We start from the raw sequence: 60,948 nt of genomic DNA, 5'->3' as shown, positions 1-60,948 counted from the left end.
CAACATATGAAAATAAATCTTAACATCAAGTTCTGCTTTATTAACATTTCATAAGCATTAGTTTTCGTAGATTTAGTAAAATTCAACGTTTTGAAGATACAGGGATTCCTTGGTGACTTTTTCAATTGACTAGTATCATACTTTGATAAACATTTTTTTTTTCACTACAGAAAAATGGTGTCCTCCAACAAATACTGATAAACCCACAGTACCTTAGTCAAAGTGACACCAAATTTTGCACCAAACTGTGGTTTACCCATTAGAAAATACTTTATGAAGATGTTAACCATAGAAAGAGAAGTGGTTTGCGCATGATGAAGGCGTTGCACTTTAATTAAGAGGAAGTTGTCCAAAATACTTGTGGCTGCCACAATTATAGTCTAAATATTTACATCGAACAGTGCTGTAGGTACACGTAATTGTCATCTATCTAAATAGCACAAATATTTTCCCTTTAGTTACTAGTTGTTACTTGCATATGAAAGTATAAAGAATGAAAAATAGTGTGAAGTAAAATTTATTCAACAAGTTTAACATCGGATACTAATAAAATAAAACAATATGACAAATTACTGGTATCACTTCCGACTTTTTCACCACGCACAAACATTCCAAAACTTCAAATAAAGGGATTTGTTTGATAAAGAAGATATTGGTCATTTAAAGAGAAGTGAACCAATCAGATGAAAACAATAAAAGTCAAGTTCGAGTGATGCACAGTAGCAGAAAACATATCATGATCATTTGAACAAAATAATAACCCACAGGTATTTGTAGAAAAGCGTCCAAAATAATTAAACCAGCGACCAAAAAAAAAATAATCTGAGAAATCCTGCTAACAGATATGTTAGGTTTACAACAAATATAACTAAAGTCATATGACTTATTGTACCTCTAATAAAATTTTCATACATTTAAAATATTGTTTTCCATTTCAACATTGTCACAAAAAAATGATGACAGTCTTTTCAAAGAAAAAAAAACCCCAATGCATGTGCTTTATCATGATAAATTAAAGCTGAACTTCCTTGCTACACAATTTATGACTGTACTTCGCATGTTTATTTCTCAGCAGGTTTTGTTGGAGTTGATTTTTGTATGCAAGACCAAATTTCCATAGCCTACTCCTGATTTGATTTAAACAATGCAATTGCATTGAAGAGATTTCAACTCTCTATTAACATAAAATTCAAGATAAAAAAACAATATAATTATAATAAATTCAACTTAACAGCAAAAGAACACCCACCCAGGTTTTAAGTATCGTGAAAAACAAAATAATGATATGGTCACAGTTTTTGAAGCACAAGTGAAAAAATTATACAAATTGAAAAAAACTTCAAGTCTTTTGTAAATGATGTTAACAAAAATAATCTGACTAAAATAATTTCACATGTAAGTATTAGAATAACAATATGTACAGATATCAAACAGCTGATTACGGAAAAAGGGAAATCTTGACAATAATTAATCTACAAACTGAGAATATTTCATTCCCTGATATCAAAGTATTGCATTATAATTGCAATACCAGTACTTCAATCGTAATGAAAGACTTGGTTATTTAGAAACAAAAATTATTTTTTTTTATCTGCTAAGTAAACATTTCTCTTTAAATTGCATTTGCTCTTAATCAATAATCAATATAATATTCAACAGGATTTTTTCTCTCCAATTTCACACATGTGAAATTGATCTATTGTATGATAAGATGATATAACCATGATGCATATTATATTAATGTGATATAAATGGATATAAATACATGTATCACACGATTACAAACAACAAATCCAAGATGGAGACAATCACAGAAACAGGGTGGGATTGTGTGTGTTTCTGTCGGTCACTTAAGAGTCCACTACATCACCATCCAGGGTGTTTTCTTTAAGTCATCACAGAGTCCACTACGTAACAATTTGGGATGTTTCTATTGGTCGATTAGTATTCCACTAACTCGCTATCTAAGCACTCTCCTAGGGATAGTCTATAATTCGCGATCTTTGAAATTCCATGAAAGTGGACCAACGCTGCAGCCAGGACAAACATGTGGAAGATCTGATGACTCTGGAACTAAAAGGCAAGAAAAGAAAGTGTTAAATTTGCATGACCATTGAACTTCATGTTCAAGTATTGCTGATATATATTTATTAGTGATCTCTTTTATCAAGATTTTTTTATTATGCAACCAATTTGGCAAGATGGATAAGCTGATTACAAAACACTAGCTTTTTTTGAAAAATAAAAGTATAAAACATTAAAATCTGTTGAAGTGTTCTTTTTCATTATAATAACAGCATGGTAGATTTACAATACTACATTTCCCATGACAAACCATCAAAAGTCTTACCCAAATATCAAATTTCCCTGGGAATATTCGCTCTGGAATTCTGAATGCGTAAATCAGTGCTCCAACAATGTATAGGAGTGCCATTAGACAAAGCCATCCCAAGGCCGCGAAATTAACGGCATTGTAGAACCCCTCAATGATCACGTAGTGCATAGCCGGCACAACTCCACTCAGACCAAGGGCAATAAACACGCCTACAACAGTACAGTATATACCATTCAAATGCAATGAAAAATCAAATGTATTTACAGAAAAAAGAATGTTTCATGTATATGAATTAACATTAATCATAACTGCTTTAAAATCATACATTGTTTAGGGTTCTTTTTTTTAAATCGTTTATTTATATTATGATGTAAATACTTATATTTTCATTTCAAACATATATGAAATGGAAAAAAAACCATGTTTCCTACCTGCACGAATTCCTCTAAATTCTGGCTCTGCAAATTTATCCCACAAGGAAACGACGATGCAACAAGTACCAAGGATGAATATAAGGACGAGATAGGCGATCTTTGGACCGAGACGACAGTAGAAACTATAGTAAAGCCAAGGAACGAAGGATCCCATCGTCAGTAAAGCTATGCCACAGTAGTCCAGCCTGAAAACACAAATTCAGAATTTGTTTACTGAATAACCACTCAATGGATGAATTAGATGTTCAATCAAATGAAAATAAAATTGAACTTCGGAAACAAAAAGCAATTATTTAAATACAAACTTCCAAAAAAATTTGCAGTAAATTTATTTTATTTTAGAATATGTACAAGTACATATTACAAAAACAATGGAAAGGCATGCAGGTAAATTATAAGTAGTAGATTAAGTTTCTTTTGGCTCCATTGGAAGACCTTCATGTAAACTTTCAAGTGGATTGTTTAAAGATTTGATACCTCACCCCCTAAAATTCTAGTAAATTTTCATGAAATAACCCTAAAATTCTATCTCATGTACATGAAATAACCCTAAAATTCTAGTACATGTACATGAAATAACCCTAAAATTCTAGTACATGTACATGAAACAACCCTAAAATTCTATCTCATGTACAAGAAATAATGAGATTCCTTAATTGTTGGTCTTACAAAAGATAATAAATTATTCCAGTATAAACATAAGTGAGTGAGTAATTACATACATGGGTAGATTCATTCAAGAAACACCTACTTGTTGAAGAGTTTCCCAATTCTTTCACTGTGACAAAATACTGTGTGGAATATCCAGGAGAATCCCAGACACAGAATGGCGCCGGCAAAGAAAGCCGAGAACACCGCCTTCTCCTGCCACTGGACCTCCACAGAGGGGCGGGTCAGGAAGTAGCTGGCTATTCCAATGAAAGCTATCATTCCTAAGGAAAAAATATCAGTTTTAATTATCTGAACATTTTGATATTGACAGACTTGTATCAAATGTAAACAACGATGCCTCTATATAGATTCTGAACAAAAAAGTATTCAGCAAACTTTTTCTTTAATACATCATGTGTTATATACAATGATCTACCGGTATATTGAAGCTTTGTATTCAACACACTTTTGTTGCTCGATATCATCAGAAAATTTATATCATTTTCTCTTACTTTTAAATCAATTATATATATATATAAGTATACGGTAACAGAGCCATACCTAGTAAATGTGACCATATGTTTCCAGTTTCTGTGTGTATTCTGAATATAGATTTGAAACAGACGAGGAAAGAGTTGGTTGGTGGGCGGTGCCCGGTGTGAAGGAAGTCGTTGTCCTGCAACCAGTCGGGGAGGGAGTGGTGGTGCACCACCCTCCATCCAGCCGCCCACACCTTCTTCACAAACTCCTCCGCCTGCTCCGCTGCCTTACAGGTCCCCGACAAAAAGTCCTCCATCCTGGAGTGATGAGTCACCTTCAGATCTTCGTCATCTTCGTCCTCGTCATTGTGGCTTCTGAATCGTCTCTGTAAAAATCGGCATTTATGAAGACACCAAAAATCATTTATTAGCTAGAACTCTCCTAATGGGACTAATAAGGCTCTTCTTAAAAGTTGTTGTCCCTGGTTTTTCTCTGCAGAAATAAATCAAGAGTTTTTGAAGACTGACACAAAATCATTTAAAAAATATCTGACAGATTCATCTGAGTAGGTGTTATTTGGTATGAAATACTAGACATTTGCTGGCGAGAAAAGCTCCTGAAAAATCTTAATAATCAGGGTTGATTGTTGCAACATGATGACAAAATCTTTAAAATCAATATCATATGTTACAGTGTACATTGTTATGGTGTTTAAAAAAAACAACCATCAGAATACTTCATCACTTATTGTCACTTTTGAAAGACTTGAATTATTCAGGCCCTACTTTGATTGGTTCCTTTGCATTTTCATCTGGGAAACCCCTCCAATCACAGACAAATATTGCAATACAACCATTTGAATTTCTTTATACCTCTATCATTTAAAGAGATTTGCTTCCTCATTAGTGGATTAAAAATAATCTATTTACTGATACTTAGGAAACTTAAAAAATTAAATTTCAATGAGGTGTTTATGGTCAGTTACATGTATAATGTAGTATATGCAAGACTGGCCTTGGATGAATAAAATCATAATATGCATATACCGGTATAATCAAAACACATGTAATCATACTTACGAATCTCCTGGTAAACAAGAGTTTTCCTGACTCTGATTTTTGTGAAGCGTCTTTACGAGATAGTGTTAAATCTTCTTCTCCTTCAGAGAAATCACTGTCAATGGAAATCTGGTTGATGTCGGAATTGTCTATAGATTTGGGCTGTATAATGATCGGGCTCTCAGTCACTGAGCACATGTCAGCACTGTCCGAATGACTGGTACTGGCCATTCTTTCTTTATCAGTTAGTTTCTTGTTATTGTCAAATGAAGTTACTTGGGTTTGTTGCTACTCCTTTAGCCTGAAATAAGCAACAACAACACATTAGACATGTTACATAAATTTCACAGCATTATTCTTAATGAAAGCATATATTTTGAACAAACAGAAGCATAATAAGCATAGTAAATACATGTTCTGAATTTTCAGCAGATAATTTTTTAAAACATAAAATGGCTTAAAATTATTAACAAGTATATGTAGTTCCTTGAATTCAATGTCATAGAATTAAGTGGACTGAGAGATGTTTTTACACACATTTCAACGAAAAATCTTTTAAATATTCAAATAAGCACTCACTAAACCAAATTCACAATTAGAAATAACAAAGGAAAGAAGATCCTGGTTGCTGAAGAAAGGTACCACCCTGATCAGGTAAATTCACTTTTAATTCAGGTAATTTTGATATTATATCATTAATATTTATCTAACATACATATCAATCTACAAAATGCACTCCTACACCTTTCAAGATTTAAGGTAAGTAAAGTTTTAAAGGGTATTAGCAGTTAAACATGCATTCTAAACTCGCAAAATGTATCTACAATGTCTACAATAGCCAAACAATAAGATGTTGGCAGACATATAGACAAAAAAAGGACAGATACAGGAACAAAAAACTACACCCCTGATCTTTTATCTTTAAAGGCATGAACATGAAACTAATCCTATCCTATTGTTATTCTATTTACTTAAATATTAATGTACATGTATTTAGCATAAAATATAAGGACCTAAATAAAATATACCATAACTTATCTTCTTAATGGTGAATTTCTTGCATTATATTTTTCAATACATGTATCACATTTCTCTACCTATAACATTTTTTGATATTTCAACAATTCATTATAAATTAATATTAAACAGACGGTACATTTATATACTCAACCAATCTCAGTTTGAAATCCCATGTTCATATCTCTAACACTATCAAAACAATCCTTGACATGCAAATTCAGCTGTGTTAATTTATGCAATGTTAAAATATTTTATCTTAATGTCCATCATAATCATGCTTATAAACTCTAAAAATATACAGAGGCATGTGTTGATACTTATATCATCTCATTTTAAACTATAAATAGATTTGTGGTCACTTGTTACAAGTATCTGTATTTTGATGAGGACTTTGGACTCCGTATTTCATAACCATAATTTATATACTAACGTAAACAATATTCGACATTAATTTCATAAGACGTACATGTTTTGATACCTGCGTACAGATACACTCATTCTTGATAGAAATAGGTCAGTGTGACAACTGGCAGTCAACAAATCTGATCTATAAAACATACACGTGTCTGTGACAGGCTGAAAACATTACCTTGAATTTTAAAGAAAAAAAAATCTTCTAATAAAACCATTAACACAATGAAATGAGACCTCATCAGTCTTGTAAAAGTTATTTTATACAGATGATTTAAACTCAGTTTTTAATGCATTATTTCAAAGTTGGGTTTTACATAAGATTTAGTCATGTAAGACTGCTACATGTATTTGATAACAAAGATCACAACACCTGAATCTGCATGCTTGGTATTTATAAGTGTAAGAACAATGACCAAGCCATTAAACAAAGGACAGATAAATCAAAATACATCCCAACTAACCAATCAAAAGTACTATTTTCTTGTTTTCCCGGGAACAGTATACTGCAAATGGCACATCAGCATTAATTGTGATAGTTGATAAAAAGCACTGTAGTGCAGAATGCACAATAATTCAATTTATATCGAAATCAAATGCCTACTCATTTTAATCTACTTTATCCTTATCCTCTGTTCCCTCTTTTATAAGCGAAATAATGTCAAGTTATTAAATTATAGAAGAAAATATTTTTAAACCAATCGAACAAAAGAACTGCCAGTCCAAATAATATATCCTTTATGTGTCAGCATTTTATTTACATGTATTTACTTTTTTTTTTTTTTTTTAAATATTTTTTATTTAATTAATAAATAATTTAATTCTGGTTGTAACACACTTTCTGATTGGCTAAAAAATTATTTTATATCGTATAAAGAATGTTGCCTACGTCATAGTAAGACTAACGTCAAAAACGTATCAATATGCCTGACGTTACGTTTGAATTTTGTACAATTTTACGTCATTTTAAAGGTCAAAAGACTGTTTTTATCTACAACGGAGAGTAAAAAAATTAAATTATAAGCAATGAATTCAATATTTATTAGTTTTATACGATATAAAATGGTTTGAACCAGTTTACGCTTTTTTATAAACCACTTCGTGGTTTATAAAGCGTAAACTGCCCCAAACCATTTTATATCGTATAAAACAAATACATATTGAATTCATTCCTTAAATACAAATTGAATCTTCATACATTTATTTTAATTGGGTGATTTTCTTTTACAACTGTGTTTAATAATATGGAGTCAACACGTTACACCATGATTTAAAGGAATTAGAAATTATAATTTGATGAACATATCAAATTGTGCAAAATATTTGCTATTCTATCATCCTTAAAACTTTTTTAGTATGTCATAAAGTGGAGGGGGGCTGGCACTGGGTCTGGCCACGCGATTATTCCTCATCAAAAGTTTTGGCCCTAATTTGAGAACAAATTCTGAGAAAGTAGAGGTATAAACATACTAGCCAATCCATCTCTGATAGCAGGTATGCTCTGTTATGCAATCAAAAGGATTAAAGGTGGACTGACAATAAAGAGAATCACTGAAATAAGCTTGCTTTCAAATGAGTTTGTTTAAAAAAAACCAAAAAAACCCTGAACATGTATTTTGTAGGTATACATTAGTTTGGCACAGTGAAATTGTTTTCAATTCATTCCTTATATTTTCAAACTCGACGCAAATAAGTTTAACACTCGAATGTGACTGCTGATGGGTAAACACACCTGGGTTGTCTCTAAAAATTGAAGTAGAAGGGAGAAATAAAAAAGTAGAAGGGGTTCTGGGGGTCTAGCTTATAGCTAGATTGTGTTTGAAATGCAATAATAGCCGGGAAATTACGTCACTTTAGGCGGGGGAATTCCCCGCCTCCCAGGTCTTAGAGACAACCCTGGTAAACATTTTTAAACAAACTCATTTGAAAGCAAGCTTATTTCAGTGATTCTCTATTTTGTCAGTCCACCTTTAATCCTTTTGATTGCATAATAATTAGAGCATACCTGCTATCAGAGATGGATTGGCTAGTATGTTTATACCTCTACTTTCTCAGAATTTGTTCTCAAATTAGGGCCAAAACTTTTGATGAGGAATAATCGTGGCCAGACCCAGTGCCAGCCCCCCTCCACTTAATAACATACATTTATTTTAATTGGGTGATTTTCTTTTACAACTGTGTTTAATAATATGGAGTCAACACGTTACACCATGATTTAAAGGAATTAGAAATTATAATTTGATGAACATATCAAATTGTGCAAAATATTTCCTATTCTATCATCCTTAAAACTTTTTTTAGTATGTTATTAAGTTATCAGAGACATAAATCATAGTTTTGGTAGTGTAATTATAACTTGTAAACACTGATTCAGTAATTGTATGCAGACTAAATTGATAAATCTGGGGGAAAAAATTATGATTCAATGCATTTAGCAAGCATTTCATATTCAAAATATGGCTTAAAGTTTTACATTTCATTCTAAAGCTTTCATGAGCGCAATGGCCTAATCATATCGATATATCTAATATGTTGCAATACAACCTTGTGCAGTTGTTTACTTGCCTGTTGAAAATTGATACCCATTGTTTCTGAACTGTTTCATAACTTACAAACAATTTTGACTAAACCAATCTTTTTTTACTTGCTGGTAAATGTCACATTCAAAGACTAACCTGTCATCCTTCCTATTCAGTTTTTAGTTAGTCAGTGCGTTTATTGTTCACTACCACCTCGTATGATCAGAAAATGGCCAGTGAAGGAAGTGTGAATGACGTTTCGGTAGGAACACAGAAAGTCGTGACGTTTACACCGGAAGTGAAATAAGTAGGACAGTTTACATTGGTGATAACCTGCAATGTAGCGATAAACGAAGAAATATTTTATTTGGAATTATTTGAACAAATCTATTTAGGTAATACGTAATATTTCAGTATTCTTACAATAAAACAATGATGTATAATGTTTATACTAACCATAGCATGCTGCAATTTGGCAGTAGTCAGCATGAGGATGCCAAAATCCCGATTCTCAATGAAGACAGTTTGTATCGTATATTACGTACAGATGATTGAACGACTTAATCTATAGCATTTTTCATGATAACAAGTGACAACGAATGGAATGACACGACATGTTAGCATACTGAACCAACGTTTGCCTGAATTTGCTTGATTCCAAAGTGGTTCGGGGGAGGGGGGGGTGTATATCCAGAGACATAATAGTCTAATTAAAATAGTTATTTATGTCTCTGGTATATCCCATTAGCCACGTACAGTATTAAGTTGAAGTTTCTGTCTCTACTAGATTTGTATTAAGATTTTATGAGAAACTTGAGCCTAAGTTCATTTTAAAATAAATACTGGAATAAATAAAATCAAACTGAAGACATTATATATAATTAATATTAATATAATTATATATTATATCTATTTTTTAAATAAGACCGTACATGACTATGATTATTCTATTGAGTATACATTGTTGTAGATATACTGTAGTCTAGCAAGTTAAATGTATTTCATACATGTGAATAATCGTAAAGCATAGACATATGACTATATGCATGTTACATGTATCACTTTAAAAAGATAAATATCAGAGCTAGATTTTTCAAATTCTCAGAACTTTATATTGATCACTATATAGTTTAAACGGTTTGTTCTTCACAAATGATCGAGTAAAACAAGCGAGAGTAATGCAATAAATACATTATGTGAAGTAAAGCATCCAAATTAGAACTCCTACACTATATCTATAATTCTGATTAATTCATCATTCATGTAAATCTTTGAACGAAGGTTTATTTTCCAATTGGTCAATGAATCACATACATTTATATGTACTTATATAATTATATATTTTAGAACTAGTTTAGATCATGTAACTATAAATGTACATGTATGTATACGTCTGATTTTCAACAAAAGAAATGTTTTTCACATTTTTTTCTCAGAACTTACAAAATATTAAAGAAAAAAAATTATAAATGGAAGACCCTGAAGAGCCAAGAGGGGAATCCCCCTCTGCAGAAGAAGGCCATTCATCCAAGCACATAAGCCTGATCCGCCCACATTCTGCTAAAGGCAAAAAGCCCTCCAGCCGTTCCAGCGCTTCCAGCACGCCTGAGCCAACTGTCGGGGGCCTCCGCCGACCATGGTCAGCTCACCCGAAAACCAGGGCGGACGTCTCCAAAAAGAAACTAGTTCGCGACAACTTAAAAAGATCTCACATGAGGCCACCAAACAGACGACAGAAACCCAAAGACGAGGAAACCCCAGCGGAAAGAAACGAAGACGACACGCAGGTGATTGGCTTGGAATGTGCCGGGCTGGATTACAAGCCCCAGAGATACAAGGTCAGAGATGAATCTGCAGACTACGAAGCGCACGGCGAGGACACTTTGGACCATGGAGTGAACACATTGGTCTCGGGTAATATAATTCGACTCCTTTTCATTTAGCTTGCTTTTTTTCAAATCCGAAACTCTTCAGTCTTGTAAATATCATCAAATGAAATGAAAAAAAAATGAAGCTATTATTTAAAATATTCTTTACAAAGAGTCATCTAGATTTCCGGGGTCTCCGGAGCACAGCTGGGCAATGACCCAGGTCAAGGAGAAAGACGCAAGGTCAGAGACCAAAAAACAACACCCGTCATTTGAGACGTGGATCATGCCGTCACCTCACGACTCTGAAGATTACGACACAGACCTGGAGACAGATATGCTCAAAAGTGAGTCTTATTTCGGAGTAGTACAGCATTGTCAGTTACAATTCCTATGAAGGTATAGCCACTTGAAATTTTATTGCGTCGTTTTTTCAGTACTGGTTTAGATTTGTCACTCTTTTTTTATTTGGTCTTTGGTTTTTAAAATTAAGTTTAACGAAAGTTTAGAAAGAAAGTAAAAGAGGAAAAAATTATATTAGAAAAGGAAAGTTTTAACACACCGCAAAAAATACGTTGTATATTTTGATTAGTTCAGAGAAGATCTACGATAGCATCGCAACCAGTAAAAGTGAAACTTTAGAATAGAAATACTAAACAGCTTTTAAAAGGTTATTATAATATGCTTAATATAAAAATCGTATTGTAGAAAATATAATATGTTCAGGTAATGCTTTTTTAATAATGATTTATTATTTACATAAAATAATTGATTTATTATTATATTGATGTTTTATATTGATAGACCATTAAACTTCATTGCATTTGGTTTTTTAACTTCCGTTGAAATGAAACAGAAAACATCAGTGTGTTTTTTTAAAAATTGGTATTTCGTTCCGTGTTGGATTCAGTTACTAAATAAATCAACATGATGATGTTATAATAATTAAGTTAAAAATTGGTATTAAACCAACGATAAAAACTCCTCTATAACTTTATCATTATGTTAAACATATGTACCTGTGCAGATATGGAAGAAGTTAAACAAAAGCTTCTGAAAAAGCAGAAAAAGAAGACGAAGAAAGGAAAGTTGCGCTCACCTTGTCTAACACACCGTGTGTTACACGATTAACCTTACCATGCCGTGCAACTAAACTGTGCATAAACTGCCTGTCAATGACAATTCATGCCATGTAATCAAACGCATGCTATTAAAAACGTTCATCTCTTTTTTACTTCATGATAATACACCAAATAATTGAATAACTTCATTATAACGATATGTTACAAGTTATTTTATTTACTCTAATGAATTTAATATATGTATATGCTTGAAGTACAAAAAAATATTTTCTGTCTATATTTTCTTGTTATTGCGATACGACTCACGAACCAATTGTTAGACATTTATTTCTTCAAACTATAAATATTTACTCTTTCTGCATATATAAACTTTGTGAATGACAGAAATTCAACCAAATTGTCAGTACATGTATGTACGTATGCACAATAATGAATTTACGACCAGGTGGTTTTGAAATGCATATCAGGATAAAAGACAGTATATAGAATCATGATTCATATTCATAATATACATACAGTCATACAGATTATATGAAATATCTATGGATGTTTAGAAAGATATATTAACCTCTTTTATTTGGGTTGATTAAAACATCTGAATTGTACTTTGACTAACTGACATTCATCATCAAATTGAAATCTATCATTTAATGTCAATCCGTGTTCGATTGATCAATATAGTCTAAAAATAAACCAGTATTTCTATTCACGTTCTTAAAATCTAACGGGTTAAAAGAATTCAACGTTTTAACACTGTTGAGATGATCTAATTTATAAAACAAAAACCAGCAATATTTTTTTCAGACCACAATAACAATAATTCGCGTACATGTAGAACGATTTGATAACAATAAAGTAAAATAAAATATATATTTGTGCTCATTGTTTATAGTTGTAATTTAAAATTATAGAAGCCGATAAGCCTATAGACCCAACGGGGAAAACAACGTACCTCGACCAGTGTAAACGAGACGGTATGTTCTCAAATGAAATTTGATTTGTGTTCAAATTATTTTCCACATTTCTAAATGTCTGAAATCCTGACCTTTTTGTGTACGTTAGCTTTATATGATTCTACTTCTATTTTGATTAAGGTTTGATTCCAGTTTCATATCTCTCTCGTCACCTTGGCGATAGAAATTTACGCATGCGTCATCATTATCTTGGCGGTCTTGCTACGAAACCCGTAGCTAGAGCTTTAGAGGTAATTGTGAATTAAGTTTGAAACGTTTCCTCGGCCTGCAATTACCGGTATTTATTATATATTGATTGTCAGCATAATGTTTTTTTTTTTCAAAGTGAAATCTGTAGATGTTTGCATTCAATGAATGTGTGATTCGTTTAAATGTTTTTTCATTGCAAAATTAGAATGCACGCTTTTCTTTTTGAAATAAGTTTTTGATTTAATATCCAAATCAAACAAACATTATGCCTGATCAATAAAATCAAACCACTTTTGCATGACATCTTTATCAAATTTAAATTGCCTACAATAGATGGTTCCGTATTTCAATGCAAATTCAACCGCAAATTAAATGTAAAGTATTATCCAAACTTATTTGCTTAGAGCGTTGTTTAATTGATTGAATAATTTCTTTATCTGAAGTTAAATACAATGATCCTTCTCTTTATTTGTAGTATAATTCAGTGATGTTTTCTTCATTTGTAGTTCAACACAGTGACAGAGAATCTTGACCTAGGGGACAATTACTTAGAGGGAGACGGAGCGGTCTATCTATGTCGTATGCTTAAAGATAATATGTTCATTGTGACTTTGGTGTGTACTTACTCTTTTTTCTCACATTCACAAGGCATTTAAATCAAAATTTTAAGTCAGAATCAATTGAGATTTGCTCTTTACAACCAGATCTGCATAATTATGTATAATAATTTCATGTATGAGACTATAAACTTATAAAATGCATATGACCGATGATAAACAATATTCCTATTCACTACTGGTATATTTTTGACAAACTATACCTATAATACTCAGTGTAGTGCATTTGGTTTTTTTTTTGTTCTAAGGATATATCCAACAACTTTATCCAGTCACGTGGGGCTAGGGCAGTAGCCAGCATGCTGGAAGTCAACACAACCCTTAAAACTCTCTCACTGTCAGGTAAACGTCGCCGTTTTCCAATAAAAATATTCCCTACTGTAAATTATTCTTGCTATTTCTAGTATCCTCCCCAAAAAGAAAACACATTGTACAAATACGCAAAAACAGTATGATGCACAGTATTCTTTGTTTCAATAAACGGTACTTTAGATACATGTATATGTAAATTGTAATTCTGTATGGACAAAGTGTACTTTATGAAAATACTTAGTCAAAAAGCATATGATTCGGTAGTATTCAAGTAAATTCCATACATGTTTCTCAGTTATTTTAAGACAAAACTTTACAATATACTAGTATGTTAGCAGTCATCGATTGTGCCAACTGGAAATTATTCTGTCGTATGATGTCTGTATACTAGTTATATTACGTCCCATCTTGCATCTTCCACTTATGCGAGGCGCATTTGAAGCTTAACAACGAATCCAAACCTTATTTTTACATTAACGTGTAAATATAATAACTATACCCTTCTTGGTCAACATTATATGCATGATTCTTACCTCTACACGGTGTAACCCCATACTTTACATTAAGATTGATTACGATCTGTAACATTAGGACCTGGTTGCACCCAATCAATGCTATAAAAACGTTTTGCATTATAAGAAACTACAACTACAAAAACCAATATAGAGAAAGACACTGAATTCATGTTTACAAATATAATGCTCAGGCCAGCATTTCAGACCCTTGATTTGTCTCTGTTTACAAGGCAACCAACTCTGTGATAGAGACGCCCAGTATTTCATGGAGGCCTTAAAAAACAACAGCTCTCTGACGTCACTGGACCTCAGTAACAACGAGTTTGGGGAGGCCGGTGGGACGTACATAGCTGCTGCTTTGGTGTGTTGTTGTTCATCAACAAAACAGTATCATTATAATTTTTGCTGCAAGCGTTTGTGAGAATTTTTGTAGAAAAATAAAAAAAAAATTAGTATTTATTAAAACGAAATTATATCAGAGAATGATTCATAATGACAAATGCCGATGTACCACATTTATAATTTCTTACGAAAGTTAAATAAATCATGCTCAAAATAAAAAAAAAAAAGGATCGGAGCGAAATGCAAAAAACTGAATATGACCGAAAAGAAAGAATTTTTCTCTTAGTCAAGAAGCAGAGAATACCGATTCTTTATGTCGTCGATAATTGAGCGTGTGTAAAAGCCTGTGTTAAATAAGGCCTTGATTTTGTATTAATGTAGGTTGGTAATGAAAGTATAACTGATCTCGATCTCAGCTGGAACTCATTACGCAACAAAGGAGCTGAGGCCATTGGCAAAGCTTTATCTGTGAGTAGTTTGGTTATCTATTAGTAGTATTATAAGTCCTTTTTGTAATAAGTTAACCATTGCAAACCCTGACCTTTGGAAGACCATGGTGCAAGATTTATTTCTGAATGTATACAGTGGTTGTTTAATTAAAGGTTTTATTAATTAATAAAGACTCTACTTACGGCATCGTTGCATTGAATGTTATCTATAAGACAAATACTGAGGACCTTTAAGATAGAAACTTGGTTCCTTCTTTATCTTTTTATGTAAAACATCAAATTTTGATATCAATTTGTGTCGATATTTCAGACCAACCAGGTGCTAGAAGTGTTGGATGTTTCTTGGAACGGGTTTGGAATGCCCGGATGTCGAGGTTTACAGCTAGGACTGCGTGTCAACTCTAAGCTTAGGGTCCTTGACATCAGGTTGTTAAATGCTTTAGTTTCGGCGATATTTCACTCATATAATAATTTACATAATATGATTTAATGATAATAAATTTAAATTTATTTTGAGTGATTATCATACTTTTGCACACAATCCTTTTTTGCGGAATTTTTTATAGAGCTTATCACTTATCACTTGTAACTCGTGATAAAAACATAGAAAATATTTTTTTCTCTATTTTCACAGCAATAACCGCATAAACAAGAACTGCGCAAAAGAGTTATCCTTAGGTCTCAGCAAAAACTTTGGTTTAGAAACATTACTGGTGAGTATTCAACCTGTATGAGAGCACTCAAAAGTTGTCATTGTGTCGGAAAAATAAAATAGATCGGAGAAGGCTTTTATTAAGGCTGTTCTGGGGGTGAATTCGTTAGATTGATAAGGTCTCCGAACAATCTTTCACTCAAATCTGTATGTCTCTGTAATATACTAATTACTGTGACAAAGGGCATGAACGGCATCCCAATTTCACATAAATGAGCTAAAGATAGTCCCACAGTTGATAATTTAGGCTTATTGGCTGTAAACTATAGTTTACTTTTCGTAAATTATAGTTTACAAACCGAAAACCATAGTTAAAGACCTTACTTTTTATTTGACATATCATCTTCGCTAGCCCCTAGTCCACTCCGCTCCCCCATAAACCCTTGGGAGTGGACTGAAAGCCCTTGGGTAGCGAAGATGTTGACATCTGTAAACCATTGTTAACTTAACGCGATAATCTTTGTCTCAGAAGTGTAAATTACGTAAAAGTGATTATTTACGCTGGTGGTTAAGCAAGCGTTTTCTATAGTCGAATCATATGCTTGTGTATTGAATACGCGGATTTTTGAATTGATTTTAGTAACTAGTGTAAAAAAAATCCATGCTTATATAACCACTATTATAGTATTTGCAATTGCAAAAAATAGTTTATCTTATAAATATTTCACGATAGATATTTCGTGATTTCTAAACTACAGTGAAAAATCTAATATGTATTTGTTTACAAATCTTAAATATAGTTAACAAACGTAAATTATAGTTCGCATATATAAATCTATGTTCATTAAATCGTTATCATAGTTTATGGTTTGCAAACTGTAATTTAAAATTGATGAACCTAAGACTACATTTAATTTATCAACTGTGAAACTATGTTTAGCTCATTTTCGTGGATTTGGCGTGCCACAGACATATGATTAAACGTTTCTGTACAAAAGAAACCAATTCGAAAAAGAAAAATAAATAAAAAAGAAAATAGTATCGATACACATATAAGTCAATAACAATGTTTCAGAAAAACTAAGGATTTAAAGCACATATTAGTACAACTTGTATAGGTACGTCATCCAAATCCTTTATAATTATTTTTTTTTTCAGATGAATTTGAATGCTTTGACAGATGAAGGAATAGAAACCATTCTAAAAGCTGTCAATCAAAATCAAACCCTTACATACGTGTCACTGCAGGTATTTATTCAAATATTTTATTAAATAAAATATTAATTATATGCATGTTATGCATATTTCCCTTGTTATTCATCGCCCAAAACCACACCCTCTCTTTAAAAAATTTGGTTAATCCAATTATACCTCTTTTCATAACTAAAATAAATACTCCTGTTTTGCATATACATGTATTTCTTTAAATATTATAATAATGTGCATTGAATCTAAAAAGGTCTTGTCACATTGATCTACTCTATCAATTTAAGTCACATTTTACAACTAATAAAGTTCCTGTTAATATTACTCGCCTTATTTATATCATCATATACATTACTTTATTTTTGAAGTGTAAATTTTTGACTGCTTTAAATATCAATTCACTTAAAATTCTTATTTGACACATGTTGACTTTTGTGTGATGTAGATTTCATGCTGACACTAGACACAAGCACCTGTATGTTTCAAAAATTCAAAGTAAGGTATTGTAACACGATGCATGTCTGTTGTAACTTGCACCAAAGCAGATTTGCTTTTACAACTATATCAAAGTCATCCACTTCATATTAAAAGACACAAACTTTAAAGTGATTGTCTTATTTTGAATCATAAATGCATTTTGTAGAAATTTTTTTAACAGAAATTAATCATGACTGTAAAGTCATACGAACGCTTGGAGTTAGTGGTCATTATACCTACATATAAAATATTTAAAGGTTTTTATTTATAAAAAGATATATATTCATTTAAAGGCATTATTCAAAGATAAAGAAAATTCCCAAGTACTGTCAGTTTGAGGTTAAATTTATTTAATTCAGTGTTACATAGACCATTATATGCTCTCGGATCTAACATATCAATACACACAATAATGATAACTGTTAATTTCTTATTTGGCACTTATTTTCTTTCAATCTTAATGCGCAGATGCTTTGCTCTAAAAATCGATGAATAAATTTGTAATTAAAACAATATCAACATCAAGTTATATTTAAAAACATACAAAACAAACAAACGGATTTTATCTTTTAATGTACAAATATACACATACTGTGGTTTCGTCTTTGTTTGTGGATTTTATAAAACTTTAAGGACACATAAATTCGTACTTAACGGCTTTACTTATTAAAATTGATAACGTATCTCTTTCTTCGTCGTCCATTTGATTTTTTGGATCCGGCAAAGGACTAATTTCACAAAAATTAGTATATATATACTCAACATATAATGACGAAACTGCAGTATATGTTTTTTAAAGACATTTTATAATGGTATTGATGATAAAGGCATGGATTTTGAAAAAAAAACAGTTTAGCATGAAAACGAACGCCATCAATCAATGAGAGACAGCCAAGGTTATTGTTTTTACATGATACGTTTTTACTGGTTGTAATGTTGTTACTTAAAGATATACAGAATGCTCAAGTGTTCATTGATAATTTCAGAACTGTGGGGTAAGTAAATGTATGAAGGAATGAGAACAACAAAATGGATCCTACTCATTTTATTAGTATGATTATTACATAAACAGAGATGACGAGCTTTAAAATATTTGATTTCTAGTAAGACGAAGTCCTCCTTAGGTGATTTTTCTCTCTCACTTAATTTGATAAATACGTAAAATGCCTTTATTATAAATAACGATCTTTATCACAAAAAGCAATTTGATAAAGTTTTAAATGTTGTTAAGTATGTTTTGAACATATAAACAAAATAAAAGAAGTTTTAAACCAAATTTGAATTATATTTGCAATTTGTTCGACCACAAATTGTTAATAAATAAAATCACAAGTACCAGGAAAACCAAGTTATAGTTTAATAAAAGCATGTTAAATTTATGAAATATTTGTGAATAATTGTTTTGAATTCCAGCCTCATACCATTAGATTGTTTTGCATGTGTTAAGACCCCTAATTATATAGGATCTAGATGTACACGTATATATTTGCATGCTGTACTATCCTTCTTCCAATATCCAGACTTCTTTTGATATTTTTTGTACTATTCTTTATTACAGAACATGCAATGTTTAATCATATAATAAGCAGATATGTCTACTTTCTAAGGTTTGTTGTAGATAATTGTGAATCCATAGACAATTAACGTCTTACTTGTAGGGTTAGATCATGAAGCAGATGAGCGAAACTCTTTTTTTCATTACAAATCAAAATCCCTTTTATAAAATTCAGGGTCTTGTTGGCCTAGAAAACGGTCTTTTCTTTACTGTAGAGTAGTAAACTTAGCCCCTTCTCCATTTTGAGCTGGATCCATTTTTAGATAGAAATGGTGAAACACTGGACGGGTTACATGCAGTGGTTTTTGCCTGTCACCAAAGGTGTATTGATATATTGTTCGAGTATGCACATAACGTCAGGTTACCATAGGAACATTAACACATGCGTCTTCTACTAATTTGTTTGAAACAGTATGGATAGAATATTAATTAAACTTACCATTAAATATTTTAGAGTTGTATACCGGTATTGCTAGGTAAAAAAGACTGGCAAGATTAGAATCGTATTCAATGTATAAACATCCTACTTTTATAATCTTTATTCTACATTAAGCAGAAATGTGTTTCTTTGTTGCATATGTCGTTGCAAGATAGTTATTTTTGCTGGATGTAAATGTCACGTATGATCTAATGTTTTGAGTTCACTATTTTGCGTTTTGTGTTGGTTGAAAGTTTGGTTTCAAAATCAATGATTTGATAAGTTTTGGTGCAATTACTTGATATATTTTTTCAGTTAAAATCTTCATAAAATGAAATAATGCTAAATGTAAATAGCAATAGAATAAAAAAGCATGACAGAAATTAAGTGTTTGTAGATGATAGAAAAATACCATTAGATGAAAATAGAGATACCCACCCAATTACCTCAAATTCAAGTGTTGTCTCTAATACGTTTGTGATTTAAAGACGAGATTTACAATTGAATTATTAATAATTATTGATAAATATTTCAAAGTATAAATTTTAATTCCAAGCATACAAACTCAAGTTTATCTAAACCATTGTCTGATAAGTGTCTAACAACTGAACATAATATATATTTAATTACAAGCATACAAACTCAAGTTTATCTAAACCATTGTTTGATAAGTGTCTAACAACTGAACATAATATATATTTTTTAAATTAAAGTTCATTTTTTATGCAGGAAATGAATATCAACATAAGCAATTACAAACGGATACAACAAATGGAGAGTGAAAAAGACATCACCATTCTGCACGGAGGCCTAGGTGGAGTTCAAAGATACACGGTGAGCTTTAATACATGCGTATATGACCCTCCAAGTGTCGCTTTTAAGTACATATATTTACATTTTCAAGTGTCACTTAGACACTTTGCCTGTGATAACACTACGTATCGATTTTGTACTATAAAACCCATAATACAAATGACGCAAAATTGAGGCGCCAGCGGGGTTTGCTAATTGATATTTAAATATTTAATCGTACGATGGCTTAAAATTATATAAATATAAGTAATAAGGAATCATTCTTTGAATATTATGAGGTGATAATTTCGGTCGGGGCGTGATCAAATCTATCATAAAGCCCTTCGGGCTTTATTGGATTTGATCACGCCCCGACCAAAATTATCACCTCATAATACTCGAAGAATGATTCCTTATTCCTTATGTAAATCTCCTCAGCAATGATATTTCCTATACAATTTAAAACAAAGAAGACGTAAAGATCTTTACTTTATGTATGCAGTCGTTTTTGTCGATTGTTATTTATATATGTTTCCTCTTCCAATCAATTTTAGAAGGAAGAATAAAACAATTGTTGTTTTTCTATAAAAGATATTTTGTCCTCCTTTTGATTTTGAAAAGTATAATTAAATCCAACGGTTTTGTTGTAAAAAATGGTTTTGATGTATATTTTTTTTTCCTTCTTTTAATTTTGAAATGTATAAAAATAAATGTTACCAGTATTTTAGTGAAAGTTAAAAAAATCAACACTTTTGTGTAAATCTTTCTTTAATATATGAAAAGAATCATCTTCTTTATTCAAATTATAAGAAAAAATCTAATAAATCATTTTATGATTTTTTAATACCTCAGCCCCAGACTAGCGTACTGAAGGTACTGTCCAAGTTCCTGAAGGAACACAAGATTGACCTGGAGGGAGCCTTGAGACAACAGGACAAAGACCACAGCGGCAGCCTACAGCACGAGGAGGTCAAACTGGCCTTCAAAGAGGCCGGCTTGAGGCTTACTAATGTGAGATTATGTTTGGATAAGACTATTTTTTTTTATCATGAACATTCCTGTAGATTCGAATTAATTTTTTAACAACTGTTACATATAAGCCCACCAACAAACAAAATTTTGCTTCGAAGTATGTTTAATGTATATTTAAGAATAGTTTACCATCGTTTCAAAGAAATGTAATACTATGTTTGTAAAAAATGTGTATTAACACAATATCAACAACTTTGCAGAGACAGATTGATACATTGGTGGAGGAAATTGACGTCACACATTCAGGCTCAATAAAATGGGAGTAAGTCGGGATATTCAGTGTAAAATTTATCATTTATCAACAAGTTAAATATCTTTTCAGAAATAACCATCTGCAGATATTTAAAACTCATCAAGCCAACAAATTCGGGAGCATTGTTCTATGTAGGGGATAGCAACTCCTAAATACAAAATTTCTCTCTTAAACATTTAATTTTCCTGTCTCTTATTATTGGTTTAGAAAAATTTGTAAACTGGAAATATAATGTATTTATATTTATTACGTTTTGCATTTTTATTACTATCAGTGATTTTAGTACCTTGATTTTTTTTATTCTTAAACAGAGACATACTGACCGGACAAGTCTTGACTGAATACAATAAAAGGAAGACTTCTAATGCCTACAAGATTGCTGAAGTAGATCAAGACACGCTGTTCAACAATATGAAGAGGAGACAGCTCACTGTTATATAACTTTAAGTCTTTGGAAATGACAGAAGAGGAAAGACTTCAGTATTAACTTATCTTCAATAGCTATATGACGTTAAGAATATACATGTATATGTGATGGTTGTAATCTAAATCAATTTAAAATGTATTGATAGCAAGAATAAATTTTTGCTATAATACTTGATTTGGGCGACTAAACACTATTTCATTAACAAAATCTTTAAGATGGTTTGAATTATTTATCTGTTAATAGTTATAAGAAGTGTAACAATTAAGGGGAACTTGAATTTCCTTCACGTATGTGCATTTATTAAAAGACTGATCTAATCTTATAATTAAAAGTCTAATTCATCTATCATGCATTTCATCTACCTCATGTATTCTAATGAATTTGCATTTACATGTAATTTGATTGACTCCTTGCATTTATTTTACTTGAAGCTGTTCTTTATTTTATTTATTATAGTTTAATATCTGTTCACGTCTTCCACTAGCTCATGATCATGTGTAGTCACAGTTTTCTTGCCAGATATTATCTCTATCAGTATCAGTTATTTAATGTTTTAAACTTTAGCAAAAAGTTCATTTACCACACACACAAACATAAGCGATGATGTAAATGGTGTGGTGTTAAAAGAATAAAAGCAGTGTGAAACATAGTGATTACATTGCAAGCTTTTTAAGACCAATGTTGATTAAATTTTTTTTATGTTGCATGATTCCCCAAGCACTACTGATGGTTAATGAACTGAAGGAAAATATGGTAGTCATTGTTCATACTAATGAACATAATAGAATCTTAATTGCAAATTCAAATTGTTAAGTATTGTGCACATGCTCAATGGTCATGTATTTGAATCTATTTGTAAAAAAAAAAAGAATAATTACTGTCATGATTGAATTAAACAAAAATATCGAAAAACGATTCGAAGTTGTTGTTCTGCTTTGAAAGCTTTTCATTATGGTTTTACTAAGTGTCCAATTAATTATTGGGCACTTTGTAAAACATTTTTCTTTTGATAACGAAATGTTGGGATTTAAAAGAATTACTCTTTCTGTAAATGGATAGTTGATTGTCTTGAAACCTTTATATGTCGGACGGATACTGTGGAATCATTAGATTTCGTGGTGGCTCAATTTTCGTGGATTTCGTGGGTACCTCTCATCCACGAATTCACATCCTCCACGAATAATATATTAGGGTTATAAAGTCATATTTCGTTTTGTAGGTATAAGAAAATACACGAAATTACGTCCCCACGAACCTATAAAATTTCAGCAATCCACGAAAATTGGCCCCCACGAAAATTAATGATTCCACAGTATAAAGGCTAGGAGACACAAATGTCAGACGTAGATGAGGTAAGTATCAGGTGGAACATTGGGTATTAACATGGTCCTCAACATTTCCGTTCTCCATTTTGTTTATTAAAACTATGCATTCCAATGTAAAACAATTGTAGGTCAGAGAAAAAGTATACATTATGTTATTTTAATATTTGACATATTCTTTAAAGTCACTCATCATAATTCTGATTGATATGTCATTTGTCAATTCCTTATCAGAGGAAACTTGTAGTACTGTACTACAATGTATTTCTACACAGAAATAGATAACAATCACTTGGCCATTTTGTAAAGCATGGACCTCCACTATACGGTCCTTCTGTTTAGGTTGGTTTGTCTTGTGTTAACAGACAATTCTCGCGATTCTCGGATTCTGCTTAATGATCCTAGCCTATTGATATCACAAACCCAGGCCCTGGAATCTAAAATTCAGCTATTGACGACTGCATATCACAACCAGCAAAGTACCATACATGTATTACAGTCCCAAGTACAAACAGGAAGTAACGGTACATGTACATATGCTTGCATTTGTGGTATTTCTGTCTTATAGGGTTGGATGAATCAATAAACATGCTATTTTTTTGGTAAAGGTCGAGATCTAGAAAATGAAAAGTGTGTGGTGCCTACAGGTTAATGAAATTCAAGATCATGTAAATTCTTTCAATGACGCGTCATAACAAAAGTTTTGTTTGATAGGGAGCTTAAATTTTTAGTAAAAGAAAAATGAAAAATCTTGTTTAACACTGGCATTTTCTATGAAATATAAAGAAAATAGGTAACAAAAATCAGAGTTTTGTCCATTCTTTTCTACGAAATATATCTAGAATGCCGACAGTCTCTTCATAAACTGCATTAAAAAAATCCCTTGACCTTTTTACAACGATTTCAAATTAAATAAAATAGGTGTCGGGATTACTTTTTTGTGTCAAGAAACTGTTTTATTTCTATATACCGGTACAACTTGGCATCGAAAAAGTAATTAATGTTTAAAATCTAACGAGGACTATATTTTTGGCTTAATATTGGCGTAGGAAAATATCACATGTTTCGCAATTCAGAATTGCTGCAGATAAATGAGTCTGTTTTAGCATTTTAAAAACAATAACATTAATGTTGGATTTTTTTTTACTAATGTGAACTAATGATATGATAAATGGGTTTCAGAATATATTCCAAATATGATTTGCCTATCAAATTATATTTTTATAAGCTTTTTAAAGCGCCCATTCTATATATTGATTTTTGTACAAAAAAAAAAAAAATCTGTAAAATCTGTTTTTCTCTCTTATGCCCCAGTCACACATTCACGGATTAAATGCCGGATTAGCTACGGAAGCGATCCGGAATCATTCGTGGCGATATGTATTGACCCGTGGCTTTTCCGTCTGTTATCGTATCCAAACGTAGCAATACTTGTATAGCTGTGACAATTTTTGAACATGTTCAAAATTCCACTTCGGATAAAACCACCGTAGTACTTCCTTAGAAAAACTTACTAAACCGTTTTAGAACGTAGAAGTCCGTTTTAACTCCGTATAAATCCGTAGTAATTCGTATGTATCAATTTGTATCCATTCTGTAGTGCATCCGTACTAACTCCGTATCATTAGATTTTCCGGTGTCAACCGTGGAAAATATTCCGTAGTAGAACCGTGGATTTGATCCGTGAATGTGTGACTGGGGCATTATTAACTGGTCAATATATTAGCTTTTCGGTCAATTTATATCTTTATATAAAGTCTTCATTATACATAAAAATCAGAAATATCTTATTATTGGAAGCATAAAAAATAATCAAAATTTCTTAAAAATTGAAGAAAATTAGAGGAAATGCGTGCTAAGCAATATCAATTTTAGTATAGTATATTTAGTATAAATATTTATTCCAATTAAGTAGTATAAGCTGATATACATTCTGATATTCTATCATTTCATAGAAGAATATAGAATCTTTAAATCTTAAACAAATGTCTACAGAACTACAGAGAGCTACACTTATTTTTATCATCCTTACATAGAGGAAAAAGGTAGTGACCTTGACCTGACCTTTATGCGTAAACAAAAAGGACAAATTTGATTAAACTGATAGAACCATTTGATAATATAATCCGTTTGACAATGTCAAAATGTCATGAATTTCTTATTATAAGAAGTATGTTTGATAACGAGAAGACTCCTTCCTTAAGCTTGATAGTTAGCAATATACTTCCGTCCGACACATTGTTGCTAAGGTTTTGTTGTGTATCTTGTGTCGTGAATGTATATTGTTGAAATATACCATAATTTACAAACTTACAGAAAAAAATTCTCTGGTTTGCTGGTAAATCAAAGCATTTGTTAGCACAAAATGTATTACAAGAGTCGGATATAGAATACATGTATATTGATATTATATTGAAACTGTCTGGCGAGTATCATCCCTGTATAACTGTATGGCTCATGCTCTCTTTATAAAGAAAAAAATGATTTGTATTCGGACAAATAAAGTAATGGATAATATGAATTGTTTTAATTAATTAAGGTTCGAACAACTTTCTTTTAACAATTACAGGTGGTGCTGTGTACATACGATGGGGGAAAACGTCATGTTCTGCCAATATCTCAGAAACTGTATATTCTGGTAACCTAAATATATCATACAACTGTATATTTAATACAAAAAAACCCTGTATATGTCTTTGAATCTTTAGTTATAGGGATTATTTAATCTTAAAGACTATCTTAGTCCCAAAGTGTGTATTTTGTTATATTATGGCAAGTCAGATGTACACGTTTGGTTAAGATTTTCAATTTTATGACTTTAGGCGGCATCTCATTCTTTACAAGCCATTGTCTGAATGTCTTTTATGTGAGGTACATGTACCATTATCTAGGCCTTCTAGGTTGTCCCGAAATTGTTTTTAGAGCAACAGATCTGCTGCTAATGCATGTAAGAAAACTAAGTATCTACCCTAAAGCTCTTTCCCGGATATGATTGTATCCTAGGATTCATGGGAGGATCTGATCCTAACAGCGTTGGTGGGGCGGCAAACGCTGTTTGCTTAACATCTCAACCAGTTCTAAAAGAGGTAGGTGGCGAAGGACAATTCATGGGTGGAGCAGAATACGGATCGAACTCCTTTGGACCTACAGCCAACAACGACGTGCCCTGTGCTGTATGTAGGGGATTACTCGACCGTTCCGTACTTATGATTCCTGGAACCGATGTATGTACTCCGGGCTGGAATCTCCAATACCATGGACTTTTAGCTGCAGGACACGAAACCCACAAATCGGCAACTCAGTTTATCTGCGTAGATCATGATGCGGAATCTATAATTGGTGGTGAAAGTCCCTTAGGACTTGGTAGGCAAATATACGCAGTTCGAGCAAGATGCGGGAGTCTTGAGTGTCCACCATACCACAACTCGAAAGAACTGACGTGTGTTGTATGCACAAAGTAATGTCTCTGTGTCATTCTGCGACTTATCAATGTAAAACAACTACGATCAAAAGCGATATCAATAAAAATGGTCATCAGACTTGATTACATGATACCGTTTCATAGTATTACGACTGAATTAAACCGAAATATAACAGAAAATTCAAGTTTACTAATGAGGTCATCTAGATAAATTTTACTATACTCTATGCCAACCGGCAAATAAATACATGTACTCGTACATGTAACATAAGCATTAATACTAAAATCAAAGACCCCTAATGTTTCAAAATGCTACAATACTAGTAACCATTTGCATAATCTTCAAAAAATAAAACAATAGATATTCGGACCTAATTAAACTCTCTTCCATGCATGTGCATACTTGTACCATGCAATTTAACCGACTGATATACGTAATGTTCATTGCCGAATTTAAAGAATCTAATGCGGTTTTTTATGTACATACACGAATGGTTTTAGTCAATTATGTTGTATTAGAGATTTAATTAATATACAACGTAGTAATTCATTTTCGTGATCATGGAACTGTAGTATTTAAGTGTTGTAAATTGCACACCGTGTAAACATGCCTTGAAATTTCAGTTTATCTTCGTCTTCTTGGGAATACATGTATGATTCAATCTATTTTGCTCATTCCTCGAATTGTGCCATATTCATCTTAAAAGTTTGTAAATATACATGTACATGTATAAATCTAATCAACTTGCGCAAGACAAGTTTCCTTATTTCTTCACGATATTAAAGATGTAAAGTTAAAACAAGTGCACTCCATGGTTTTTTTTTTTTTATAAAGTACACTGTATATACATTCATTGCCATACGCGTATCCAGATTTTTTCTAAGGGGCGGATCCAAGGGATAATTTTGTTTTCCGGGGGGAGGGGGGGGGGGGGGTGTCCAAGCCCAGTGCCAAAATTCTTAAATTTTGCTACACTATTCAATAAATTCGAATTTTCCAGGGGGAGGGGGATACGGATTCCTCCAAACCAGATCTGAGCATGACTGCGTTAGTACATATATAATATGCATATTATGGACCAGGGTGGTTTTACCTCAGACAAACTAAAAGAATGACATTAATTATAACTTCTTCTCAATTTTATTTCATTCAAAACATATGCAATGACTAGTACATGAATATGAGTTATAAAAAAAAAAACTAAGTTAACACAGCTATCCGTTGGTGGGTGTATGTGTATGTAAACTTAAAAATGCCTGTTACTCCTCTAAGTAAAAACACTTCGTGATGGGATTTTACCCCAATTTTTTATAAATACATGTATAACCATCATGATAATCTTTGTATTATATAAGGGTTAATGATTCATCTTTAATTAACCGTAACTATATGTAAATACTCAATAATACACAACAACCAATTTTTGTAGCATCTTTTTAGATTGGTTAGGTTTGTATAGCATGCATTTAACTTGGACAATAAGCAAGGTTTCAGTTGCCATCTCTTATATCTGTTAAATATTTGACAACGTACATTGATTCTGTCTTTAAATTACAATAACCCTCTAAAATAACTCTTAAATATAACGTATATATATCAAAGTGAATTTAAAAAATGTACCATATTGAATAGTGATTGCTCTCATTTTTTTTTTACCTATGAAGGTTTTGCTGAAAATAAGTACATACTATGCAGTTGAAATTAAATATCAGCACAGTTAATATTTGGCTTGTCAGATCATCTTGCAACAGATTATAATTAACACATCAAAAATAAAATCACAGAAAATCAAATAGATACTGAAGCAATGTCACTCGAAACAATTGGTATGGCCATCATTTATTAATAAGTATAAACAATCTATATATACTACAGTAACTGCAGACATATCAAAAGCAGTGTGTTTTATTAAGCATTTCTGGTGGAAGCCAAGTACATCACAAAATGACCTGCATAAAGTGATAAACATTTATTAGACACTAATACTTATAAAAATGTACAAAATCAAATCTGAACCAGCTTGTTTAACATTCAATTTCTGCTAAATTTTTTACACATTAATTAAAATATATTATCAGTATACATGTATTAAATGAAAAGTATTTTAAATGACTAGGGATCCTTAAAATTTAAGACCAGTTTTGTCTCTGCTGTCTAAGGTACTCATTTTGAAGTTCCTTAAGATTCTGTTCTAACATTTGCACCTCGTCCAATTTCCCAGCCTGCCTCGCCTGTTTGATATAACTACGTATTATATTCATCTGCTGAATCATGGGATCGTCCTTATTGTTGAAATTGATATGTGTCGATTCATTTGGGATCCATCCCGCCAATTTCTGAGACCCTGATCTCTCTCGGGCCTCTGCCTGTTTTAATTGCTCATTCTTTAATGCCATTTCTTTTTGTTCCCTCTGTTCTTTAGCTTTCTTCTCTCTCTGCTGTGCCTCAAACGTTGCTTGCCGTTCCGCAGCGATTCTTTTTTGAATTTCCAGCTTCCTTGCCTCTTGCAGTTTTAAGTATTGTTCATCGCTTGGTAATGACTGTAAGCCTAACATATTGTCCTGCATAAAGTTTGTAGCATAAGTCCTTATAGACCGTTGTAAAAGTAACTGTTTCTGTGAAGGCTCCTCTTCATTATTGAGGCCTAGGTTCAGAATCTTCTTGCTGTAAATAAAATAAGTGATTTTACATTCAGATCGATTTTCTTTAAAATCATCTACACATTATCAATGTCTTAGCAAGTTTACGCAGGTTGTGTAGACCAATTATTTATTCACAATAAATTATTTTGGCAATATACACTGTACAAGGAATAAACTGATTGTGACCACTAAATTTCAAGGCCAAGCCGAAGAAGACTTTGCTAAACAACACAAGAAATAAATTCAAAAGACTGGTTTGCAGCAAGATAAATTGGCAAAATTGGAAATTCCTCGTAATCTCGATAAATTTTTTACCACAAGAATAGAAGTAGATTCACAATGTAAGTCATAATTTATTTTGTAAATTCTTCATAAATTTATGTCATATAGGACAAAGATAATAAAATAAATTATGACAACTCACAGTCTTTTTTTTTGCCATACCTTAATCCATCTATTGTTTCATATAATTTGGTTATTTTTATTCTGTATCGCTGGGCTTCCTGCAGACTATACATGGACTCACCACAACTGAAAAAAACAAAATTAATATATGAGTTTCTCTAAACCTGAATATTTAGACAACAATTTAATGCATCTACATCTGCTATAACTTCTACTTTATATTCCTTTTATAAAAATGAGACTAAGATATAAAAGGACCTCTTCAACTGTCATTATCTACAACAGTGTTGTTGCCTAAATGATGAGTGTTTTCAAATTCAAATCCTGATCTAGAACCACTAAAGAGTTCAAAGCAATCAAAGTCTGCCAAAGCTTGCCCTGACAAAGTTTATTTACATGTACCTCAAATGGAAAACTGTCATGTGTGGTGACAATAATCCCAACAGAGCAGTTGTGTTTAATCAATTTATACAGAGAGAGGCAAATACAGGCTTAGTGCACTATTGCCAGCCACATACAAGTATATAGAGTGCACTCTATGCATGATAAACATGTATACCTTACCTGAGTGACTCCACCATGGGCATGTACTGGACTAGCAACTCTTCTGCAGCGTCCACACAAGACTTCAGTTTCTGTTCAAAATCAAATCACTTTTAAATAAAAAAACAGTACCCAATAATTCTAGATGATAAGTAAAAGTATTAAGGGTACTTCTCAACAAATTAAAAAGGAAAAACCTTTTTCAATTACAATATTAAACCTTCCCAAAACTTCAAACTCAATTTTAAAATTCGATATGCACAAAAATGAATGATTTCTCATTTGTTTAATACATAATAAAAAAGAATTAATGTATACTACTAACAATACACCTTATTATCAACATGCACGTACATCTAAATGTATGGAGTTTATGATTATTCATCACTGTTGTTTTTTTGCTCTATTCCCTTTCTACTCTTACCTCATACAAGAGAACAACAATTGGTTTGCTTGTGCGTTGTTCTATCTGTTCGTTGCGCCGTTCCAGCAGCTTGCGACAGTTATCACATGTTCTGATGTGTGGATCTCCCTCCGGACCAAGAATGGAATTGAGGCTGCTGTTACTTCCTGTTCGACGGAGAAATCCCACTTCAATATCTTGGTTTTGAAAAGTGGGGTCGGTTAGTTTCTCTGAAAACAAATTTGCACATATATAATTGAGCTGATCTTCAAAACTATGCAAGTAAAAGGAATACCAGAACTACCTTTCTTACTAGTAAATGTCATATACATGTACCCGGCAAACCAACTTTATTTTACATTTCACTGTAGATGTCAAAATAGTTTGAAGAATTATCACAAATACTACATGATTTGATAACCAATGTTTACATGCAATAAGAATTGTTTATAACCAAGAGGTAACTGAGAATAAAAGATGCTTCACAGCATATATGCCAACCAACTTTGACAATTCTGACATCTTTTTCTGTTCCTCACAGTAGATCAGCAACCAGATCGAAATTCAATAATTTTTAAGTGAAGAGGTGAATAACTCACTTGAATCAGCTTTTAAAATTTATTTCCAATTGAAAGCAGATAATTTTAATTAATGAAGCTGTGAAAAAATTGCCTCTTGTCTCCCCCTCATTAAAAGTCACAGGGTAGGTTAGGTATACCTCATGTTACTTACTAGCGAACGTGTGGGGTAAGAACTGGGAGCACTTATCACACATGATGTCGCCACAGAGTCTACAGTGGTGTCGACGGCGAGTAAGGGTGAAGGAGCGGCGACAGAAAGGACACTCTTTGGCCTGATTGTCCGGCATCCATTGGACGACAGACTTCTCATAGGCTGGAAAGATCATCAGATCATTGACCAAAAATGCATTGAATGGTTTTAATAAGACTGAGACATTTATCTAGCTAGTACATGTAACAGTAATGATTTTTATATTTTACGAAAATTATTATTAACATTATTTATAAAAACAATGCCAAGCACTTAAATAATATGCCAGAGTGTCAAATGAACTTTAATTTTTAGTGAAAAGAAAAAGATTCTAAACATTACACATGTATAACATATTATGTACAAATTGAATTGACTAATAAATTTCAACATTTACAATCAAATTTTAATGAAAGAGTTATAATCTTACAGAACTTACAATTTCATTGTAACAGAGCCCTGTTGACCTAGAGATTAAGCACTATAACATCAGATCTAATAAGCTTTTTCTATTTATATCACAACACGGGAAATATGATGACTTACCCCTGCGTTTGCTGGTTTCCATTGGAACATCTGGTCCTGTTAGCTTGTCCAGCCTAATGATTAATTTGTTGGTTTCAACGACATATCTGTCCACTTTTGCTCCCCTGTGAGCCTTGAATAAATCTGTCCATGCTCGAGTTACACCTAATGATAGTAGTTATGATAAAATTTAAAGTCAAACAGAATGTGTTTAGAGATATAAAATATTTTAAACGTTTTCAAAATCAAAAAATAACTCTTAAAATCAAATCAAAATCTCTCTCTCTCTCTCTCTCTCTCTCTCTCTCTCTCTGAGACCTAGTTCCTGGGGCTCCCACATGCTAGGATCATATCCTGATATGGATCCTGTGGCAGGACTCTTATAAACAGATGACTGCAAACTGGAGGAACCACCCTCCTCCACTTCATCCTTCTCCCCCAATATCTTTTTCTTAGCTTTCCCAAACAATCCTGATTAAAAAAAAATCAAAGCATTTATTTCAAGGCAGACATTGGGAATTTTTGTAACTGCACACAGGTGTGGGATAAGCATCTATGTCATAAGACACTTTTGGAATATATATAATGACATTATATATATTCCAAAAGTGTTGGTCTACACAACCTGCCTAAACTTGCTAAGACATTGATAATGTGTAGATGATTTTAAAGAAAATCGATCTGAATGTAAAATCACTTATTTTATTTACAGCAAGAAGATTCTGAACCTAGGCCTCAATAATGAAGAGGAGCCTTCACAGAAACAGTTTCTATTATAATAATGTACATGTCTGAAAAGAATTCCACATACCACAAGAATGTCAGTCAGTTTACATAGATTAATATGTACACGTGAATATGGAAAGCAGCTCACATAAATTATATTTATCAAGAATTTAAGGCTCTTGTATTTAATATACCAATGGCTCAAAGGTGGCTCATCACCACATACATGTATACGTACACTTTAAACACTGTTAAATAAAAAAAAAATCAAAACATCATGAAAAAAATTAACGGCTATTATTTCAGACCATCTGCCTGAACCATTTTTAAAGAAGAACAATTTGGTATTTCGCTCAAGTACTACCAACTCATGCCTAAATAAAAAGAAATGATATGAAAATAACGACACTGAATTAACAAAAAATTGTATAACATGAGCTTTAAATGGAAAAGAAGACACTGAAAAGCATGACTGTGTCATTACAAAAATTTTATATCAAAAACCTTTTTTTCAAGTAATCTTCAACTTTAAAGGTTATGATATATGATTACCTCTCAACTGTTGTAATACATCCTTGTCTTCATTAGAGTGCTCCTCCTCGAAGTGCCCCTGTAGCATTGTGACTGTGCCTAGATCCTTCATGCACATCGGGCAGAGGAAGCCCTCTCTTACCTCTGCTGCTGTCGCCATTCTGAAATGTTAGTGGTACTATGTTTAATGAACATTGTGGTTCTGGACTATAACATGCAGAGAGACTGCATATCAGTCAGAACATTATCTCCGGTTTAATTTGGTTCTGTTTTGAGATTATTCTCCGAGATTCTCCGAGATTTATTTCATTCATTGACATAACAACATATTTTTTAATTCTCTGTGAGCATTTTAAAGAGGTAAAATATATGCTGAGTAACATAATTGACTAATTGTGCTTTCTCATTCAGCTGTCATTCTTTACTTCTTCTTTTTTTTAGAGTCACACCCCTTCAAATAGATGATAACTTTCTCTTACTTTATTTAAATTGATCACAAAAGATTAATTAATTACAAGAATCACAATAAAACTGACTGGTTTCTCAAATTTGCTTCACATTCGCAGCTCAGATTTTCTCAGAATCTTCTTATTTGTGGTTTTTGGAAAAACATCTGTCAAACTTGCCGGAAACACTTCTCGCTATGTAAATATTAAAACCGAACAAATAAACTCCCAACAAAAATAAATTTAAGTAATAAATCTATGACTTATAAAAATAACAAATTGAACAGCAAAGAGATAATTTTTAATATAATTTTAATTTTTAAGTGATATTATAGGCATAATCTTTGGCATTGCAAATACTTAATCCGGATCACAGATGATCCCTAACGGTTTAACTTTTATACTTTCTTTTCCGCTTTCAATCCAACGAGGTACATGTGGTTTATCTTCGTAGTCCATTTTATTAGATATTCAGATAGTTTTCATGATACATATTGCGTATAACATTCGTTGATATTCTTGGTTATTATGAATTTTTAAATTTATCTGTCAAATTTAAAAAACGAACATGGTGTTAACGTTTATAGTTGTGTTTAGAGGGAGATAACTTGAAAGCACATTATGCCTGGCTGTAAAGTTAACCACATAATCAAAACTTGTTTTCTGTGCTTGAAATTCATTCTTCTTTCTAACCACATAATCAAAACTTGTTTTCTGTGCTTGAAATTCATTCTTCTTTCTAAGTTCTTCCCATTTTATTCACTTTAAATGAGTTTCATATCTGCAAGATTTGAGTATGAAAATGATTTGTTGGAGTAAGAAAATATTTCATAATGTCCAGGCCAGGGAAAGCAGTGTAATGAAGAGGATTCTGTTTTCTCAATAGTTCATTGTCTAACTCTTGGATAACTTGTGCTTGCAATGTGAAATGTAGCTATTGTAACACCTGGTATCACTTGTTACTTTATCGTTAATGACGACTGTGATTTTTCTCGTAAACAATAACGATTAAGAAAAATCACAAAAGAAATATACTCTCTCTAGAAGTTACTCAGTGCAGAATCCTATGATGATGTTTACGTCATGCACCACGCCTAACTCATGCCCTGCATGAAATGTGAGTATTTGACATCAATTCTTCTGAGGATACATTATACAGGTACAGTACAATCTCTTGATTTAGCTATATAGCTAAATAAAGGGATTGTCCTGGGCCTGTTATGTATTCTAGCATTAAAAATGCTGCCTTATTGACCTAATGCAATACTGAAACATGATTATAATTTTCGTACCCGGATATTTTCATTCTTCTACATTTGCAAATGGTTTCTTGAACTTTTGTTTTATCTTGAATTTGCCCAGACCAGTTTTATGATGGATACTCTTTCAAAAATTTTAATTGAATTTTAACACAGTGATTAAAAAATTGTTTTGAATTTGCTCAGTCTTAAATTTGCCCGCAGACATTAAAATTCTATTTATGATGCCATAAAGTCATTTAGTTTGAAAAAATACAAGCATGAAAGAACTTTATAAAGCCTGAATATATATTTGGCATAAACATTAAAAATTTTAGAAATAAGAAGTTTTCTGTAGTAAATTTCACTTGTGTAATTCAAAAATGCCATCAATGGATGTATTTTGGTGAATGTGAGTATGATGTCGGGGTCGGAGCCAGTCAAGAGCTGAAATGGGTGTTCAATTTGACGATTATGAAAATTGAGTCGCATAGATTTACCACTTTGTTGCTGTTCATTGGTATATATATTAAAAGAAAAAATAAGTTTTTATACAAACTTGTGCTTATTATAAATCCAGTGATGATCTTTTTGTCATGCACCACGCCTAACTCATGCCCTGCATGATATGTGAGGATTTGACATCAATTTTTCTGAGGATATATTAATTCCCAAACTGAAAATTTTCATCAATAGATTATTTTTAAATGAACATTTCTGTACTATGATTACTTATATCTTAGATAATCATAATCTCTCTCTCTCTCTCTCTCTCTCTCTCTCTCTCTCTCTCTCTCTCTCTCATTTAATCTTAATCATTTAATGTTAGACTTAAAATTTTACAGGGAAACATTCACTCCATGTCATTTTCATTTCTTTGGCATTGTTGTCAGTAGGCAAATTTAAGTGTAGACAAGGCAAAATAAAAAATTAAAATTGAAAAATGATGTTTTAATTGCTTCTGTGTCTGGTTGTATTCAAGACAGTCAAAACTGTTTGCAAGTTTAGAAAGGAAAGAAAAAAACTGGACAAAAATAATACTGTAAACATTATTTTGATCTGCCGCTACAAGTGATGACACATTTTAAGTTTTATGTTATGTCAGTACTCATTTCCTATGATGATGTTTTTGTCATGCACCACGCTTAACTCATGCCCTGCATGTAATGTGAGGATTTGACATCAATTCTTCTGAGGATGTTTGACAGTTGAATCTCAGTTGGAGATTTTTTTCTATCGCATTGTCATAATTTAGTTCAAGAGTTGTATTTGTGAGTGCATAAATAGAAATTCTTGTGCTGTAGTTTGCTATTGTGTTAAGTATATTCTGTTGAGAGTTTCTTTCAATATGTCATCTTGATTAACATGACTGCTGGCACCTGACTTGCCCTCCAGTGGATCGTAGGGTTTTCAAAGGTTCTCATGAATATTGGATAACAGGATTAATATATTTCTTCTTGCTATTAGTATGACTTGTAATGTAATAAATGACTTTGGCTTGCATGTTATGATTTGATAACAGTTAGAATGATGAAATATAATTGAATCCAAAAAATCAGCAATTTCACTCATGTCTATAGGGCTATTGCTTTTCAAATGTATGTCTTATCTGAAATCTTGCTCCTGGTTTTTATTGTCATTTTAAAGTATATTGCTGAATCTTGGTCTGGCTAGTACTATAGTGAATGTTACATATGTTTACATAACAAAATACTTATGGTTTATATTGTTGAAAGATATCATGTGACCTATTGTGGATTATACTTTATATTGATTACTCAAGATTAAGTTTCTTCACATCTATAGGGTACTTATAAATTAAGACTTTTTGCAAACAATCTAAGAAATGCCTGCACCAGCATAACTGCTTACACCTTTGGTATTTCAACATGTTTTATATAATATCCATAAGCTATAGTTGAATACTACTTGATAAGTAATTATGGTCAAATTAATTAATTATTAATTATAAACCTAGTTTCATTTTCGATTAACCAGCTCAAAATGGCAAAAAAGAGAGTAAGGTGGTGGACACGCTTTGGTAGTTCCAAGTTATTGGGAGTTAGTATTAAAAATGTATCCTTGCTGTGAAATAATATTGAATGATAACATAAACAGTGAATATATTTATTAGGAACTTACTTGGATTATACATAGAAGTTAAGATTTGACAAATGCTGAATAAATGAAATAAAACAATTTGTTTCTTGAATGTGGCATTTTAGTTTTGATAGAAGCTAGTGAAGCACGTACAAAAAAATATAGTTTAACATTTTAGCAGCGTCATTAATGTGTAAGGTGTTAAATCCCACGCTTGCTCGGGAAATCATCTAGTAATCTTAATATGCACTACAGAAAGCGATTTACTCATAGGAAAACGGAAATGATGAAATGTTATTCAAGCAGGCCAATGTGTCATATTGATTGAGCAAACTATCTCTATTACAGGACCTATCATTTTTTACATGCTTAAACTTTACTGATACTTTACCGGTACTTAACCAATTTGATTGAATCATATTCATGAAACTATTTTTATGATTTTAAAACACAGAGAAGTTGCTTGTTCAGTTATCATGAAAATGAGCTTTCATTGTCCACTTGATGTTGCGAGGGGATATGTAATATTGCAAACTGTGTATGTTGATGTATGAGAGAGTGAAATATTGTGGACAAGATTGGAGGAGAACCACATGCCAAATGTTGCACACTCCTTTAGCATTGTATTTGTCAATTCCTATTCATTCCCCCAGGTTATTGGTGATTTATTTCCCAATATTCAACTGCAACTTCAATTCCAAGTAAAGACTTTTAAACTAATAATTGAAGAAATGAAGTTTCATTGATGAATTGACATTGTTCATCCAAGGATTGACTGGAATATAGTAGTGTATTGAATCCTCTCTCTAGAAGTTACTCAGTACAGAATCCTATGATGATGTTTACGTCATGCACCACGCCTAACTCATGTCCTGCATGAAATGTGAGGATTTGACATCAATTCTTCTGAGGATTTCTGCAAAAATTGTAAAATATATCGTACATGTAGTGTGTTTTATGGGATATTTTCAATTGGATACAAGACTTTTCTTCTTCGTTTTAGATTTACTTGATCTCTGAAGAAAGCTAATTTAAAAGAACAGAAATGGCCAAGTCAAAGAACCACACAAGTCATAACCAAAGTAAGTGTTGTTGATGTTATAAACTTACACAGTGAATCAGAATTATATTGTACCCAATGTTTAATGCATGTATTTGTGCGGTGATATCGATTTACCTATTAAATGACTTACCATCTTCTCTTTCTCTTTTAGATCGTAAACAGCACAGAAATGGTATCCACAGGCCCAAGACTTACAGATATCCCTCAATGAAAGGAGTAAGTGCAAAAAAATAATTAACCTTTATTGGTAAATGATACAATATATATATAGGGTTGTTTTTGTCCCATCTTATCTTCAATAAAATATGGTTTTCAAAGATTTCATTCCATTTTGAATTTGTCTTAATTCAGATAGTGTGGTTTATGAAAAGTTTACATAGAGTTTTATATTAGCCCTCTTTTAAATCGATCCGGTGTCAGTGAAAGCAAAAGGGGTTTAAAATAAAACATGCTTCCAACATCCAGTTATTGTATGTATTTAATAGCATACAGGTTTATAAGGGAAAATTGCAGATTTACACCAATGAAATTGTAACATTGAGTATTAGTAACGTCATCTTAACTATTTTTTATTAGGTGGATCCCAAGTTTCTCAAGAACTTGAAGTTTTCCAAGAAACACAACAAGAATACTAAGAAGTAAAAAAAAAAATGTACATTACACTAATAAAAGTTGTGGAGTACTATATATTTGTCCTTATTTGAATTTACCAAGGAGACATTTCCTTTTTCATAGATATACTGGCGATTTCTGCAATGGTGTTGCTCTTGGTTTTCAGTGATGGAAATTCAGTTACAAATATTAGCAGTTTATGCAGAAAGTTGTCTATGCATTATTATGAACTACACCGATCTCATCACATAGAATCATTTTAACAAGAATTTGGACTTTCGATAGTACGTTCCTATTTCTTGCATCAAAATAAGTCAAAATTGATGCTGGTTTCAAGTGAAATATGCACCAATTGCGTTGTCTTGGCTCAAAATCCAGGCAAATTTTGTTGATTTCAAAGAGCCATGATGGCTGAGTGGCCAGCAATGAAATAGACAGACCTACGTCACATTGCTGTGTGCACAACAACCTTAAGTTTAAACTCGTTACAATGGTTCTGGTTAAATGTCTGATTGCCTACCCCGAGACATCTAGGCATGTGTCATACCGAGTTCAGTACTTTGCCACACTGAATTATATACTATCATTTTTAGCTCACCGAGATGAAGTAAAGGGGAGCTTATGCTATACCTCTGGCGTGGGCGTCGGCATCGGCGTCTGGACCTGGTTAAAGTTTTTGTTGCAGGTTCTGTATCTGAGCTATTACTTGTCCTATCTTCACCAAACCTGCATGGATGATGCATCTGGACCTACTTTTGGACTTGAAAGACTTGGATGCTGAATCTGGGTCCTAAATTTCAGATGCTGGAGGAGATTAAGGTTTTTGGAGCAGGTTAAAGTTTTTGTTGCAGGTGCCCTTTGATAGCAATATCTAAGTTACTGCTGGTCCGTACTTCACCAAACTTGCATGGATGGTGTGTCCTATGATACTGATGCACCAGACAGGCCTGAATGCTGAATCTGAGCTATAGGTTTTGGATGTTGGAGGAGGTTAAGGTTTTTAGAGCTGGTTAAAGCTTTTGAAACAGGTGCCCTCTGATGATGATATCTTGATTATTACTTGTCTTAACTTCACCAAACTACGCACTGTCTTATGATACTGATGCACCTGAGGCTTGATTGCTGAATCTGAGCCATAGGTTTCTTATTTATTACAGGTCCTAACTTCACCAAACTTGAATGGATGGTGTGTCTTATGATACAGATGCACCTGACAGGCATGGATGCTGAATCTGAGCCATAGGTTTCAGATGCTGGAGGAGGTTAAGGTTTAAACTGCTGGTTAAAGTTTTTGAAACAGGTGCGCTCTGATGATGATATCTTAGGTATTACTGGTCCTAACTTTACCAAACTTCCATGGATGGTGCTTCTTATGATACTGATCCACAGGACAGGCTTGAATGCTGAATCTGAGCCATAGATTTTGGATGCTGGATGAGGTTTAGTTTTTTGGAACAGGTCATGTTTTATGGATGATAGCTTGCATAGTTGCTTAAACTTTATTATTAATGAAACGTAAAGGTTGCTTCAGATGCAAAGCCTGATCTTCATTATCAAGGATGCTAAAGAAATCTCGTATCTCACTCAAACCTGCTTGATAGATAGATGTGGTTGTTGTTAAATGATATAACATGACTCCTATGATAAAGTATTGTATGATATGAAACACTATTGTTTCAAATACAATATATTATAATATAATATGTTATATTGTAAAACATTATATGATACGATATGATATTGTATCATTTTTTTATATATTTTACGATATGATATTGCATCATGATATTGTTATGTATAGCACTGAATATTATGACATAATATAATTTTGTATTGTATTATTAATTTATTATTTTATCACATGATACTGTTACATATGATATTGCAATATATGATATTGTATATTCTGTAATATTGTATCATACGATATTGTATAATATGATATTGGTTTCTATAGGATAAAATTATATCACATGAAAGTGTATTATATGATATTGTAATATATGATATTGTATCATATGATAATGTAATATTAAATATTGTATCATACAATATTGTATATTATGATATTGGTTAATATGATATATTATTATATCACATGAAAGTGTATTATATGATATTGTAATATATATTATTGTATCGTATGATACAATATGTATAATATAATATTGTATTATATAATATTTTATTTTTTACATGATATTGTATCATTTAATTGATATGATACAATTTTGTATCAAATTATATTCAATTTGTATCAAATGATACAATATCATATTGTATCAAATATTATACAGTATCATACAATACAATATCATACTATATTATGCAATATAAATTCATATGTTATAATATTATGATGTATTATGTAATATGATATTATACAATTATTTAATGCTTGAGCAGTCGATTGATAATATTTTTCCCGAGGTGCAGGGAACAGCTCAGTATGATCTATTGCGTGAGACCAACGGCCGATGGCAATAGATCATACTGAGCTGTTCCCTGCACCAAGGGAAAAAAAATGGGTGTATTGACTGTTCAGGCATTAAATAATTGTTTTATTACCTAATTCCGTGTTCAGTATTTTGTGTTTACAATTATAAATTACAGAAGGTTTTCATACCATGAAGATAAATTTTAAGAACAATAGTAAAATAAACAAAATAAAGTTATCTTTTAATCTTGTAGCAATTTCACTTTTTCTAAAATACGTTGCCGGTCCAATAGATCACAGTCTATTGACCGGCGGTCTAATAGATCGCAGTCTATTAACCGGCAGTTCAATAGATCACTTTCAAATCTGAATACACATACAAAATAGACGAAAATATTTAATTTGTAATAAAACAAAAAAATCTCTTTGATTAGGTAATAATTTATATTATTGTATTGATTAACATTGTATCTTATAATACCGTATGAAATGAACATGTGATTATCATACAATTTTTTAAAAGATGATATACAATATTGTTTCAAAACAGAATCCATGAATATCCAAGATCATAAAGTATGATTTTCATATAATATGATAAAGGTGGTCTCATGAAGGTGATGCCTCGTCTCGGTGAGCTTTGTAATCTGTGATTACCTATGTTAATAAATTTGGATCAATTGACCAATTTTAGTTTGATGAAATGGTTACACTTGATGACGGTTTGTATAAATCAGATGTTGTAAACAAAATGAGATGGTTTAGCTGTGAACTTCCCGTAACAGGTCGTCTATGCCGTGTAGGGAACGAAACGACTAGGCACTACATTAACTTTTAATTAATCAACAAACAGTCGTTCAACAATAATTAATTTCGATAAAAATGTACAGAGTTAAAGAGTGACAATTCTGGTAGACATTTGAACAATTTTGTTAATTTTTTCAAAGTTACATGTTCTGATGTCTTTATGCGATATTACATTACAATGTAAGTTTCGTGCTCATTTCTTCTGTGCAAAACAGACATAGGCCTTTTTTAATTGAGAAAACAACAAATAACACTTTTAATTTAAATATTACATGGTTTCAACCATCAACTGCACTATTTATAAACACTAAGTTAAAACGGCGATCGCTATAAAGTTAAACGTCTGCAATACAGGTCACTCCTGCTTTGTATGATTTGATCACGTGACCAAAACGTATTTATTTTCCCATCAAATTTAATGAATGATTCCTTAGTCTTTAATTACTGTCAGGTTGCAACGTTTATTACGATTATAGATCAATTTATCACGTGGTTGATATCAATCTGCATTGACGCTACCTTCGGTAAATTTAATTTCCGTGTGGTCACAATTGATTTATTTTTATCTTATCCCCTTTAAATGTACAATGTTATTAACATTGACTAAAAATCGCTGCGGCCACAACGAAGAATAATTATTATCAACCAAACAACAATTGCATTACAAAACAGAAAAAAATTACAAGAATTAAAAAAGAAGTTACATTAAGATGGCTTGATGGTCAAAACTTACCCATAATCAGATGTAATTTAAAAATTAAAATATTTTTCTTTATCTTTATACATAGCTCGTCTTCTTAGGGATATTAATATAGCCTAAAAACAACCATCAACCCATCTTAAAATTAACAAAAAATCACGATCCACCAAGGACAAAAACATCTTAAAACAAGTATTCAGGTTTATTCAACACTATTGTACCCTCTCTTTCGCTTTTGATTTCGTCGCACGGCAATAGCAATACCGACGATTACGCAGACGGCAGTCGTTAAACCAACGGACAAACCCGCAATGGCGCCCTTTGACATTCCCGACTCATCGTTTTCTTTAACCACGTGGTTTTGAGTGAACTTCTTCATTAAGTTTTTCATTTCTTTTGGTGCAGAATCTAATGTTGTCCAGGACGATTCGTCTGGTGTTTGGCCTTTCATTTTAGGGTCAACGAGTTGAACCCAAGCTTCAGAATTGTGCGAAATAATGTAATTGGCCGGTTCCTCGATACTTTCTGCCGGGACGTCGGAAAATGGCGGAATTTGAACGGATGGGAATTTCAGTTCCGAAAGTTGACCAGTTCTCACGCAGTACTGAACCTCGCAATCTTTGTCGATGGTTGCCAGATGGTTGCTAAACCCTTTTGGACATGATTTATTTACTTTTGCATCAGCCAAGGGGTTTCCATTTTGGCAACTGTAGAACCCGCCAAAAGGCACGGCAAACTTTGCGCCAAGTTCGTAGTCATCACTGATGCAAACCCTAACGTTGGATGTTATCACCATTGGAAGGAAATACTGCGGACATGATTTTGTTTGAGTGACAAAGTTATTGGTTCTGTCTGAATACAGACCACCAAACATAAATCCACTATCTTCGTGTACTACAGAGTTTGGCTTTGCTCGACACCAGTACGATGTGTATGCTGCTGAAGCATAGTAAGATTGATCGTGACAACATTTGAAGAATACCCAGCATTTGTGGCACTGGTGCTGGTGCTGAGCTTTGTGCGTTATTCCTTCATGAAGGAGAATTTTTTCAAATCCGTCTGGACAAGCGAATGTCTGTGTCTGCGGGTTCTTTGTAGCGAGTTTGGTACATAAGTTTTCATTGTTAATGAGTTTACCTTGGAAGCGACACTCCTGGTAAACCCCACCAAAGCTTAGATTAGTGAATGGTTCGTGGCAGGAGCCATCGTCCAGATTTGATATTTTGCTGAAGTTTGGTGCATCAGGGTTCGTACATCCTGGATACGTGTTATGTTGGAAATAGGACGAGATTGCAGTTCGAACACTCTGAACCACCTCTTCTACCAGACTCTCAGATAGCTCAGGGAGTGTTGTCGTGGAGATAACGTAGTCAAGAGGAAACCCATTTCTGTCAACAGCAACCAAATCATTCCCGATAGTGGTTGTCCATTTGCTAAGCGTGAAATTTTCCGGGCTCATAGGGGGGCCACCATAGGTTCTGATATCCGAATTCTTGACGTTCCTCATGTACTTCTCAAGTTCCGTTTTTGTGTATGAGAATTCATCTTTCATGCTTGCGCTTGCTAGTCCGGGAAGGGAAACACTGGCTGAATAACTTATTGTGACCTTGTTTGTTGTGGTATCTTCAAGTAATGAAGAGTCGACTTGATCAACTTTGACAATGGAAGCCCCGGCGTCGACACTGGTTAGAACGTGTGTACCGAAATCACGAACCAGCAGTTCGCTCTCGTACTTAGTGGACAGCTTCCGGTTCTGTTGAATTTGTCCAGCGATTCTGAGAAGACGATTGCGGAAAGACTGGTCAAGCTGTACGTCTGGAAGAACTTTCGCTGTGTATCGGACAAACCTCGCCTGAACTTTGGTAGTAAACGATTTATCTTCCAACTGGTGCTTTTTGATGTGTTCATATTCGGCGGAGAAACTTGCAGCAATTTTCACACCTTTGATGGTCGCCGAAGCTCCGTTGTTGACAGAAAACGCCGTATCCGATTCATACTGAGACCAGTGGTCATAGAGCTTGGAAAAAACGTTCATTTGACTCGTCTTGACAGGAATGGTGACGACCCCGTCTGGAAGAAGATACCGCCTGTCCTCTGTTGTCTTGCATTTTGAATAATTGAAATTCACGACAACGCCCCGGTTTTCGTTGACAAGGTTATCCCAACCAAATCCAGGCAGAACTTCAAACATAAAAGGCTTTTCTCCTTTCCCATCATAGCAGGCTCGAGGATCCCCTATGGTAAAGTTCGAGGCGTCCACGGTCCATAGTGAAATAGCCAAACAAACCAGAAAGGGCGAGAACATTTCCGCTCTTTTGTCTACACACACATGAGCCGATTGGGCCAGTGTAAAGTATATATAAAGTACATCGATTAACGAGGAAGTAAATACTGAGGTCCAGGAATAAATAGGAAATATCGTATTTAATGAATAAATAGGGAAATATTTAAAATTTGATTCAGAATTTATTAATGAGGAAATAGTTATATTTCATTAGAAGTTTAGTTAATATCAAATTACGATCTATATAATTTTTTATGTTGATATAGTTTGTAAATATGCAAACAACTGTGCTAGGTGAATCATGCTTGTACAACTAACTCGTCCCTTAAGGCTCACGCTGAGATGTCCCGGAAGTAGTTCAAGTTTTTCAAATACACTCTGAATGACTTCTTCCAAAGTCCAAATACATGTTAGTATGCATGTTTAAGATGCATAGGTCTAATAAAATCTGTTATTCTCTAGTATCACATTTAAGTCAATGCTAGCCTAAGATGTATGATGCTTTCTCATTTTGATGAAACCTAACATTTATTCGAAATCCTTACGACTACGCATGCGCGGATCTAGAGGGGGGGGGGGGTCGGGGGGGGGGGGGGTCCCGACCCCCCCTGGAAAATGAAAATTTATTAAATTTACATAGTAAAATTATCGCGAAAATATGCCTCGGACCCCCCTGGCAAACACAATTATCCTTCGGACCCCCCCTGGAAAAATTTTCTGGATCCGCGCATGACTACGTACGGTTATTAAATCAAATATATATTTCCCCAATAGACGTTCTTTTCGTGTAGTTTAACGTGAATTAAGTTGCGGTTAGTCCGATGGATGCCACTCAGCTTTCTACTAAAATACTACCCAACTATAAATCTTGTATTTGATTTGTATTGTAAATTGTAATGTATAATTTCTTAAAATTCATGTGGTGAATTTATGGGAAAGCTCAAGTTTACGCTGAATATAATCTCCAAAACGAAACAAAAGTTATTGAAGGAATAAGGAATCATTCTTTGTGTATTATGAGGTGATAATTTCGGTCGGGGCCGAAGGGCGTTATGATAGATTTGACCACGCTCCGTCTGATATTATCACCTTATAGTATTCAAAGAATGATTCCTTATTACCTATACTTATATGCACTTTAAAACAACATCATTTTACAACCACTATCATTTTAAGTAGAACATGCTATGTATTACTACGAGGCGCAGCCAATAAGGTTTTTCGGTTATGCTAAAGGACACGCCCATTTTGTGTCACTCATGTTTTCTGAAGTTATTGGGATTTAGGGTTCAAAATTGATTCGCAATGTTATCACAGACACAGACAGTTGAAAATGTAAATATATATAGTTAAGTTTATAAATCTTTGATTTTAAACTTTTAATGTATATAACATATAAATAGTCATTATCAAATAATAAGCAAACTGACGAGTAAACAGTTCAAAATATCTTTTAATTTGGTCGAATTATAATACACATGTACATGTAACATACAATGTTATATTGAAATCAAAGCTTTTGTTGGAATTAAGAGTTAAAATAAGAGGTTTCAATTCTCTTTGCATTACGCCTCTGTTTTCCAGGAGATTTATATCAATTACAGAATCGTTTTATGTATATCGAGAAAACTTTTTTTAATGCCAGACATTCCAGGTCTCGCTGTATTTACTATTGTTTGCCTATAATAAGAAAAGTATTTAATTTTAATCATGCATAATAAAAAAGATGACCCACAAAATCAATGGTATATGTATATTTATTTAATACTACACATAAAAATTTACAAGAGTAATAATTGTGATGTAGTAAGGGTAAAACAAAGAAGTCAAGAACAAACTAACCAAAAGTACTCATATTGATGACCGGAAGCTCAAGCAGCCGAGGGAAGTATGGTGATCTTGTTGACGACCAGCGCCACTTTTATCCGGCAAGACTTGGTTTTCATTAGTCGGAGAACTGAGAGCGGGAATCGAGACGCCGGGGGTGGGTGTGATGGTCCATCAGATTGCGTGCGTAGTAACGACGGTCCTGACCGCTGTGGGGATATAACTGGAGGTGGTTCCGGTGTAATGAAGAATAATGACCCCCGTAGAATAATGACCGGGGGTCATTTTTCTACGTAGAATAATGACCCCCCTAGCTGAAGAATAATTGGATTTTTCTGAAGAAAAAAGACCCAGGGGTTATTTTTTTCTTCATGTTAAACATGAAGAAAAATGACCCCCATAAAAAAATGCCCCCCCCCCCTAAACATGAATAGAAATTAGTTACCCCGTATCCAAGATAGGACTTTGAAATTACTTAATTTTTTTTCACTCTGTTCAACTGATTTTGAAGTTATAAACACCGAACTTGTAAATTAATCGCTGTATATAGTTTTTCATATCCGAAGCAAGTACGCGCAAAACACTCTTACATTGCCACAAATTGATTGTTAACAGTAACGTTACTTCTCTCGTCGACATACGGCGGGAAATGACGCAGATAAAGAAAAATTCATACGAAATGGTAATATTGTGTGATAATTAACGAACAATAATCATGAAAGAATAATCGTTGTAATGATATAAGCAATATTCATTGGTGAATGAATTGTCAATCGAAGAATGATACATATCTATGGTGCATACATATTTATGGAAAAAGACTAAGGGGGCAGGTAACGTAGGAATATGAATATATACTTCTTATTTACATTTCTTGGGGAAAATGATTTTTTTTTTAAAAATCATTCTGCGTTAGTTTTGTTTTCTTCTACGTAATACAAGAACATCAATATTATAAACATTTGTTGTAGTGTTGTTTTGTGATCATGAATAGACTTTATTCTTTTAGAGCAAATTTGTGAAGAGTACCTGACTATAGTAAATCTTAATAGATAATAAACACTGATCGATTATAATAAGAAAAGATTGTTTCTGAAAGCGTTGATAAGAGGTTAGGACCCATATCAGGGGTTTATATCTCGCTTGATTTTGATCACCCAATCTTTATTGTATCCAAAGTTACCAATGCTCATACAAACTATTGAAGCATTAATCATCTTGATATTAACTAAACTTACTAAAGTATGCCGAGGATAAAGTAAAATATATTTTTTGTACGAGTACTCTCAGTACTTTGACGATTTTCCTTATTGGCCATTAACCTCTACTGGCTGCTGTCAATGCCTACTAACTTCAGTTTGGTTATAATGCCTAATAGTGGAGTAAACTTTTCATAATTTTGGTTTCATCATTAATTCTGGGTGATGAACTAGTATACCCAGCAGTTTGTATTGTGGAAATCCTCAATGCAAGTATAATTCATGAACAATATGAAGAATATAGGAGATACGACGGCGAAGCGCGAAGATACGAAGACGAAAGTGCTAAGTTGCGAAGGCGAAGAAGTGATACAACTATCGCTTTTTCGCCTTTGCAACATCGCACTCTCGCCCTCGAATCATCGCGCTTTCGCCTTTTTAGCTCACCGAGACGAAGTCAATGGGAGCATATGCTATACCCCCGGTGTTGGCGTCCGGAGCTGGTTAAAGTTTTAGTTGCAGCTCCTGTATCTAAGCTATTACTTGTCCTCTCTTCACCAAAATTACATGGATGATGCATCTGGACCTACTGAATCTGGTTCCTAACTTTCAGATGCTGGAGGAGGTTAAGGTTTTTGGAGCAGGTTTAAAGTTTTTGTTGCAAGTGCCCTTTAATAGCGATATCTAAGTTACTGCTGGTCCGTACTTCACCAAACTTGCATGGATGGTGTGTCTTATGATACTGATGCACCAGACAGGCTTGAGTGCTGAATCTGAGCTATAGGTTTCGGATCCTGGAGGAGGTTAAGGTTTTTGGAGCTGGTTAAAGTTTTTGTTGCAGGTGCCCTCTAATGATTATATCTTAGTTACTACTGGTCCTAAATTCATTAAACTTGTATGGATGGTGCGTCTTATGATACTGATGCACCTGACAGACCTAAATGCTGAATCTTAGCCACAGGTTTCGGATGCTGGAGGAGGTTAAGATTTTAAGAGCTGGTTAAAGTTTTTGAAACAGGTGCCCTCTGATGATGATATCTTAGTTATAACTTGTCCTAACTTCACCAGACTTCCATGGATGGTGCGTCTTATGATACTGATGCACCTGACAGGCTTGAATGCTGAGTCTGAGCCATAGGTTTCGGATGCTGGATAATGTTAAGTTTTTTTGGAACAGGTAACATTTTTAATAGATAATAGTACTATTTCAAACTAGCATAGCTGATTAAACTGTAATATGAATGAATCGCAGATGTAACTTCAGATGCAGAGTTTGATCTCCATTATTAAGGATACTCAAAATATATATCTTTGCTGGTGCCCTCTGATGATGATATCTTAGTTATTTCAGGTCCTAACTTCACCTAACCTGAATGGATGGTGTGTCTTATGATACAGATGCACCTGACAGGCATGGATGCTGAATCAGAGCCATAGGTTGGAGATGCTGGAGGAGGTAAAAGTTTTAATTGCTGGTGCCCTCTGATGATGATATCTTAGTTATTACTGGTGCTAACCTCACCAATATTGCATGGATGGTGCGTCTTATGATACTGATGCACCTGACAGGCTTGAATGCTGAATCAGAGCCATAGGTTTATGATTCTTGATGAGGTTTAGTTTTTTGGAACATGTCACATGTTTTATAGATGATAGCTTGCATAGTTGATTTAACTATATTATTTATGAAACGCAAGGCTGCTTTAGATGCAGAGCCTGATCTCCATTATCAAGGATGCTTGAGAAATCATCTTCCTCACTCAAACCTGCTTGATAGATAGATGTGGTTGTTAAATGACGTAACATGATTCCTATGATAGAGTATTGTATGATTTGAAACACTATTGTTTAATAAGATCAATATAATACCATATGTTATATTGTAAATCATTTTATGATACGATAAAATATTGTATCAATTTTTTTAAATATTTTATGATATGATGTTGTATCATGATATTGTTATGTATAGTATTGATTATTATGATACAATATTGTATAATATCATATTGTATTATTTATTAATTATTTAATCACATGATACTATTACATATGATATTGCAATAAATAATATTGCATCCTATGATATTATATTGTATATTCTATGATATTGAATTATACAGTATTGTATAATATGATATTGGTTTCTGTAATATAGAATTATATAACATGAAATTGTAAATATGATGTTGAAATATTATAAAATATCGTATCATACGATATTGTATAATATGATAGTGGTTTATATGATATATTATCATATCACATGCAATTGTATTTTATGATATGATATATTTTTATAATATGATTGTATTATATAATATTTTATTTTATCCCATGATATTGTATCATTTATTTGATACAATGTTGTATAAAAATACATTGTATTATACATGTATAATACAATATCATATTATGTATCAAATATGAAACAGTATCATACAATACTATATCATTCTATAATATTTACATTCACTTTCTTTCCCTCTATTAAATTGCATTGGTTGATTTGAGTGATATTTATGCACAACACAGAAGACCCAATCACCAAATCTGTTGCGGATGAATACATTTAGTATTCCTTCAGTATTTCTCAAAGAACAAGAACTGACTCTTCTCGCGACTTCAAACCGGATAACGACCTGATATTATATTTACGCTGATAAATATTTCATTGATGTAAATATATTTTGACAGTTAAATGAATTTAATTGATTAATTTCTTAGTTTACCAAGAGTATATTCATTAAATTACAGAAAGAAAAATAAAATTGTGTTATTAGAATTTAAAACGCTGTGCACGATTTATATTTCGGCTGTTCCAGTTGCCATTCCGTTAATTTCGCATTATTCGTTGAATCAGACAGAGCTTTTTTTAATAAAAGTCATATTTGCGGGAAGGAAATACATGTTTTAAAAACGTAAATATAAGCATTGATTTATTATTTTTTGAAAGATGAGGTCTTATAACTGCAACGATAAGTGCAAACAAATTTTCATAACGCGCTAGCGCGCGTTATACAATTTGTATGCACACTTCGTTTCAGTCATGAGACCACATCTTTCAAAAAATAATAAATCAATGCTTAATTATTCAATATAATATCATATGTTTCAATGTTATGATGTATTATTGCAATATGATATCGTTTCATATAATACTATATTGTATTATGTTTTATGATATTCTATTATTTGATAAAATACAATTATAATGTATAACACATTACAATGCCATATCATACGTTACAATATCATATCACAATTTTTTACGGTATGTTATGGTAATATATGATATATATTGTAAGTTTCATAGGATGCAATTTTAATTTTATATTATTTTATTGATTAACATATGAACATATGATTATCATACACATTTTTAACAGATAATATACGATATTGTTTCAAAACAGAATCCATGAATATCCAAGATCATAAAGGATAGTTTTCATATAATATGATAAAGGTGGTCTCATAAAGGTGATGCCTCATAAAGGTGATGCCTCGTCTCGGTGAGCTTTGTAATCTGTGATTACCTATGTTTTATAATTGCGGAGCTCTCCATCGTTTAAAGGGTTCCGAGGCATATTTTGGATTTTTTTTTTTTATAAAATTAATAAAAATAAATTATCCAGGAGGATAGGGTCCGGACTCCCTCTCCCGTTTTACTGCGTAAAATTATGAATATTAAATTTTCCGGGGGGCGGACCCCCTCTCCCCCTCTAGATCCATGCATGAGCAAGGGGTATCGCAAAATGAAATTAGAATGTTACTGTGTCGGTCCACGGTAAACAGACGGCTTGTAAGTGACAGATATGTACACATTGTGGCGGATATTAAATTTTGTGTGGAGTAGATAATGATTAGGCATAGCCAGCACTGGTAAAAATATATGTTACATGTACACATTAAAATATTTATAAACATTCATAGTAAGCGCGATGGCATAGCGCATGCGTACCAATAATAGCATGTATTAATCGGAAAACCTTGGCGAGTACTGTGCCTGTATTAAAATCTATGTAATCGACCGAGACTTGCTGAATGCAATCAAAAAAGGCGAAGGCGAAAGTGCGAAGATGCAAAGGCCAGAGTGTAAGTTGGTAAGGAGCGATAGTAGTATCGCTCCTACGCCCTCGCACATTCGCACTTTAGGCATCACATCTTCGCGCTTAATCGTCGCATCTTCGCACTTTTGCTCCTTCGCCTTCGCACTATCGCCTTTGCAACTATAGTCTGTCCCAAGTTATTGCTTCCATCGCTTTTTGATGATTTTTAATAAAATTACACATACCTGTGAAAGAAATACAGTTGAAATCGTTTAAAGGGAATATATCCAAGATATTTTCATTGAACAATTATCCCTTTCCTCTCAGAAAAATTCACAGGAACGAAAACATATTCCTTACGGAGATTTATAATGGGGAATGTTTACATCTTTTCTCCATTCGGAATACACTCGGAATACATCGCGCAATTTTTTAACGTTATCATCCGGGCTTATTAATGGCTGTTGCAATGCAAAATCTCCGTAGACTTTCAATTTCGGGATGTGTATTGAAACCTGAAGCGGTAGAGGGGAAGTTTCAAAACAGATAATCTGGGCATTTTTTATATTAGTGGATGAACGTAGTTTGAGCACAAAGGTATTTACTATTATTGAAATATCAAGCAAAAAGTGGTGGAAGCAAAAACTCAGGACAGAGTATAAGGTTGAAGTGGCCCTATCGGAACACCATAGATATATGTAAACGTAATTGTTAAGATAACAACCATACCCTGATGCAATACGGAAGGATGTTTATTTTCTTAGATATACCCCTTTTTTTACTTTAAGTTTATTTGAATATGAATTATAATTTCTGTTACTTTCTGTAAACTGCAGCAGTAAAAATTACAATAGTGTAAAGACTATTTCACAAATAATAAAAAAATATACTGAAAAACTTTAATTTACAAGGGGGTCATTATTCTACAGGGGTCACTTTTCTACATGTGGAGTGTGCTCATTTTTATGAAAATGACACTTATTCTTCAGGCAAAGGGGTAATTTTTCTACGTAGAATAATGACCGGGGGTCATTTTTCGGCGTAGAATAATGACCGGAGGGTCATTATTCTACGTAGAAAAATGACCCCCGGTCATTATTCTACGGGGGTCATTATTCTTCATTACACCGGCGCCGATGGTGTGGATGCTGGTGAGGTAGTGGGCGGGGCTGATACTGATGGTGGTGTCTCTTGTTGTGGCAAAACTGTCGGGGGTTCTGCCAATGTGACTGGTTTCTGATGCTGTCATGCAGTAGAGGTAAGAATTGTTTCACGGGAACCATTTGATTTGCTATAACAAAGAGAAGGATGCAAAGTTAATTATGATTTGAAATTAAATCGTAAACATTGATAACTACCTAAAGATAATTTACATAAAACACTAATAATTCTATAATTCTTACCCATCAGATTTGCTGACAAATATTCGCATGCCATCTTTAGGGAAATAAAACGCCAAATGAAATGCTACGACCATTGTGTGTACATGTAACTATTAAAGGCTCAGTTTTAATGACTGAGTGACTCACTCAGCTGATTTATTGCAATTGGTCTTCTTCAGTTGTCGTCCGTCATGCGTTATAAATTATATATTTTTTACTTATTCTTAAAAACAACAGGACCAATTAATATCAATTTTGCTATGAATCCTCTCTTTGGCAAAAGGTATCTAAATTGTAAAATTCATGGCTCTACCCCTCCGTGGCGTCATAGGCAGACCAAAGAATGCAAAAAAAAAAAAAAGCCAAATTTTCAAAAAAAATTCTATTGCCACAAATGTTGGAAAAAAACTAAATGCATGGTTATATCGTTGAAACAAAGACGCCGAACCTCGCGAAAAATTCTCACACGCGAATAAACGTTGGTTAACAGTATGTTGCACAGGGCCAATTGTATTTGTTTTTCGATTGAATAAAACTATAATAGCATAATTAAATTTTAAGGGAGTGATAGAGGGTAAATGAAAGATAGTGAAAATGCAGAAAATATCAAATTTTGAGTGATTGCAATTTATCATTTATAATCAATGAGTATATTTGTATTAGATTAGAGATATCTGTTCGGCGAGAATCAAACCTTTACTCAAGGATTTATAGATTAACATACCGGGAATGTATGTGTACTAAATGAAAAGTACAGAGGAAATATACATATGGAACCGAAAATCAAAATATAGCAGAAATCCACGAATCTTGACCGTAAAATGCATTAAACCTGGAACTATAAAGAAACTATAAATAAACTATAAATAAATATCATTAAAAAAAAAAAATAAAGGAACCTATGGAGTAAATCGCTTAATCATTTTGTGAATTGGCAATTTTTTAATATGAATAAATATACAAAAAATTAATGATACTTGATGGCATCAGATTTTCAAAAGGGTGTCCAGGCAGCGCAGTGGACAATGTACTCGCTTGTCACTGCTGCGACCGAGCTCGATCCCCATGATCGACAGTACTAGTTGTATGTGACAGGGTATGGTGGTCGCCCGCTTGGACAGGTGAGTTTTCTCCGGACACTCCAGGTTCCTCCCACATCAATGACGCCCTCGCGCTAACATTCGTGACAACGAGAAATATTAATATAAGTTGTAGAACTTGTTTATCAATCGTTGTAAAATAAATAAAGTTCAGTTTCATTTTCCTGCATGCAGTTTTTCAAAAGACAGAAAGACACGACTTTGAGAGAAATATATCCTCTCTTTAAAAACACTAATGACGTCAACAATTTAAGCAGACCACATTTAGATGATATCTTTACAAACACCGTAGCTCCTAAATTACTTTAAGACTCCTCTCAGAAAACATTTTGGACATTAAAAATAAATCATAATCATTATAAAAAACTAAAGAAAACAAAGAATAAGGGTGACGTTGAAAATTTGAAAGGATTTTTTAAGAAGGTACTGCATGTAGAATACCGGGTTGCCAAGTCATGTTTAACTTAACATTCTTTGTTCAAATTTCCTGTGATAGCTAAAACTCTTTATAAAAATCATACAAAATCAATATATATAAGAAAATGAACCATAACGTTAACATTATCGCCTATGGAAAATGCATATACCCATATTGAGCTCCATGCTGGTAAGGCATATTTCTTATGATATGCTGTAACAGTATTCTTCTGACAATGCCGGCGCCTGACAGGAACAACTTATATATTTTGGGGCAGAATAAATGAAAACACACCTTCAGGCAATGTACATAAGAAATCAAGTTATAAACACTATTATCTAAACAGTAACTACTTATACTTGCTATATGTACTGAATGCAAATTTAAATTATCGCGCCATATGACTTACTTGATGATGTCACAAAACGGCAGCCTACATGCACTAAGTGTTGAAGCCATGATATTTACATGTATCATCACTGAAACTAATGTAAGTATATTTTCATGCTGAATGACATTGCAGACAATAGGTTCTTTTATCAATAATATAAAAGAGTTTTCAGGAAATATTGCCGACTTATAGTTGATATTAAGAGAGAAACATATGACATTATAAAAGAGAGATTTAAAAAAAACCACGGGACCACCACGGTGTAATAGTCCAATCCACACTTTGCAAAAGTTGTTCCCCTTTGCGGAGTCAACCCAAAGGTCAAAAGGGAAAAACAACTTTAGGCCTACCCTTCTTTATACAACCAAATATTTGTGAAGAAATCTCTTGGAATTTGATTTATTCCTTCGAAGTGTTGGTTGCCACAACTTGTATTCACTAATACATGTATGTACAGTGTATATGTAAGTTGTAAAGCTTTTTAGTCAATCGTTTAACATTTCAAATTAATTAAATTCAGTTTTTAATGCATTCTAGACCTTTGGGCGATGCAGCTTAGGATTTCTAATCGTGCTTAAAACCATAACTACTTGAAATCAACGAGTAGGATAAATAGAATATGTTTTATTAATTAATGGGGACTCTTCAGCAAAAAAGGGGGATATAATTACGGTTATGTCTAACATTGCGAAAAAAAAAGAAAAAAAAGAAGAGAAAGCCCACCCCACCCACCCAGCGCCCCAGTCCCGACTATATTTACTTTTATTTTAAATAAAAATAAAAATAAAAAAAGCGTTTGTTCTCCTTTGCCAAAAAGGGTTATCTCCCGCGTCATTGTTCTACATCTATTCAGAACCCCTCTTATTTAAGCGAAGACTGTAGTGGTTCCAGTGTAGGATAAGAGAGTTCCGAAATGTAAGTCTCTATGACGCATCCATGGTGACGTCACAATCACCAATTTTATAAACACACAATGGTAAGTAATTTATATTTTTCCTTGTTTCGAAGCATATTGTTAAATAAGGATCGGTTTACATTAATTAAGCACTACCCATTAAGAACCAGTGAAAATAAAAGACGTTTTACAGTCGACATTAATGTCAAAATCATTTTTCAGTGACGAGAAAAATATCCTGTTCCTATAATGATAAAAATCTTATAACTACGAGACCCTAACTGATTGTAATAAGGTGTTTTTCGAAGGATTTTTAAAATTGTTTGATGGCAAATGTAGCTAACAGCGCTGAATACCATGATGTTTTCTAGAGTTTGGGGTAAATTACCCCCCTCCCCATCCCGAACTGTAAAACAATCGTAATGAGTATAGTTTATATGGCTTTGTAAAGGTGTCGTTTTTTGTCGAGGTAAATTTACCTTAAGCAATTTCAACACAGTCATTATCTGTTTATTTTTATGGTTCGACTTTGTTAATGCGTGGTCTTGCGTCATAGTGATTTACCCTAAATAATTGCAACAGTCATTTTCTACATATTTTTATGGCATTGACTTTGCGAAGGTGTGGTCTTGTATTGGGTAAGTCCTTAACCCCCCCCCCCAAAAAAAAAATAAAATAAAAAAAATTGCAATTGCACCACAGTCATTTTCTATTTAGTTTTAAAGCTTCGAGATTGTAAAGATGTTGTCTAGTGATGGGATAAATTTACCCCCCCCCCCCCCTCCCCGAACTACAAAACAATAGTGATCTGTATACTTTTAAGGTTTCGACTTTGTAAAGGTGTTGTCTTGTGTCGGAGTAAATAATTAAATTTACTCCTAAGAATTGCAACACAGTCTTTATATATGTATATATTGCAAGTTTTACTTGTATATTCTCTTTACACCCTGTTCCAATTTAAATTTTATATATATTGAGATGCTTTCAGTTTGTTGGTTTTTGGGGTACATTTCCACTCAAAAGATTTTTTTTTATTTCTTGTTACGTGTGTTATGCAGTAAATAAAGGTTAAAATGTCTTAATTTGCTTACATCTGTGTAATCGCTTTCATCGTTCAAAACAGAAAAAACCCAGATTTTCTGTTTTATTAAGAACGGGTTATATATAAAAATCGATGTAAATATATTGTTACTAATTACCAAAAAAAAAAAAACCTTGCAAAAATAATTTATTATGAGAGACTTCTGGTTTTATTGGATTTGATCACGCCCCGACCGGAATTATCACCTCATAATGCTAAAAGAATGATTCCTTATTCCTTATTCCTTAAAATAGTTACGTCCTACCGAAAGTCGAAGCTCTTGTTAAGTGGTTCTAAAGTTGTATAGCACACCTGTCGATACTGATATTATGGATAAAAGTTATAATAATCAAAATACTTTAACCTTTTTAGAATTTTAAAATTTAACAATATTTAAATACAAAATATTTTTAAAAATTTTTGAAAGGTGAAAGAATAATAAAAGACTCAGCGGAATGGGAACTTATAACTTACAGATCCCAATACTCAAACCCATTACGGTACGCTGTTTGGTGACAACTTTCCAGATATAAGGAATAAGGAATCATTCTTTGCTTATTACGAGATGATAATTTCGGTCGGGGCGTGATCAAATCCAATAAAGCCCAAAGGGCTTTATGATAGATTTGATCACGCTCCGACCGAAATTATCACCTCATAATATTCAAAGTATAATTCCTTATTACTTATATTTATATAATTTTAAGCCATTGTACAATTAGATATTTAAATATATATAAATAGGCACACCCCGCTGGAGCCCCAATTTGAAGTTATGGGTAATATAGTACAAAATCGATACGTAGTGTTATCACAGGCAAATATTAATATAAACAATAAGATGAGATTTTTTTTTATATTTTATCATTTATTACGATAAAATGTCACAAACTCACAATTAATATGGAGTTGTCCCATACCCAATATAACTTGACAGAAATATCTTACATACAGTATCTACATAAATAGATGTATATCTACATTCTATCATTTATCATTCAGCGTTTATGGAAATTCAATTTAAAAAAATGTATAATGTAATACTTATCTTAAAGTTTAAAAAATATATATATATATATATATATATATATATATATATATATATATATATATATATATATATATATATATATATATATCTGTATGAAGTAGTATATAAAAGAGGCGTATAAAAAGTTTGCATGGCTTTGAGATGAAGATATAAAAAAAACCCCTGAACAAACTATAAAACAATTCAGATAGGATCAAGTAATCAATTTGATACTTAAATTCAAGTTATAACCACTGTCCAAAAATTATAAGTGATAAACTACACTACATTTGTTTACATGGAATACCGGTATGCTACATAAATGTACTTGTAATATCGCAGACTACTTCAAAAGATGTGGTTTTTGGGAGTTAATTACCGTCTTCCTTGGAAGACAGTATAAAGAGTTCAAATAATTTACAGTCTCCGGGCTGTGCACTTCCTTTCCTTTGTGATTGGTAGAAAATACATGATGTGAAAATTTACATTTATTTCATTTGGTTAAATTACTGTTCGGCGCAAGGGAGATAATTTTCTGATGATCTTTTTCATGTACGACTTAACAAATTTCGTAGATTTCAAATCTTAAAAAGTGAGAAAACGAAAAAGCAATACAAAATTGCTATGAATGAAATTCAGCCTTTGGTTTTCAGGTCCAACTAGTTGAAAGTAACATTCTATAATATCTATTGAAATTATTTGTTTTTCTTTTAGCATTGATTATTCAAATATTTATACATTGTTTATTCAAATATTTATGCAAAATAAAAAAAAAATGATGCGGTATGCCTTATATCGGTAAAGTTATTTGCACCTTAGATAAATAAATGCAGTAGAATAACTTTGATTTTATAAAAATAATACGAGTCTTCGACCCTACCTAAGACCTCTTTTACCCTATAGTCGATCTCAACTTACAAGCTCGGGTACGCAGTTCTCAATTTTGGACACCAAGGCTTAAACGACACATGACATAAAATGTTCCACTCGCCATGCTATGTAGAGGAAGGTGACATTTATATAAAAAGAATTAAACTGTCTTTGATGACTAATTGCTGTTTAGGGTTTGTTCTAAAGACGGTAAGCTTTTAAAAAAAGCTAAACTTGTTTTAATCAACTCTCCTATACACCTACTCGGGCAAAGCGAAAGTGAAACAGTGTTTGGACCTAAGCACAAATCAATACCGCTGACAACACTTGGTTCTTGAAAATAATCGATTAATTCGATGCTATGTATTTTGAAGCATTGTTTTTCAAGAAAAAGTATTTATTAATACCATGGGAATAATAGTTTTAAATTGTTCAAACAGTTTAGATATTTTTACAGTCGTATATATTCCTACGCTAAAGTTCAATGCAGACGCTTGGCTGTCTCCGTTAATATCCGACAAAACAGTCTCTCTTGCTTGTCGGAGACAAACGGAGACAGCCGAGCGTTTGGTTGAACAAGACAAGAGTTCAATCTTGCCTGGATCCATACAATTTCTCAGAAATACTCAATTACTGACACTACTTGCCATGCAAAATCACATATCGTTGATTTTGAATAAATGATAATCGATAAAATCAACTCCCGTCAGTACTTCAGTACTTTGATTTTAACGAGTGTGCGTTGTGGGCGAGTGGAATAGCGCTATACGTGGCAATGGAAATAATTAACCATTGAATCGTTATTTTTTGAAAGATGTGGTCTCATAACTGCAACGGTGTGTGCATACAAATTAAATAACGACAAATTGTTTGCACACACCGTATCAGCCATGAGACCACATCTTTAAAAAAAATAATGATTCAAATATTTTTTTGCTTGTCAAGATTTCTGATGATCAGTCTACCCCCCCCCCCCAAAAAAAAAACCCACAAAAACTTTCAATTTGCTTTCGACGCCACTGTAACTGTTAAAGTAATTTTACATCAATAAAAATATTGACCAGGCAGCGTAAGCATAATATCAGGTCGTGATCCGATTTGAAGTCGCGAGGAGAGTCAGACATGTTCCTCGAGAAAGACTGATGAAAAACTGAATCATTATGTATCATGCACACAAGATTTAGGGATTGGGTCTTTAGTGTTATGCGTAAATATCACTCAAGTAAATCAATGCAATTTAATAGGGGGGAAGTGAATGTAAATATAATTGCATTAATGTCACAAATAGGGTGGGGCGTCAAAATAAGAATCACAAACTATTGGCTTTATTGACCCAATATTTGGGTGTCCTGTGATGAAATCTTTTGGAATTTAATTTATTTCTTCAATATGTGTGTTGGGGCAATCAAAATAGAGAACGGAAACGTATTTTTAATTTCAAATGACAAAGTTATAAACCTTTAAACTACAAAGGCTACTGTAAGAAATCTAAAGGTTTTCATCCAAAGATGGCGGACAGGAACATAACTTTTGTAAAGTGTGGATTTGTCTATTTTAGGAAAATAAAGTTTAATTGAAAAAAAAATGACATTGTAGCTTTTTAAAAGTATACCAAAAAGGCCAAATATTTATATTCAATTTAAAAAATTTAAGACATA

At 32.8% G+C, this 60,948-nt stretch overlaps 6 protein-coding genes across 9 annotated transcripts in view; 3 read left to right on the top strand and 3 right to left on the bottom strand.

The window, feature by feature from the left end:
* Nucleotides 1-501: 501 nt before the first annotated feature.
* LOC128159355 (adiponectin receptor protein-like) lies at nucleotides 502-9,199 on the bottom strand. Its single transcript, XM_052822417.1, has 7 exons — nucleotides 9,065-9,199; nucleotides 4,980-5,259; nucleotides 3,982-4,285; nucleotides 3,521-3,701; nucleotides 2,767-2,954; nucleotides 2,351-2,544; nucleotides 502-2,073 (listed from the first exon to the last, which is right to left on the bottom strand). Exons 2-7 carry the CDS (start codon nucleotides 5,187-5,189, stop codon nucleotides 1,942-1,944), a joined length of 1,209 nt encoding a protein of 402 aa, XP_052678377.1. The 5' UTR covers nucleotides 5,190-5,259; nucleotides 9,065-9,199; the 3' UTR covers nucleotides 502-1,941.
* LOC128159354 (leucine-rich repeat-containing protein 74A-like) lies at nucleotides 9,187-22,983 on the top strand. 3 transcript variants are annotated; one of them, XM_052822413.1, is made up of 18 exons: nucleotides 9,187-9,303; nucleotides 10,345-10,822; nucleotides 10,950-11,123; nucleotides 11,804-11,860; nucleotides 12,770-12,832; nucleotides 12,953-13,062; nucleotides 13,528-13,635; nucleotides 13,887-13,980; nucleotides 14,696-14,826; nucleotides 15,189-15,275; nucleotides 15,567-15,682; nucleotides 15,891-15,969; nucleotides 17,067-17,156; nucleotides 18,578-18,586; nucleotides 20,294-20,398; nucleotides 21,209-21,367; nucleotides 21,589-21,650; nucleotides 21,953-22,983. In XM_052822413.1, the coding sequence occupies exons 2-18, from the start codon at nucleotides 10,378-10,380 to the stop codon at nucleotides 22,080-22,082; spliced, it is 2,019 nt and encodes a 672-aa protein (XP_052678373.1). In that variant the 5' UTR covers nucleotides 9,187-9,303; nucleotides 10,345-10,377; the 3' UTR covers nucleotides 22,083-22,983. The 3 variants fall into 3 exon arrangements, with proteins under 3 accessions (XP_052678373.1, XP_052678376.1, XP_052678374.1); XM_052822416.1 differs by lacking the exon at nucleotides 11,804-11,860; XM_052822414.1 differs by lacking the exon at nucleotides 18,578-18,586.
* Nucleotides 22,984-23,682: 699 nt separating this feature from the next.
* Nucleotides 23,683-26,927, top strand: LOC128161260 (short-chain collagen C4-like). Its single transcript, XM_052824513.1, has 3 exons — nucleotides 23,683-23,914; nucleotides 25,960-26,028; nucleotides 26,394-26,927. Exons 1-3 carry the CDS (start codon nucleotides 23,701-23,703, stop codon nucleotides 26,849-26,851), a joined length of 741 nt encoding a protein of 246 aa, XP_052680473.1. The 5' UTR covers nucleotides 23,683-23,700; the 3' UTR covers nucleotides 26,852-26,927.
* Nucleotides 26,928-28,416: 1,489 nt separating this feature from the next.
* LOC128158894 (rabenosyn-5-like) lies at nucleotides 28,417-34,005 on the bottom strand. 2 transcript variants are annotated; one of them, XM_052821868.1, is made up of 9 exons: nucleotides 33,895-34,005; nucleotides 33,380-33,519; nucleotides 32,420-32,572; nucleotides 32,123-32,266; nucleotides 31,538-31,699; nucleotides 30,827-31,035; nucleotides 30,424-30,494; nucleotides 29,899-29,985; nucleotides 28,417-29,476 (listed from the first exon to the last, which is right to left on the bottom strand). In XM_052821868.1, the coding sequence occupies exons 2-9, from the start codon at nucleotides 33,516-33,518 to the stop codon at nucleotides 28,942-28,944; spliced, it is 1,500 nt and encodes a 499-aa protein (XP_052677828.1). In that variant the 5' UTR covers nucleotide 33,519; nucleotides 33,895-34,005; the 3' UTR covers nucleotides 28,417-28,941. The 2 variants fall into 2 exon arrangements, with proteins under 2 accessions (XP_052677828.1, XP_052677827.1); XM_052821867.1 differs by having other exon boundaries at nucleotides 33,874-33,967.
* An 8,067-nt stretch (nucleotides 34,006-42,072) lies between these two features.
* On the bottom strand, nucleotides 42,073-45,234 carry LOC128160748 (macrophage-expressed gene 1 protein-like; the record flags this gene model as incomplete). The annotated part of the gene is made up of 1 exon (XM_052824090.1): nucleotides 42,073-45,234. A coding segment is annotated over one exon (2,271 nt), but the record flags the coding sequence as incomplete, so codon positions are not given.
* A 15,101-nt stretch (nucleotides 45,235-60,335) lies between these two features.
* LOC128160746 (uncharacterized) overlaps nucleotides 60,336-60,948 on the top strand; it is a 7,997-nt gene continuing 7,384 nt past the window's right edge. The window contains exon 1 of the mRNA XM_052824089.1: nucleotides 60,336-60,948. This exon is cut by the window's right edge and continues 85 nt beyond it. The gene's annotated coding sequence lies outside the window, so the exon portion shown is untranslated.

This window comes from Crassostrea angulata, chromosome 8 (genome assembly GCF_025612915.1).
Source record: "Crassostrea angulata isolate pt1a10 chromosome 8, ASM2561291v2, whole genome shotgun sequence".
Classification (NCBI taxonomy): domain Eukaryota; kingdom Metazoa; phylum Mollusca; class Bivalvia; order Ostreida; family Ostreidae; genus Magallana; species Magallana angulata.
The sequence above is the reverse complement of the archived record's forward strand: the minus strand, read 5'-3'. Positions and strand labels throughout refer to the sequence as shown.

Coding starts and splice junctions, on each gene's coding strand:
- LOC128159355 (XM_052822417.1), bottom strand. CDS start 5,189: ATGGCCAGTACCAGTCATTCGGACAGTGCTGACATGTGCTCAGTGACT. Junction 4,286..4,979: donor TCTTGTTTACCAGGAGATTC/GTAAGTATGATT, acceptor CGATTTTTACAG/AGACGATTCAGAAGCCACAA. Junction 2,955..3,520: donor ATTGGGAAACTCTTCAACAA/GTAGGTGTTTCT, acceptor TTGTGTTTTCAG/GCTGGACTACTGTGGCATAG.
- LOC128159354 (XM_052822413.1), top strand. CDS start 10,378: ATGGAAGACCCTGAAGAGCCAAGAGGGGAATCCCCCTCTGCAGAAGAA. Junction 10,823..10,949: donor AGTGAACACATTGGTCTCGG/GTAATATAATTC, acceptor TTCTTTACAAAG/AGTCATCTAGATTTCCGGGG. Junction 11,861..12,769: donor GAAAAAGAAGACGAAGAAAG/GAAAGTTGCGCT, acceptor TTAAAATTATAG/AAGCCGATAAGCCTATAGAC.
- LOC128161260 (XM_052824513.1), top strand. CDS start 23,701: ATGGACCTCCACTATACGGTCCTTCTGTTTAGGTTGGTTTGTCTTGTG. Junction 23,915..25,959: donor AGTACAAACAGGAAGTAACG/GTACATGTACAT, acceptor TAACAATTACAG/GTGGTGCTGTGTACATACGA. Junction 26,029..26,393: donor CTCAGAAACTGTATATTCTG/GTAACCTAAATA, acceptor ATTGTATCCTAG/GATTCATGGGAGGATCTGAT.
- LOC128158894 (XM_052821868.1), bottom strand. CDS start 33,518: ATGGCGACAGCAGCAGAGGTAAGAGAGGGCTTCCTCTGCCCGATGTGC. Junction 32,573..33,379: donor TGTATTACAACAGTTGAGAG/GTAATCATATAT, acceptor TTTTTTAATCAG/GATTGTTTGGGAAAGCTAAG. Junction 32,267..32,419: donor GTGGGAGCCCCAGGAACTAG/GTCTCAGAGAGA, acceptor TACTATCATTAG/GTGTAACTCGAGCATGGACA.